This window comes from Triturus cristatus, chromosome 4_1 (assembly GCF_964204655.1).
Source record: "Triturus cristatus chromosome 4_1, aTriCri1.1, whole genome shotgun sequence".
Classification (NCBI taxonomy): Eukaryota; Metazoa; Chordata; class Amphibia; order Caudata; family Salamandridae; genus Triturus; species Triturus cristatus.
In genome coordinates, this window is record NC_140585.1 from 1,009,849,714 (window position 1) to 1,009,921,802 (window position 72,089).

The window sequence follows — 72,089 nt, forward strand, 5'->3', positions numbered from 1 at the left end:
GGAGGGGGGAGGTGATGGGGTGGCAGAGGGGTAGGGAAAAGAAATCTCAGGTATTCAACAGAAATAAGATATACAATCAGGATGGATAAAAAGCTGCGCAAAAAGCAAATCCAGAATCAAGAGTGGCACAAAAAATGTGATGAGATGGTGAGCTTGATTGAGGGAGGAATGTATATAGTATTTAATGGCTAAGCTGAAAATTCTTTCTCTTAATATATGTGACCTTAATGACCTGAAAAAAAGACAAAGAGTGGCGGTGGGTTTAAGAACAAAAGGAGCTAACATCAGTTGTCTTCAAGAGACATACATAGAGGGGTCACAACAAAATTTACTTAAAACACTAGGATATAAACTGGTTATAGCAACGGCGCAGGGTACAAAGACAAGAGGGCTTGCCATCCTGGTAAAGGGAAACGGGATACAATTTTCAAGATCGGTAGCCGATAAATATGGACGATGAGCAATTGCGGAATGCCAGTATCAGAATGATAAGAAATTAACTTTATGCTCAATATATGGAAATGTCACTGATGATCCGGGTATATTGGATTTTATTACTAATAAATTGGTCCATTGTCCGCTACCACTAATTGTATGTGGTGATTATAATTTGAGCCTACCCTGCGACTGGTCATTAGAGTCTGGGTTTAAATATAAAGGGGGGAAGCCAAGGGTATTTTCTGCCCTTAAAGAATTATGTATAACACATGGTCTGAGTAATTGTTGGCAGGTAAAACACCCAAATGATGAAGGTTTTACATTTGTTTCCAACGCACATGCTAAATTTGCTAGACTAGATTATATATTTACGTATAGCACGATTATCTCCAGGTGATCAATAAATATATTACCACGAGTCCCATGGGACCACAATACCTTAATTTTGAGCATAGATAATGGTAGAATAAACAACAAAATGAATATTTGGACCTTTGAGAGAATTCTGTTCTTAAACAAAGAATATTGTCAGCACATGAATAAATGGATACCAGAATTTCTAGAAGACAATATGGGTAGTACGTCAATCGAGATTGTTTGGGATGCCCTAAAAGCAGGGATAAGAGAAGAGACGCTACGTTTTTCTTTAAACCTTAACAAAAAGGCCCATCAGCAAATGGGGATATTGCAAAAAGACCTGTCTTTAGCCGAAGAGGGGCTGATAAGAGCAGTACAACAGGGCAAGAAATTGAAAAGGCACAAAGTACAGTGGCAATTGCTAAAAATGCCATCATTGATATTTTTACAGAAAAAGCGATATGCAAAGCATCAATGAATAGAGAGAATACATACAAACTGAGCGAACAAGTTGGACACCAACTGGCTGTCCAAACTAGACAAAAAACACAGCCAATATCATAAGAGAGATTAAAGATCCAAAATATGGACTTAAAAACGTCCCTAAGGAGATAAGAGCTGTATTTCAAAGATATTATCAAGAGCTATATAAAGAGAAGAGTAAACCGCAGAATAAGATCGAGGAATATTTAGATGAGACTTCAACATTAAGATTACCACAACAGGACCAGGATAGTCTGGATGAAATGCCACAATGAGAAGAAATTCTATTATCAATAAATAGCGTAGCTAAGGGGAAGGCAGCCGGATTAGACGGGATACCCTCAGAATTCTATGTTAATTTCTATAATCCACTAAAGAGAATCTTAAGCAAATTATTCGCACATATCTTTCAGGGTGGATACTCCCCGGGATCATGGGCTCGAGCTAAAATTGTAGTTTTTCTAAAAAAAAATAAGGATGCTACAGAACCTGGATCATATCGTCCTATCACCCTAATAAACAGCGACACAAAAATATACGCGAAACTTCTAGCTAGCCGACTGGCGCCTATTATACATAAAATTGTATCTGGGCGTCAGCACGGATTTATTATCCCTGGGAGATCTACAACGGATCATATTCAAAGAGTGATTACACTTTTTGGCATTGCTGAGACAACAGGAGATCCTATGGCACTCATTTTATTAGATGCTGAGAAAGCCTTCGATAGGGTCTCCTGGAAATATTTATGGTCAGCGATGTCAAGAAGTGGTATCGGAGAGTCTTTTATTAAAGCAATTCAAATGCTATATAAGGCACCAGAAGCCGTAATAATGGTGAATGGAGCGGTTTCAGAGGGACGAGACAGGGATGCCCATGCTCCCCATTATTATTTGCGATATTTATCGATCCATTTATCTATAGACTCGAAAATAATCTGGAAATTCTACCAATACGATCACAAACCTGGGACACCAAAACACTGGCTTACGCGGATGATGTCGCGTTAGTGACAAGCGATCCTGCCGCCGCAATAAAAGCAATTGAAGAGGAGGCTAAAATCTTTGAAAATGCATCTGGGTATAAATTAAATCAAGATAAAACCCAGAGAGTGCTTAATAACAAACTTACGATGAGGGACCATCGAGTAGTAGAGAAAGCCATATATCTGGGAGTCAACATAACAGCTAACCTGGATAGCCTAGTAGAAGTCAATGTAGATCCATTAATCCAACGAACCGAAAAAGACCTTAACAGATTAAACAACCTACATCAAACTATCGGAGGCAGGTGTAATTTGATTAATATGCTTTTTTCCCCAAATTTTTAGATTTCTTTAGGACAATTTGTTTGGAGTTTACACCACAATTATTTAAAACCATAGATAGCTTGTTTTCTCGGTTCATATGGGGATATAAAAGACCACGAAGGGCCCTCAGATACATCTCTCTCCCGAAAGATAGAGGCGGCATGGCCTTTCCCAATTTTAAAATGTATTGGTTGGCTAGGATTCTGAAATATTGTAGGGTATTAATGACCCTGAGTAACAACAGTAGACTAGATGGGGATATACCAACACCACAAGAACTCATTCTGGGTAGTGAAGTTAATGGGTACTTATGGCGACATACATCCGATTGTTATTTAAAAAAAATACGCTTTAAAACCCTGGTGGGTATACATACAGCATGGAAGAACGTACGTGCACTTCTGGGAATTGGAAGATTTTCTTACTATACAGTCTTATCTAAAAATAATACCCTACCGGGAATATTTAAGGACATATGTATGAATAAATGGATAAATGAAGGGATTTTTCAACTTGGCTGTTTTTATACTAGAGCTGGGTTAAAATCATTCGAAGAATTAAGAAATGAATATACATTAGAACATCGGGATTTCTTTAAATTCCTGGGATTTTTTGACCTAGGAAAGGGGGAGCATTTCTAAATTTTAGAAAATACAAACTATCGAAATTATATACAAGAATAAATTAAGATTGATGAAATCTATGATAGTATGATCGCTATACTTCTAAATGATATGAATAAATTCTCATTAAAATGGCAAGACAAACTAGGGATAACGGAAGAATCATGTCTTATATCATATGAGCTATCACAGTCGATATTAATGTCTGCTAGGTTGCAAACCCACTATTACAAAACGTTCTTTCAACTATATTACACACCAAATAGAATAGCCAAATGGGGTTCTGGTAAGGGAACAGAATGTCCACGGTGTGCTTTATACGAAGCCAACATTGTACATATATTTGCAAAATGTGATACACTTCAAGAACTAATAAGAGACATATCTAACTTTCTATCTGAAATTTGCAATGTAAGAATAGAAATTACCACAGGAGAAATAATGCTGGGTATTGATGGAGATATTCGTCCAACTAATATAAAAGGATTGATTTTTATGTCAATGGCAATATTTAGAATATGTATGGCCTCCGCTTGATTAGATCCAAATCCACCAGTATTCCAACAATGGCGGGCATGACTGTTAGCTTCGTGTAGCCTAGAGGTTGCAATATATAGACGGAAGGGACGGAACAAGAGAAAAAAGGGGTTGGAAATATGGGAGCCCCTGCGACAGTGGATGCACAATTAGGAGAGTGCGGATTAGATGCTTGGTGGTCCTAATTATATAAATAATAAAATATACTAGGAAATGTCTTAAATATACTAGATAATTTATAGCTTTAGCGAAACCAACTGCGCAAGATGAATTATTTTCTTCTTTTTTTTCTTTTTGATATCGTAACATATTTGACTCATGAAACATATGTGATACCTCAATTCCTGATTTATGTATATATAATGAATTGTAATGTCTAAGCGGAGTGGGGGAGGGAAGGGAGGGGTGGTAAGAAATGTTAAAACATGTATAATAAAGATCCTTAAAAAAAAAAGAGATATTAAGCTCATATGAGCAGAAAAGTAAGAAGTGTAAACAGTGTTTACTCTATATAGAGGGTTACTCCACATCACACTGTTTGCAAACAGTGAGACTCTCATGAGAAATACACCACAGAGTATTAAAAAGTATCTACTTAGAACAGTGTACACCATATGAAACACTTGCAAAAAAGGCAGTATTCGCTTAAAATAACCAAGGTCTGACTGTGCTAAAGATCTCACTCCCTGCAGCCTTCCAACTGTGGGGAAAACTTTACAGATATCCCAACTTCTGAGGCAAATCAAGCACATGTACACATGTTAGCATGTCATGTAGAAATTGTCATTGCTGAGACAATTATGCCTAATATCTTAAGGCTGCTTACAATAAGTAGTATCTAGTATGTAGAATCTTTGCCCTGTTCCAGACGTTTTCTACAGAGCCAAACACTTGTGTGTCACAAACTGGACACAAGTCATCAACTGTCATCTACATACAGAGTTACTCTTCTATACAAAGATTTATAACGTGTTCAATACCTCAACACACATATGAGGCATTAAGAAGCGCATGAGTTTTGTAAACTCTTACAACCATTAGCTGGACACAGGCTGTACAAAATTCTGTAGAAACGTAATATGGTAGCTATCCACAACTATATACACAATAAAACAAACTAGAATACTCATTGAATTATGTCATCAGTGAGGTCATCAATGATGTCATTGGAGATGTCATCAGTGATGTCATAAATGATGTCATTGAACATGTCATGAATGATGTAATAAGCAGCGCATGGCAGGCATGAGTTATAGTTAGCTTTGCTAACTATAACCAGTGAATTTCTGTGTTTTATTTGTGTTCAAATATTTAATGTTGTTACTGACATTGTGACCTAACTATAACGTCACTTTACACTTTGTTTTTTTCAGTAAATATATTTCAAAATATAAAAGCAATTTATTATGGCTATATGTCTTTAGTTTTATAAGTTTTGAAGGGTTGCAAGGGGTTTTTATTATTCAATGATGGGTAGTATATAGGGGTAGTAAGTGTTTTTTAGGCTTCAGTGATGAATAGTGAAAAGTTGTATTAAGATGTTTTTAGGGTTAAAGGATGGATAGTGTAATGGGTGGTAAGCAATGTTCACAGGTCAGAGATTAGTAGTGTTTAGTGGTAGTAAGGAATTTGTAAGGTTCAGGGATAGGTTGGTTATTAGGGCAGTAAGGTGTTTTAAGGCTGGGTAGGCTAAAGGGACAGTAAGTGATTTATAGGGTTTAAGGATGGTTAATGAAAAATACGTTTATATTAAATACTATGAATTACATTGAATACAACTTAAACTTAAAATAAATAAATACATAAAAATGTATTTAAATTACATTTTACACTGTATTACTTGCAAATCTATTTAAACATTTAATTACATTTTCTGAATTCTCTTGTGGTATGTGTGTGTGGAGTCTAGAAACATGCTTTTCAAATTTACTGTGAAGTAAAGACACTCCCACTGTAGCTTATAGCAATATAAAGGTTCTATTGGTGTACTTACTACAATGCAGCGATTCCTGGGGTACCTGTGAGCTGACATGGGTGGTGTGTGACTTACAGAATGGCTTGTTTGAGTAGATAAGGAGACTGTCTAATCTATAGCACCATGTAGGTGTAAACTTTGTGAATTGCAATTGACATACACTTTTGTAAGTGTGGTTCACATTTTCATGTCATTCTCTGTAACCCTCCCTGATTTTCCCTTCCCCCTTACAGTTTGTACTTCATAATCCCTATTTTTCTCTCACTCTACTTTGTAACTCTCAATTTTACCCCTGAAACATATAAATAGGTGTGCAATCTATGACATAAGACATGGGAAAAGCACAGATCTCCACTCATAAATAAATGAATCACATTTATGAGTACATGATTTAGTGTTAGAGTAGAGTATGCGTGAAAGCCTTTCTGAATTGGGTTCTACGTTTCTAGTTCACAGAAAAAGAGATTGTAAACTGTCAATCCTTTGACAACAATATTATTAGCTGTATCCTGGGAACACATTTATGCATCAGCAGGTTAATACATATTTTAAACAAAATACAAGCCCAATTTAAATTAAATCTGCTTGATAAAGGTCAATAATTAGGTAGTTCCATTGAGATTTCTACTGTTATTTATTGCACATTTATTGCACATTTTATTGGCAAATGTCCGTGGCCTATGTTTACTCTTTGGGCCAGGGCCCAGAACAGTATTGAACGTTTTTCCAGGCTAGAGCTCTTCTACCAAGATTTTCTAAAGCATTCTAAAACTACTGCCTTGAATTGATCCTAGGCACTAGGAATGTCTAATTCAGGAAAAAATATCTCTTAGAATGGCAGCACAACGAGATGACCCAGCTTGAGGAGAGATTATGTGCTAAACAGAGGCTGCCATGCATCGTCTAAGATTTCATCTTGCAGCTGTAAGCATTGTGGTTGTTGTGACAAGCTTATCATGTGTTTTGAGAACTAAAGCACTCTTTTTAAATAAGTCTAAACTCACACTAACCCAGGGAGATCCAAGGTAAGTTGAAGAGGACGAACTTGAAAAAGGATTTTCTTGATGCCAGATCAGATAAATATACCTATGATGAATCTAAAGGAAGCTCATCTCGATAACTGGTGACAACCCAGAAAATCAAGTATGGATCCAAACCTTACATCTGCAATTAACAGATAAGTAGATTTTGTCCAGGTACAGGGGTTTAGAAGATTTAGGTCTAAAACGCATTGTCTCTGTTATTATTGTTACAGCTAGACTGAGTATAGCCAGGGCTTGGATCTCGCCAGTGCCTCCAAGTGTAGCGAATGGGTGGGCAATTTTAGGGGAATTGATGAGATGGAACTTGCTCTAGCTAGGATTAGGGTAGTATGTTCTGTAAAAAAATGTGAACACATGGAGCAGATTTCAATGGGATTTTAGGATGATTTAAGCTGATTTATCATACTCTTTTTTTGTTTTTGTTTATAACTACTCTCCATGCTGATAGTATGAAGATTTTCATCTCTGTGCTTAATAGTGAGAGGTCTTCAGGGTGGTATATTTTTTTCTTTTGTCGTATGTAACCTATGTACTTAACTTATATGCATTTTGGATTTGTTTGATGATCAATTTAACATGATTATTTGTTTTTTTAAAGATCCAATTTTTCTATATTCGAAATTCCTGCTCCAGTGGCAATGATAGGTTTGTATCAACCAACAACTTGTGCAGAAAATCCATAGACTTGACAACAGACAATACATTACAGAGATATATTTAATAAAAACATGGAGCTTGGAAATAATGTTCAATTCCTGCTCACGAAATTAATGTGAAGCAGCTGCACTCCCATTAAATAATGTATTAGACTAATCAGTGTGAGGCCTTACTCTGACACAAATGACAGCAGACTAAGAAATAAGCAACAGCTGATAGTGGTGGCAGTGCACAATGCAATATGTTCCCACAGACTATGGGGAAAACACTAAATGTAACAAATGCATAATTAATCATGCAAAAGCGTGATTCATAAACATGACATATGTATCCATTAAAATGTTATTGCTGCCAGAAACGTTTAACATTATATAGAATATCATGAACGCATCTCCTTTGATCTTTAAAAATGGAGTATCCAAACATCTTCTAGGTGCTTGGAATCTACTAATTGTGTTCATTCAAACTAGCAGTAAGTACATTTATCTTATGTGTAGACACTGAAAATTTGTCATGATCCTGCTTTCATAGGTGCATGTTGTACACTTCTGACGTGTAGCATTTTCCATCTCAAGATGACTAGAGGGGATTTGTGCGAATTAATAAATTTGACTAGCTTTGGGGACAAAATATAAAAGGAGCCTTTTGTAGTCAGTGCCATCCTAAAAACATATTACAAGGTTTCAAAGGCATGGCTTGGATGCCGCAGATGGTGGTCACGTGAGCTTGTTGCTCTGCACCAGCCCAGCATTAATCCTTTTCCATCGGGCCAGCGGCGTGGCTTCAGATGGCCGTGAGGATTGTATTTCTGTATGCCAAAACCCCCTGTATGTGATCTCTGGAGTTGGTGACCAACCGAAGGGAGAGAAGGAAGGAGTTTTTGCCTGGGCCTGCCTGCCACTGTGGCCCTGCCATAGGGCAGCAGTAGACTGGAGCTGAGGGCCGGGGCCCGGGCCGGAACGCGGCAACTGCATTTGTTGGTGTCCTGAGTCTGCGGCGCCATTGTGAGAGGCCTGAGGGCGAGACAACATGAGAGGGGTCCCCCCTGCCAGACGCTGGTGCTAGACCACCACCTGCCCTGGAAGATGGATGGTGCGGCTCGAGTGGTGATGTTCAGCGGCAGCTGCAAGGTTTGAGGCTGGTGAACGTGGGCCTGAGCTGCTACCGTAAGTCAGGGAGGGAGTGCCTGCCATACATCTGACCTTGATGATGATGCCTTTGCTTGCTGTGTGGAGCTGGGGCTGGAACGGCTGGGGCTGCATCGGGCACAGGCTACCCAGTGGGGAGATCAGCATGGTGGCATGGGATTTCAGGGCATAGGTCAGGCCCGGTGTTTCAAATACAGCCTGAAGCTGTTTCCTGGACCCAGAAGATTTCGGTGACTGCTGGTCAGTGCAATGCCACCAGACACTAACCTGCCTGTAGCTGCTGCCACTGATGGGAAGATGCCCTAGGCCCTGCAGAAGTAATGACACAAGGAATAACTGAGACCTACGGCCTGGGTCTGAGTGTTGTGCCGAGCCTGTAGGTGAGACTCCCCTTGTGATGGGGCTGATGTGGGAGCTGCTCTCTGCTAAACTGTGTACTGGCAGGAGGTGGAAACAGAGGATGGGTAGTGATACACTCAAGGCCATACCTTAGTAACACACTGCCTGCGCTCTGAAAGGGATGGTTACTTGATAAGAGGACTCCAGACTGACCCCCTTATTGTGCTGCATGTGAGAGGGCCTGTGAGAGCTGGTGTGGGTGGGCTGACCATAACTTCATCCTTTGCAGGCTGAGACCGATCTCACCCATAACTATTGATTTGTCGCTGAGTGGTGGTTCTAGCCTAGAGAATCGAGCAGTGTAAATGCATGGGGCCCTTCCTCCGGGATGACCCTGCCCAGACTCTTCGTGGGTGCTATAGGGCAGAGCCAGTGGAGCGACTGACTGAACTCATGCAGTACCTGGCAAGCCTGTGTTTTGGGCCCCTGCCCACTGTGAGGGCTTCCTGCATCATTATGAGATATTGGCTCAGGGTTGGCAGATGAGGGAGGGCCTTCAGCATTGCAGCACTCCAGACCAGTACCGCAGAACCTGATGCGTCCTTCTTCATGTGGTGGCTGAGGGCCCTTGTGAGTGATGCTCCTCCACCTTGTAGGTGTTTATTTCAGGAGATGTCTTGCTTGTGATCCCCACAAACCCGCTGAGATTGGTTCTAATCCAGACATCACACAATGGCTGCTGATATGATGGGAAAACTGAGGAATAGGCAGGGGGCCATGCAGTCAGAGATGAGTGAACCCTTGCCATCTCCCTCAGGATCCATGGGAAATAGATATGCCACGACACCTAAATCCACTCACACTTGGACTGGGCCTTCTAAAAGTTAAACACAACAAATTGGTCAACTACATCAAAGAAGTAGAACATTCGGTCAGTGAAATCCGACCTAACTAACAGTTAATGTCTCACAAAATGGATGATCTATCCACCAGGTTATGTACCCTTGAACAGAATACAGAAGGTGCAGAAGAGCGTAACTGCTGCAATAACATTAGAGTAGTGGGGCTCCCTGAGGGGGCTGAGGGAACAGACATGGTGTCTTTCTTGAAAAACAGGCTCCGAACGGAGATCACGTCTGATCACCTCACACAGTTCTTCACCCTGAAGAGAGCACATTGGTTGCCGGCCCACCTGCAGCTGCTAGGAAGACACCCTTGCCCAGTGGTGGCATGACTGCTATAATGAGAATAATAATAATAATAATCTTTATTCGGCAGTGGTCACAGCCATAAAAGAAACAACATGAAAAAGATAAAAAATACCAACATCAAATTCATTTGTTAGCACTCTATCACTTGAGGGTGCAAAGTTTGTAGGTTGGCCGTGTAAAACATCAGTCATAACCCTCAATCTGGTGCAAATATAAATACAGATCAAGGTGAACGAGTGTGCAGTAATCCAAACCTTAAAAGCGACCACAGTTAAAAACACCCAAAAATTCATTTGTGCGAGCATGTCCCAGAGACAGAGCAAAATCGCAGATCCCCTTATACTTTTCACTCACATCTAGAATATCTTGACTTTAGAGCTGTGTTAAAAAGTTAATAATGATAAAAAGCTTGTGAGCATTCAGCAGTAGCTGTAGATACAGTAAAGCTACACGGGCATGCTTAAATCTCATTTCTTTTAAAAGCTCTATGAGACACAGTCGTCTAGGGTGCGTAAAATATTTACAAAGGAAAACAAAGTGTAGGGTATCCTGTGGAGACCTATTGTTGCAGCTACAGAAACCTCTATCTTCTATGTGTGAGACAAAACCAGGAGGAGATGCCAATAAATGATGAATCATGTTCAATCTAAAACAAGTGATTAAAAATCTGTTGTGTGCATTTGCTAAAATCATTAAATAAGACTCCATACCTTGCACAGACTTTACCAAGACATGACCTCTTACCATGGGTTTTCTACGCTCAATGTCCTCCCTGGAAGCCATGGCATGCTTAAAAAACAATTCTTCACAATATTCTTAACCTGTGTTTTCAAGGTGTCATGTCTCATAAAAATATCTGCTCTACCCAGAGATGTTTTCCTTGACATATCTTAACCATGGGATTTTTAGCGCGTGGTCAAGTGAGAGGCAGTCCTGAATTAATAGTCAGTTAGAAAGAACCTGCCTCCTATCTAGCCCAGATCTTCACCCAACATAATAAAGATTTGACGGCCACAAGGTTCGTTATGCACTTCATTCCTAATTCTTAATGGACTGAGTACGAGGGGGTTTCCCTGTGGTACTTTCAAAATCCGTCTGAGATATTTATTTTGTGCGGTCTGTATTTTGTTGGCCGCCGAAAACTCCCATATCTCAGTTCCAAATAAAACCTTATAGATACAGAAGGCGTGGTACAACTTTAAAATTACCCCGCTGTCCATGTACCAAGTCTATAGGGCATAGTTTGCAATTTCTTCCCCTCCTTCAAATGTTTAAAATTAAGTTTTGCGTCAAATAAGATGCCCAGGTAAGAAAAGGCTGAGACCTTTGCTAAACGAAGAGAGCCCACTTTGTAAGTGGTATGACTGATGGCCTGCTTGCCACATTCCATGATGTACAATTTGGTCAAATTCGGTGACAGGTCCATCCCGTTCATAATGGCCACACACCCATCAAGTAAAACCTGCAATCCTCTTGGGGTTCGTGCTAACAGAACCGCGTTGTTCGCTTACAGCAAGATGGGAACAGGTCTCCTGCCTTGCCTGGGGGTGTCAGCCTGTAAGACGATCAGGATTGATTCTAGACCGTTGATATACACCATAAATAAAAAAGGAGCTAGTATACATCCTTGTCTGACCCCACTAGAACATTTAAAATGATCAGTGATATGCCGATCCTGAGGGAATCTTTACTGCAAAAGAGGTGTTAAAGTGCAGGGTCATTAAAATATTTGTGATCGCTGGATCAACCCCAAGGCAACCAAGCAAAGCCCACAATTAAGAATGGTTCAACCAGTCAAATGCCGCAGTGAGATCCATAAAATACATAAAATCCAGGAAAAGAGCTCCCGGTTTGGCTATTGTGTATTTCAAGATAAAAAGGTACAGGTTTAGGCACTGATCTGTTGTTGACCTTCCGATGCGGAACCCATATTGTACCTCCGAGATCATTTGCTGAGTGTCTGCCCACTCAGAAAGCCTGTTGAATAAGGCCCGTCCAAGAACTATGACAATGGCATCAATAAGGGATATGGGGCGATAACAATGGGGGTTATCCCTTTCCCCTTTCTTAAAGATCGGGACAATGGTAGCCATGTACCACAGGGGGGGCATTACTGTTGTAACTGCGATGTTTAATACCCTGTTTAAAACCAGGGCCCAAACCTCTATATTGTCGTGAAAAAGCTCTGGAGGGATCCTGTCTGGATCAGGAGCCTTATTCTGCAACAAACCCTCAATACTCAGCCTAACCTCTTCAAGAGTGAGGTTATGGATCCAGCGCTGGAATGGGGACTTGGATCCTCAGTGGGTTGCCCTCTGAAGCCATAGTTATAGACACCCTCAAAGTGGGCCTTCCATTGCTCTGGGGTGATGTTATGACCCATGCCCAGTTTATCTGGTTCTGAAAAACAGGGGCTATTGATAACACTCCAAAAAAGAGTACAATCCCTTTGTTTGAATGACTTTATTAACTCCTCCCATGCTTGTTTTTGTAGCAAGCACTTCCGGGCCTTGATGACCCCCTTATAATTACTGCGACAAGTTGCTCCCAAGGTCTATCATGTGGGATCCTTCTTAAGTTGGCGAAGGCCTCAGTACGAGGGATGGCAATAAATGAATGTATGATATCTTCTCCAGAGGATAGCAGTTCTGAACACTTTTGAATCTCCACTTGTCTCAAGCTAAAAAGAGCATGATTAAACACTATGTATCCAACTGTGACTACCTCAGGTGATCCTTGATCAGTTGTGGACAAAGAGCCCGCATTCATCATCATCATCATCAAGAAAGCTTTATTCGACTGTTATGAATTTACAATCATAAAAGCACAAAGAAAAAGTGTACATTGCTTCCAATCACAAGAGAATTATGGAACAGCAGCAGTATTATATGACAAACACATTCATAAGTAAAATACATACAAAATGGTTTTTAGAAACAATTAAAAAACAATTCAAATTCATCTGTAATAGTTAGACTTTTCCTTAAACGGAGTACTCTCTTTAAAAACATAGCAAGCCTCCATACTACATGTTCGTTATCCACCAACTGAAGTTTTAAAAAAAGCAGGGCGGCATTGCCTGAGCCCCGGGGTTTTTAAGAGTGGAATTAGCCACACTTTCCTTAACTCTGAGTAAAATTTGCAAAAGAGGATGGAATGAATGGTAGACTGACATGATTGATTATCACGAGGGCACAATGGGAGCTGCCTCGGCCAATCGTTCATTTTAGGCCACGCCACCAGTCTGTGAAACATATATTAAGTCTAAATCTAGCCAATAACATTCTATCATAAGTTACAGGGACAAATGACAAATATGGCTCCATTCCAAACGTAGTTAAAATAGATTGCTGTTGGTTGACGGTGGGCTTCAAAAGTTCACCAGACAGTCTAACCTCTTCCAGCATGTGAAGCCCCTCCTTTTTTAATGTTTCCCTTGAAATCATCTGTAAGAAACTTGGATCAATAAAATATTCTGGATGCCCTAAGTCGTTCATGAAATCATGAACAAATCTGATCCATGGTATTTTTAAGGCTCCGTCTAATTTAAGACAATCAGCGAGAATATCCCTGTTTAATTGTGTCTGCTCCTTAGACCAGATACTATGCCACAACAGTATCGGTTCCACTTTAATTAAATCAGAAATAAAAGAGAGACCCAGTTCTTCATGACAAACAAGAGATGATGTACTAGTGGGAACGGATAATATAAATCTTAAAAAAGAATTCTCAACTTGTTGCAGTTGCGTGGTATTTGCTAGCCCCATACCCCGGCTCCGTACATTGCAGGAGTGATACACTTTGCTTTATAGATTTGTATCAACTCCCCAGGAGGTTTCCGGACCAATTTCTTAGAAAAGGTTACCAAGGCGTTGGATGACCGAATAAACATCAGTTTTTGGGCAATTATTGTGCCCAAGATTAATTTTGGTTTAACAACAGACCCAAATATGAAAAGCTCCTAGTTGTGGTTAGCTTCTGACCCTCTACAAAGATATCTTTCGCTCTCTCTGACCCATGGCCACATCTCATAACATATGTCTTAGATATGTTAATTCTGAGGCCTAAATCTTTCATAAAAACAAAAAATCCATTAAGGACCCTCTGAAGAGCAATTTGGGGCCTTGCCAAGATAACTGCGTCATCCGCATAAAGGAGTGCCGTGATGAGTCGGCCTCCAACTTGTGGGAGGTCATGTGTAATTCTTACTAATGCTTCCCCTAGCCCATTGGTATACAAATTAAAAAGAAAGGGGGCCAGCACGAAGCCCTGTCTTACCCCACTTCTAACAGGAAAGCTAGCCGTACGTCCCCCCCCTGTTCCAAAACGCACACTAGCTGACGCCCTACTATTAAGGTTCCTTAGAAAAACTATAATTTGGAGGTCTACTCTCAGATCTTCGAGGACCTCCCACAGTCTTTCATGCTTCACAGAATCAAAAGCCGCGGTTAAATCTACGAAGACCATGTACAATCTACTATTTTTTGCCTTGGTATACTTTCCTATAAGCAGGATCAAGTTTAAGCACTGCACCGTTGTTCCGAGCCCCTTTCGAAAGCCATATTGTAGATCTGTTAAAATATTGTTTCCTTCTGCCCAATCCTGCAGGCGCTTTAAAATCACACGTCCGACCACTTTCACCATAGAATCTAATAAGGAGATTGGTCTATAGCAACCCGGCTTATAACGATCCCCTTTTTTGAAAATAGGAACTATTATTGACACTCCCCAGGTCTCAGGTAGTTGAGTTCGACAGCTGGCATTAATGAGCTGTGTTATAATGGGCCCCATAATAAAATATTAAATTTAAACCGGTCTACTGGGATGCCGTCAGGACCTGGTGCTTCTCCGGTCTTACTCAAATGTAGAGCTCTATTCAGTTCATCTAAAGTGAAATTTAAGTCGATATTAGGATAATTACTCTCTAAATTCTCATCAGATACAGTACAGGAAGTATCATTGCCATTATATACCTGTGAGAAATACTCAATCCATTCCTCCTCCGAAATAGCAATTGCTATTGATGGGCCATCCTGTGAGGTTAGGAATGGTGTCTTCACGGCCTTCCAAAAAGCTACACTATCTTTCAATACTGATGCTGTGTATAGGGCTTCCCATGCTTCATCTCTCAAAGTATTCTTTCTTTCCTTTATTGCCTGTCTATATTGCAATCTTGCAGATCTGATGTTACTCATTATTCGAGGTTGCCTGTGTGATTCAACTTTCAAACTAGAGTATGCTTGGGTACATCTTGGATTAAACCAACCCGAGACCTTATTTTTCTTACGGTGTTGTGCTGATAATAATTTCCCAAGCGCGTTCAATATTTCAACATTGGATGCTACAATACTTGCGCTAGGGGCTGACTCAGACAGGCAGACCTCAATCGCTGACTTACAATTTACCACCAGAGATCTAGTTGTTACTACGGGGTCCACCTTTGACCATTTTAGTGTGTAACCATTAGTCTGACCCCAGGATATTGCCGCATGGATTAGCAAATTTAGCGGCACAAATATGCAAATTTAGCGGCACAAATATGGAAATTTAGCTGCATTTTTGCGGCACTTTATTTTACTCATAATCATTCATTTTCAGCCTGATATCAATGGAAACTGTTTTAGCAGAGTATTCCACTTTGCAATAGGTATGTTTAAAGTGTCTGCAGCTCTACGGAAGCACAGCTCCATGTCCTAACCTCTTGGGAGGGAGCTGTATTTCTCCCTGGGATGTTCTAGTGCCCATGTATGCACCCCTGCCGGGGCACCGCTGCCTCCCGGATCCGTGAGGCAGGACATCTCTTCATCAGGCACTCCAGGGTACAGGATCGTAGTGGCTGATCCAAATAAGTGACACAGACTGCATAGGGAGGTCACCTCCTGCTTACTCACTGTTCGGACATGAGTAATCAGATATGGTAGAAAAAGGTAAGGAGTGAAACCATCTACTGTTTGATGAATTGTGTCCAGAGTTTCATGGACCTCCAGTTGTATAAAATTAAATACATAATATTGAATTATAGGGGTGATCAGATCCTCTCTTATGTTTCGAAAGATGGTTTCAGTTCCCCCTTGAAGGTGGAGACGTAATCATTAGCTCATCAATCATGCACTACTCGGAGCAAACCACAGATGGCCATAGCACATGTAGGTAGACACAGACATGCGTGCACAGTTTCACACCCACAGGCAGAAATAACACATACATATAGATACACACATCAAGCATACCCCATACAGCTCCTTCCATGTACACCGATACCCATGGATATGCACCTTTCCACTCATATTTGCTTTCAAGCTCCGGATCCTCCTCTCTCTTGCTAAAATGATGCCTCTAAAGAAAAAGCATTTGCAATGCAATAGGCCTCACATTTGCGAGAGTTTAAGCTATTAGCATTGCAAACAACGATGCCTTTTATTTGTTTTTGAAAACCAAAGCACAAAAAAAAGACATTGTCATTTACAATGCGAATAGCTCAAACTCGCATAAATGCGAGACCTATTGCATTGCAAATGCTTGTTTTCAACTGCCCCTTGGTTCCGGAACCTCAAGTGCAAGTAAAACTAGACATCAGAATTACAAGTACAAGATCACAAGCCCAAATACAACACAATGAAATACAGAAACCCAAGATTGCTATGATGTGGTGAGTAGAGAGGTGAGCTAACAACTAAATAGTTATTATAAAATTAAAGATCAAAACACTAAAACATATCTTCAGGGAAAATTGGATATACAACATGATTCTCTACAGTCAGGGATCTACAGGTGGAATCAAAACGTGTGCCGGTGGTCACTGCTAATGGTGAGAGGACAAAGAATATGTGTGAGGAGTACACAGGTTCACATATGAGTAGTTCTGTGAGGGGATTCCACATCCAAGGAAGATGTTTGAAGATGTTAGGCAAAAGGTAGACAGTGTGCCTGGGATCTGTGCATGAAGGGTTCTACAGTATACGATATGGTGCTATTTTGGCCTGATAAGCCAGCCAGGTGTTGGCAAAGCAAAACTGTTGAATAGGTGAGCGTTTCCAAGAAAAAGACGGAGTGTGTGTCAGGTGATCTGTGCAGACAGAGGTAGAGTTTAGTGCAATCCAAAAGTCTGTCTTCCCCCTTATGTTTTACTTTGTTGATTAGTCAATATTGTGGGCACCATAAAATGGCCACAAGAGGTCCTCGATTCCTAAAAGTTGGGAATTGAGAGGTGAAACCTCAACAACAAAAAAAAGATAGCATTTTCCAAATTTAGCGGGCAGTTTTGTAAAAATCACGGCATTTTTACAAAACTGCTGATTTCGCGGGCAGGTTTGTAAAAATCGCGGCATTTTTACAAAACTGCCGATTTCGCGTTTTTTTTGCAAATCGCGAAATCCTGGAGGGTCTGATTAGTTTTATCTAGTTGTAATTCACCCGTATCCTCACTATCCTTATTTTTCCTGGAAGCCTTTTTTAAGGGCAAGGTAACCGCCAAACATAGCGGGAAATGATCTCTCGGGGATTCTGGTCAACCTCAAAGCAAAGTGTTATATCTTAACATCTGGTAGCCTGCCTGTTACCTTAGCAACAGAGCTTGCATTATTCTGGGGTATCCATGGTAGTGGATTGTGAGTATGCGAGGAGGGAGGAATGCAGGCGGTTGCGGGCAGAGGATGTACCTGGGGGTTGTTCTTACCTACATGAATAAATACCATATTCATCAATCAAGTCTGCGTGTCATAAAAGTGGCGACAGAGGATGGGATTCATTTTAAAAGCAGACTAATCCAAGAAGATCTACGAACCAGCAACCCCAGATGAATTAACCGCACACAGTGATTGGCATCGCGATCCCTGTTACTGAATTGTCGAGGACGTCTTAAGGGTGAGAATGTCTCCGAATGAGTGTGGATTCGCTGTGCCTTGTAGAACCATAGACTGGATTGCTCCGGTTAAGCGTTGAACAGTGTGTATGTGGAGAAGAAAGGAATTGACCCCAATGAGGAGACTCGGCAGTGTCCTACTGTGAAGTATCAGGGGGACATATCCTACTGAATTGCGAGTTGTGTACAAGACATACGGGGTCGGTGGTGCATTTTGGAGTGAAACCAAATAAACTGTGTGGCCGATCGAGGAACTGTGTATTAATTTGGACGACAGTGTTCACTTTAGATCTCCGTGCGGTACAATTATGAACATTTTTTTCGTTAGCAAAGTAATCTAGAAGCATAGTTATATGAAACTAAAATGTAATCGATTGTAGAAAAACCCCTTCCATTGTAGGCAAATGGCATTATTACTGGGGGCTCCAAAAGCTCATTTACAAAACCTAATTCGTTAGTAACAAAAAATTTGTTCAACAACTCTTCCACTGGGGAGTGACAGAAATGGGTTGTATGGGTACCTTCTTCAGATTCATAGCCACATAATCTATTATCCTCAGCGGGGCACATTGCACAGTTAAAATCACCCATCATTATTATCATCACATCTGCTGAGCTAACATTACAGATCACATTTAGATCCTCACTCAAATTTTTTAAAACCTGACAAGGTTCAACTGAGATAATGTTATTATAAAACTTTAGCAAAACTGCACATTGATCCGTACTTAAAAACACTTTAATTATCTGATAAAAACTGTTCCTCATAGATGCCTGTATTTTGGTAATTTCTAGTTTGTTGGAAATATACATACTCAGGCCACCCTTAAGCCTTCCCCCAAGGCCCTTGATGGCCGGTGTATTAAAAGTTTTAAAACCATGAATATGGAATGAATCTCTAGACCAGGTTTCCTGTAGGCCTATTATATCTCTATCTTGAATACATTTATACCATACTGGGTTATCTATTTTTGATCGCAACCCAGCAATATTCCATGAGATAATATCACAAGTGGGCACATCGCTATTCTGTGGAGGTAGGGGTGGGGCAGGCCTACAGTTATTAATGTCACCAGAACAGGTCAGATTTAGTGTTTGCATGGGGGGTTACGGTTTAGAGGTAAAAAACCCTCATTACCGAATCTAGACCCCTCACTTGTTCACCCCCTACTCTTTGCTGATTGCTAACGTCAGACCCCTTGTCGCTTATCTCCAATGCTGGTGTATCCTCATCGCTGGCCGTTACTGGCCCAGAATTCTTGGCCAGGCGAAGAGCACCAAAAGTCAGTCAATCAATATCACCCAAGGAGCTGAAAGCATCAAATCGATTGCTAGTTGGGACAGAAAATCTTTGTTGGACCCCCCCCGAGCGAGTTCTCTATCTCTGTGGGGTATTGTAAACGCCTGGGTGGTTGGTAAAAGAAACCCAGAGGTAAGATGTTTATCCCCCTGGGAGTGATAGGTCTAGATCCAGCTTTCTCCAGTATGGTTCGAATCGTGTTTGGTGACTTAAGTGTTAACACTATGCATTCTCTAGGCATGGATTTGCTAGATCTTCCTACCCATGCAATTCTTCTAGCTATCTTGAACTCCAAAAATAATGTGTTAATAATACCCGTCCTTATCCCCAGGAAGTGAAGGGACTTGTTTCTCAATGTTGTCCAATGTTCCACTTCGCCCGTTGGTAATGGGGGGACATTCGCTATGACGACAGTATATGGAGTTACTTCCGGGGGAAGATGCAAATTCATAGTTTCCAGTAGTCCTTCCCGCCTCGATGTAGCATGCCCTGACAAATTTACGGGCTTATCCTTACCTAGTTGTACTTGCATGTCCGTCTTTGAGACAGTCTGCATGGGATCATTTGCCGCCTCCCCTCTACCTGATGATATGCCCTGTCTGATATGAGTTGCCTGAGATTGATTTTGGGATAGGCATAGTGCACTTTCTCCCAACAGATCTGTCCATATCAAGGTTTTTGAAATATTCAGATTTAATTGAGTCTGCTGCTGTCGGGCAGGCCCACTCTGCAATTATCAACGAGATGGCTACCTGACATAGCTCTTTTTGTACTAGATATTGCCACGTGATTCCTGCAGTTGCACACCATGGTGGTAGTGTTTGCTAAACTCTCCAATGTTAGCAACCTGCTTTCAATTTGTGTAGGCATTTGTTTTAGTGGATTAAGCAGGGTCCCTACAGTAGATTCAAGTTTTTTCCAAAATTCCTCCTGCCAATTGTCTGCCTGTAGACCTAGATGGTCTTGAGCACTCGGGGTCATGATCTGCTCCTGATGAGATACCTTTTCCACAGGCTTACTCTTACAAACCTGACCTCTTGCGATTTGTCTCTGTTTCTTTATACCCTGCCCCTTACTCTTCTTAGATGGGGGAGTAAGACTACCACAATCAATGGATTTCGCCTTTTTGCCTCTAACGGTCACATTCAGCCTGGGCCTTTTATTACTGGTCTCTAGAACCTCAGATGAAGTCACTTCCTTCATATGGGCCACTGTCAGCTTGGGCGCTGGAGTTATAGGTAAACCACTGCTCCGAGAACTGTTTGCTACTGGGGAAATCACTACAGGGCAAACTGGGGGGTGTTGAGGTTCCAGCGACAGCCTACGCTCGGTAAGCTGTATTTCATGAATTAGCGCTGACTCTGCCCTCGTTAAAAAAGCGTCCAAAGTTTCCACTACCCCCGCCCAATGAGGGATTTTTGCCTACTCATACTTGATTGCAATCCCTTCAAAATAGTTTGCATATACAAGTACAGCACAAATCACTTAGTTACCACCAATGCTGGCCAAGTACAAGACAAAATGTTAATACCCTGCCCGGCCACCTCCGAACCCGGTCTCAAACGGGCTCAGATTGATGAGTCTCTGCCTCAGTGTATATGGCCCCAGATAGAAGAGATAAGTCTCTTAGCACAGTACCTTTTTTTAGGTTGTTGGCCGTATGTGGCCCAGCCAAGCAAATAGGTATAAGGGGGTAGCTCTGCCCTGCCTCTTCCTGACAATGATGGGCAAGGATGGGCCCGGCCTTGGCCCGGGCACACCCGCGTAAATCCCATGAACCAGGAGCCGCGGATGCCTTTATGCGCCTCTGGGCGTGCTGTGAATGACGGCGCCTCCGGGCGCGAAAGCCAGCAGCAACAGGGCAGTATGGGGGCTGAAGTCCCCCCTCCGGCAATGGTGTTTGCAGTTCCCGTGAAGTGGGAGCCGCGGATGCCTTTGTGCGCCTCCGGGCGCGCAGCTGAATGACGGCGCCTCCGGGCGCGAAAGCCAGCAGCAACAGGGCAGTATGGGGGCTGAAGTCCCCACTCCGGCAATGGTGTTTGCGGTTCCCGTGAAGCCGGAGCAGCGGATGCCTTTATACGCCTCCGGGCGCGCAGGTGAATGACGGCGCCTCCGGGTGCGAAATCCAGTAGCAACAGGGCAGTATGGGGGCTGAAGTTCCCCCTCCGGCAATGGTGTTTGCGGTTCCCGCAAAGCGGGAGCCACGGATGCCTTTATGCGCCTCCGGGCGCACAGGTGAGTGACGGTGCCTCCGGATGCAAAAGCCAGCAGCAACAGGGCAGTATGGGGGCTAAAGTCACCCCTCCGGCAACGGTGTTTGCGGTTCCCCCCTGCATTCATCCTATGAGGTGCAATTTGTTTTCCTGGTGCTCCAAGCACCAAAGTCAGAGGGTTGTGATCACTAAAAGCACTGTGTTGGATATTGAAGGAGGATATAAACTGCTTCAAAGGAAAAAAAACAAATACACAATCAATAATAGTTGCAGATCCCCTACCTTTATAGGTCAGTGGCAGAGAGGAATCAGGGGAGTTCACCGCCAGATCAAGGGTGTATATTAAACCATGAGTGTTTAGGAGGGCATTCAGTTCCTGTCCATCTAGGGAATGGTCCATATGCAGGCCCTCTCTAATCGTACATGTGGACAAATCTTGCATATTCAGGGCAAGGTCTGGGCATAGATGGCAATTGAGATCTCCCAGTAGAATTAGATGCGCCTGGGGCAGACTTTTGCCCTACATCCAAACGAGGCAGCCACTTAACTCTGCAAGACTTGAGGGCCCATAAGGCTTTCATTTTGCAATTAAGAAATTAAGTATAGTAAAACGAAATTATTTATCTGCCGATAATGTCAGACCTTGTGCTACCCTGGAATCTCAATTCGAATGCTTCACCGATCCACAGATCCTAAGGTCTAGAAACATAATTAGGCCACCTCTTGCTCCTCTCCTTCTTGTGCCCTCTGCCGGACAAAAAAAAGGGTTTATAACTCTCCACAAAGTAGTTATTTTCAGTCTCCCAAGTCTCCTGAAGACAAATAATTTTAAAGGATCTGATAAAATAGAGCCACCTGTCATCTGCAAATTTTGCAGCCAGACCTGCTATATTCCAGGAAACAATTTTTTTATCTTCACCCCTGACCTGAATGTGGTTTCAAAATGGCACAGTGAAGCCCAACTTTTGATTATTAGTCACCATGCTACTTGACCTCGAGCCACTTATACAACTAAGATGACGGTCAACATTAGCGCCAGGCAGTGTCTCCCCAATTTCTTATCTCTGTGATGGAGATTCTGCAGACATAACAGTGGCTAAACTGTTCCTCTCACGCTCTTGCATTCAGTCTGGGTCATTAAGGCTCATCAGGGTAGCATAAGGATTGTGTGTTGGGGGTGATTGTTGGTTGTTATATTTTGAGGGGGGCCTGTTAAAAAAGCCCAAAGTTAATGAATTGATACCCAACTCTAGATAAAGGGACAAGATGTTTTGAGCTAGTTCTGGGAATCTAAATGTGACTATCATGCTATCGCCACCAAATGTTTTTCTAGACCGACCTATCCAGGACACCCTCATGGCCATTATTTGCCTTTACTTTTCCACATTAAATCTGCCCTATTTGCCAGTGTGTAACTTTGTTGATAAGTTGGTCAGTAGGTTTGGCCCATTGGGGGTCAAGGCCTGGAACCCCTACCAAAACCACAGTATAGGGGCTGCACGCTGGGAGAGATCAATTACTGATAGTCCAGGGCTGTTGAGGACAGATGAGCTATCTATGACGACATCCCTTTGCTGTATCTGTAGGCACGACTGCTACACTACAGGTACCGGGACATTATCATTCAGGGAGCCTGCGCCAATGATCCGTCTGTGATAGACATAAGTAGGGTGCTGGTGTTCCCTGATTTTACTTCCAAAGTTCAAGCACAACAGATTTGTTTGTGGAAGCCAAGCAAGCCCTCCGCGAGAAAGGAAAACAGTATCCATTGATGTTTCCTGCTAAATTTCGGATCATCCTAGATGGCAGTACCGTTGCACACCAAGGTGGTAGTGTTTGCTAAACTCTCTAATGTTAGCAACCTGCTTTCAATTTGTGTAGGCATTTGTTTTAGTGGATTAAGCAGGGTCCCTACAGTAGATTCAAGTTTTTTCCAAAATTCCTCCTGGCAATTGTCTGCCTGTAGACGCAGATGGTCTTGAGCACTCGGGGTCATGATCTGCTCCTGATGAGATACCTTTTCCACAGGCTTACTCTTACAAACCTGACCTCTTGCGATTTGTCTCTGTTTCTTTATACCCTGCCCCTTACTCTTCTTAGATGGGGGAGTAAGACTACCACAATCAATGGATTTCGCCTTTTTGCCTCTAATGGTCACATTCAGCCTGGGCCTTTTATTACTGCTCTCTAGAACCTCAGATGAAGCCACTTCCTTCATATCGGCCACTGTCAGCTTGGGCGCTGGAGTTATAGGTAAACCACTGCTCCGAGAACTGTTTGCTTCTGGGGAAATCACTACAGGGCAAACTGGGGGGTGTTGAGGTTCCAGCGACAGCCTACGCTCGGTAAGCTGTATTTCATGAATTAGCGCTGACTCTGCCCTCATTAAAAAAGCGTCCAAAGTTTCCACTACCCCCCGCCCAATGAGGGATTTTCGCCTACTCATACTTGATTGCAATCCCTTCAAAATAGTTTGCATATACAAGTACAGCACAAATCACTTAGTTACCACCAATGCTGGCCAAGTACAAGACAAAATGTTAATACACTGCCCGGCCACCTCCGAACCCAGTCTCAAACGGGCTCAGATTGATGAGTCTCTGCCTCAGTGTATATGGCCCCAGATAGAAGAGATAAGTCTCTTAGCACAGTACCTTTTTTTAGGTTGTTGGCCCCTTATTGACTGTAACTCCTTTCAAGGTTATTTCCTAGAGAAAGTGAAGAACATCATTAAGGAAATAAGGGGTGGGATGGTAACTGGGACGGCTATAACTCCGGCTCCTTTTGAACCAGTTGACTGCTCTATTACAGTGTTTCCAGAGTTGGATACGCTTAGCCTGGAGAAACTGATGGGTAAAATTAAATCTGGCTCTCCAGCGGATCCGTGCCCACCCAGTGTCTTTCGGGTAGCCCGTCCTGTACTGGAGGAATGCATCATCTCCCTCCTCAATAGGTCCTTGGAAACAGGGTATTTACCGCTAGAACTCAAGGAGGCTCGTGTAAGGCCTTTGTTGAAAAAACCTGGTTTGGATCCTGCAATACTGAAAAACTACAGGCCCATCTGCCAGCTGCCTTTTTTCTCAAAAATATTGGAACAGCATGTACTAAAGTCCCTGTCTTTGTACCTGGAGTCTCATCAACTACTCCATGAGCGACAGGCAGGGTTCCGAGCTCATCACAGCACCGAGTTGGTGATGCTCTCGGTGCTGGATGAATTAAGAGGCATGGCTGACTGTAAGACACCGAGCGCCCTGATCTTGCTAGATCTATCAGCGGCGTTCGATACGGTCAGTCATGCCCTACTCCTGGACAGGCTGAGCGATTTTGGGATCAAAGGCTTAGCCTTTAAATGGCTGCAATCCTTCCTTTCGGGTAGGACACAAAAGATACAACTAGGGGACGAAACATCTGAGGTGGGGTTTTTAGAATGTGGGGTGCCACAGGGCTCTGCCCTGTCCCCACTCCTTTTCAACCTCTACCTACAACCTCTGATTGCATCATTGGCCTGCATGGGCTGTAGAGTTTTTAATTATGCGGACGACACGCAGCTGTTGCTGAGTGTCGACAACACAAGGACTGCACAACTTAATGCCCAGAACATCTTGAGGTACACTGTTCAATGGATGACTGAAAATCTGTTGACGATTAACCCAGACAAGACTGAGGTACTGGTGATTCCATCTACCGCCTCACCTTGGAATGACCTCTACTGGCCAGCAGAGTTAGGTCTTGCTCCAAAACCAAGTTTGAATGTAAAAAGTCTGGGGATTAAACTGGACTGTGATCTCTCAATGTCCAGTCAAATCTCCTCTGTGGTGGGAAGCTGCATAAATGTGATCCGTCAACTGCGGAAGTTAGCTCCTGTCCTTTCTCAATCAATGATGCGCTCAATCGTAGCAGCAACTGTTATTTCAAGGCTAGATTATGGGAATGCCCTCTATCTGGGACTCCCCAAAACCCTGACAAATAGACTACAGGTCGTGTTGAATGACGCCGCACGACTTATTTTTAGACTCCCACGGAGAACTAAGGCCTCCCCTCTGCTTCATAGCCTGCACTGGCTCCCCATTAAAGAGCGAGTGGAATTTAAGAGCCTATGCACGGCCCATAAGGCAATTTACGGCCAGGCTCCAGCTTACATTGCAGATCGTTTGGTTGTGTACAGCCCAGTGAGAACACTCAGATCTTCAAATCTCAGCTACTGGTCTGCCCCCGTTACAAATTAGTAACTAAGGGAGGCAGAGCCTTCTCTGTGTTAGTCCCTCAGCTATGGAACACGCTGCCTGAGATGCTGCGCAGGGAAGGGAACCTCCTGCGGTTTAGGAAGATGCTAAAAACACTGTTGTTTAGAAGGATTCTGAGTGTTAGCTAGACCAGGGAGTGTCTTTCTTGCAATGTCTGCCAAGCTTATTGTTGTAACTAGAGATTTCGAGCGCCTAGAGACCTGCAGGTGATTGGGCGCGATATAAATCCAAAATAACAATAACAATAACAATATGTGGCCCAACCAAGCAAATAGGTGTAAGGGGGTAGCTCTGCCCTGCCTCTTCCTGACAATGATGGGCAAGGATGGGCCCGGCCTTGGCCCGGGCACACCCGCGTAAATCCCATGAACCAGGAGCCGCGGATGCCTTTATGCGCCTCTGGGCGTGCTGTGAATGACGGCGCCTCCGGGCGCGAAAGCCAGCAGCAACAGGGCAGTATGGGGGCTGAAGTCCCCCCTCCAGCAATGGTGTTTGCAGTTCCCGTGAAGTGGGAGCCGCGGATGCCTTTGTGCGCCTCCGGGCGCGCAGCTGAATGACGGCGCCTCTGGGCGCGAAAGCCAGCAGCAACAGGGCAGTATGGGGGCTGAAGTCCCCCCTCCGGCAATGGTGTTTGCGGTTCCCGTGAAGCCGGAGCAGCGGATGCCTTTATGCGCCTCCGGGCGCGCAGGTGAATGACGGCGCCTCCGGGTGCGAAATCCAGTAGCAACAGGGCAGTATGGGGGCTGAAGTTCCCCCTCCGGCAATGGTGTTTGCGGTTCCCGCAAAGCGGGAGCCGCGGATGCCTTTATGCGCCTCCGGGCGCACAGGTGAGTGACGGCGCCTCCGGGTGCAAAAGCCAGCAGCAACAGGGCAGTATGAGGGCTGAAGTCACCCCTCCGGCAACGCTGTTTGCGGTTCACCCCTGCATTCATCCTATGAGGTGCAATTTGTTTTCCTGGTGCTCCAAGCACCAAAGTCAGAGGGTTGTGATCACTAAAAGCACTGTGTTGGATATTGAAGGAGGATATAAACTGCTTCAAAGGAAAAAAAACAAATACACAATCAATAATAGTTGCAGATCCCCTACCTTTATAGGTCAGTGGCAGAGAGGAATCAGGGGAGTTCACCGCCAGATCAAGGGTGTATATTAAACCATGAGTGTTTAGGAGGGCATTCAGTTCCTGTCCATCTAGGGAATGGTCCATATGCAGGCCCTCTCTAATCGTACATGTGGACCAATCTCGCATATTCAGGGCAAGGTCTGGGCATAGATGGCAATTGAGATCTCCCAGTAGAATTAGATGCGCCTGGGGCATACTTTTGCCCTACATCCAAACGAGGCAGCCACTTAACTCTGCAAGACTTGAGGGCCCATAAGGCTTTCATTTTGCAATTAAGAAATTAAGGATAGTAAAACGAAATTATTTATCTGCCGCTAATGTCAGACCTTGTGCTACCCTGGAATCTCAATTCACCGATCCACAGATCCTAAGGTCTAGAAACATAATGAGGCCACCTCTTGCTCCTCTCCTTCTTGTGCCCTCTGCCGGACAAAAAAAAGGGTTTATAACTCGCCAGAAAGTAGTTATTTTCAGTCTCCCAAGTCTCCTGAACACAAATAATTTTAAAGGATCTGATAAAATAGAGCCACCTGTCATCTGCAAATTTTGCAGCCAGACCTGCCATATTCCAGGAAACATTTTTTTTATCTTCACTCCTGACCTGAATGTGGTTTCAAAATGGCACAGGGAAGCCCAACTTTTGATTACTAGTCACCATGCTACTTGACCTCGAGCCACTTATACAACTAAGATGACGGTCAACATTAGCGTCAGGCAGTGTCTCCCCAATTTCTTATCTCTGTGATGGAGATTCTGCAGACATAACAGTGGCTAAACTGTTCCTCTCACGCTCTTGCATTCAGTCTGGGTCATTAAGGCTCATCAGGGGAGCATAAGGATTGTGTGTTGGGGTGATTGTTGGTTGTTATATTTTGAGGGGGGCCTGTTAAAAAAGCCCAAAGTTAATGAATTGATACCCAACTCTAGATAAAGGGACAAGATGTTTTGAGCTAGTTCTGGGAATCTAAATGTGACTATCATGCTATCGCCACCAAATGTTTTTCTAGACCGACCTATCCAGGACACCCTCATGGCCATTATATGCCTTTACTTTTCCACTTTAAATCTGCCCTATTTGCCAGTGTGTAACTTTGTTGATAAGTTGGTCAGTAGGTTCGGCCCATTGGGGGTCAAGGCCTGGAACCCCTACCAAAACCACAGTATAGGGGCTGCACGCTGGGAGAGATCAATTACTGATAGTCCAGGGCTGTTGAGGACAGATGAGCTATCTATGACGACATCCCTTTGCTGTATCTGTAGGCACGACTGCTACACTACAGGTACCGGGACATTATCATTCAGGGAGCCCGCGCCAATGATCCGTCTGTGATAGACATAAGTAGGGTGCTGGTGTTCCCTGATTTTACTTCCAAAGTTCAAGCACAACAGATTTGTTTGTGGAAGCCAAGCAAGCCCTCCGCGAGAAAGGAACACAGTATCCATTGATGTTTCCTGCTAAATTTCGGATCATCCTAGATGGCAGTACCCATTTTTGTGACACTGATGTACCATAAAAATAAACTAAAGGACTATACCTACCCATAGTTCCAGTACCATTTACCAAATAATCAGTCAGTTGGCAGTGAAGAAGGTTCAATCGTTTATTAAACAAAATACTCTATAGAGGAGCCTCTCCGAACCTCACCCATCAGGTGCACCGAGAAGACTGTTGGCTCGTATTCAAACATGAGGTTATATACTTTTTGGTTCAACACATACAATCACAGTAAGAGGAAAAATACCAGTTGGCCCTCGAGCTTCAGGGAAGGACCATATATGGCACACATCAGATCAGTACAAAGGCTTGACTATCTATTACAGAGGAGGTCAGGAGGGGTGACTCCCTTTCGTCTTGGTGCCTAAGAGGGTAGACACGGCGCCTCCAGGAATGCGCTTATCGCCCCCCTAAGCCAGATGTGACCTTGAGTCTTAGAACAGTCGAGTAAAACAGCCTACCTTCAGCTGCTACCAGTAACTCAGATGAACTGGGACCTGACAACTGCACGTGATCAACACGTAATCACGGCCCGTGCTCGAGCGTATGATTAAAGATGGCATCTGTATGGTTCTCGGCCTACTTTTTTTAGCAATAGATATACATGGAGGAAATAAACAAATTTCCTCCAAGCAAAAGTATATATATCAAACAAGGAGTATACGTATAGATGCATCATGCTAACATAATATAGGTCCGATATTCCTTATATACGGGAAATCTATCTTTTTTATCCCTCAACACCCCGGATGTGGTATGGTCCTTGCTGGAGGTTTATAAAGCAGGACCCCCACTCCTAAAATCCCAGACCCAGCCCGAAACATCTGGAAAGAAACCTAGGAAGCAGGTCAGAGGGCCATTTCAGAGGGTCTCCTTGAGGAAGCCTTCCTCCTCTCAGAAGGAGCAAGAACGAGCAGTGGCGTTGCTCGCAGTAAATGGGATACTGTCAACATAAAAGAGAGATGTGGGCACAGACACCTTTCCTGATGATAAGTAGTTTCTGACACTGGAGATTCAGCCACAAGTAGGACAGACCTCCCAGTTGTGACCCCACAATCTGTTGATTAGTTTATTTGAAGTGTTCCTATGATCTCCTGCTTGATTTCAACCCTCTGCGGTGGGCGCAGGTCTGCTCTGTGACACTCTGGACAACTGGCTGGTTATGTCTCTGTCACTGAAGAGTAGACTAGAGGTCACAGTTGTGACATGCATTGCAATTCTGCTCCTGGGCCATGCTGGTGGCACATGGCCCCTGGAGGACACTAACTGATTGACATATTGGAAACTGGGCTAGTGCGACACTTGAGAAACCCGTCCTACTTTACCCATCCCAACTATATTGCCTCTATTAGGTGACTGGAGGTGCATTTCTCTTAATGATGTTGTATTTTTGACAATTTTGCATGTTTAGGCAGTCAGCCGTTACTGTTTCAGCCCTTGGGTGAGGGAGTTTGTAGTTGGGGTTTTGTTAAAATGTCCTGGAGGTTTAGAACTGCTACTGCTAGCGGGTGAATGGGGAGGTTGGAGGATTACAGACTGGTTATTCTGTTTCATTTTACATTATGGGTGATTCTACTCATAATGCAACCTTTGTGTCCTGGAAAATTAGAGGAATGGTCTCTGCCTCCAAACGCCACAATATTCATCGCTACTTGCGAAGGCAGGGAGCCCACATAGCTATGTTACAAGAGATGCAGGAGACGGGGACATCTTTACGCAACCTCTTACTCCACCTACTCTGGGGGGCATTACTGTGGATATGGGTGAGGAGGACCCCTTTTGAACACATGCACTCCATTATTGGTAAAGAAGGTCACTGTCACTGTGTCCTGGTTAAGGGTAGGTTGTTGGGCAGGGAGGTCACTCTGGGAAGTGTTTATGCTCCAAATCTGGATCAGGTGCACTTCCTTCAACCATTGTCTAGCTCCTTGTCCTCTTTGGTGACAGATGACATTATCCTGGGAGGTGACTTTAATTGCATAGCAGACATCAATTTGGACAGATCCACTCCTCACCTGCTTGGGCGGGGCGTATATAAGGTCTCAGAGGGTTTCCGTAACTACACACCATGCTTGATATGTTTGTTTGTTCATCCAAACTTAGCCCACACATGATCGACACAGAGTATTTAGGAAGCACATTGTCAAACCGCAGTCCACTACTGTTGATGCTTCGTCCTCTAGCGGAACACCCGGTGACACCCACCTGATGCCTTAACCCTTCAATGTTAGGAGATGCCTACTTCAGAGATTCCCTGCAGACAGCTATCTCCGACTACTTCCAGTTTAACAGGGGTTCTGCCTCGACTGCCCTTATTGAATGGGATGCTTTCAATATAGTGTTGAGAGGCCATTGTATGGGGCAGTTTATTGGGGTTAGGAAGGAACTGAATGGATAGCCCACTTCACTTGAGCATTGCCTGCATGAGTTAATAAACTTATTGGGCACAAATGACGAAATTCAGACACAGCTCACGGAAGTTAATGACCAATACAACACTACACTTGAATGCCTCCGGTGCCATGATTACAAGAATTATCCTGCTAGAGTGCATGATGAAGATGGTAGACCTGGCAGACTTTCGGCCTGGTTGGTCCGCCTTTTAGTCCAGGAGGGCACCAATTACTCAGATCTTATCGAGCAAGGGCGTGAAGCTTTATTCTCCTGGGGCCATTAATACCGTCTTCCATGAGTATTTTGAAACACTCTACTGTTGCCCGAAGGCTGCCCTGCCTGAGAACTTGGCTTAGTTCTTGACCCCACTTAGTACACTCGACCCTGCATTTTGGGAGGCACTTAGGGGCCCTGTGGCGTGCAAGAGATCTGATCTGCCGTCAAGGGCAAGGCTACTGGAAAAACCCCTGGCCGGGATGAACTGACGGTGGAATTTTATAGCATCTTTGCCCCTGCTCTGGCCTCTAGACTGGAGTATCTGTATGCTTAGTCAGTGCGCTTGGGCCTGAATCAACTAGGGATGTATTAGTGATCCCCCTCCCGAAGTTGAAGACTTTGGGTGCATGCACATTAGAGTTTTGCCCCCTGTCCACGTTGAATATGGACTTCAAGATTCTCAGCAAAGTGCTGCCCAAACCTCATTCATACTGACCAAAATGAGCATATATCGAACAATTCCACCTCTCTGAATCTTCTTCGGTTATACCATATCCTATACCCTCAGGATATTTGTTCTTGCCCAAATGCCCTTATCATGTTGGTAGACCTCAAAAAAGGCTTTTGATTCGGTGAGATGGGGCCTTCTCCATGCAGTTATGCATAAGATGGGGCTGGGAGAAGGCTGGATAATATGGATTCACCTTCTATATACTAACTCTACGGCGAGTGTCAAGACAGGAGGTACCATTTCCACCCACTATAGGGTCCACTGAGCTACTAGGGATGGATGTTCCCTCTCTCCCCTCCTGTTTACCCTGTCTATTAAGCCACTGCCTGTACTTTTCCATCAGAGAGGAGCGGGTTATGGGGTGGTTGATAGAGGGCAAGGAGCATATATATCTTTGTATGCTGGTGACTTATAGTTATATATGGAGAATGACCCATGGGGAGTTGGTAATGCTCAGACTCTGTTGAATGAATTCTCTGCCATTGCTGGACTCCTCGTTTACAGAACTAAAATAACTTGTTCCCCATGACAGCCGGTGCAATGCAACCATCTGGTCTTCCCCCGGGATTTAATCGGTCAACGATGTCATTCAGATAATTGGCAATCCAGGTGTTTCATGCCTTGGACGATCTTAAGGAGGGCAATCTGGGGCATGCGATTTACTCTCTCAAGCCATGTGTTCAGTTCTGGTGATCTTTGAAATTACCAGTCATGGTTTGGATCTCTTTATCCAAGATTATTATGTTGCCAAGGTTGCTATATTTCTTTGTCAATCTTTCAGTCAGGACAGCACACTCCTGGTTACATAATTTGGATATCTTTCTCCCAGAATTAATATGGGATTGTAGGCTCAATAGAGTCTCCCTGGCAGTGCTCCAGTTGGAGGGTTTGTAGATGCACCTGATTTTGTATTATACTGTTTGGCTGCCCGGCTTCAGTGGGTAACCCAGTGGTTGAATAGAGAGCATCTCGAAGAACTGGGACCCATCGGATTGGCTGGTAACCAGGGGGATCCATTAGCAAAGCTCCTCAATTCGAAAGTGGTAATCCCACGACCTGAAGTGTTGTTGAAAGTTGCTTTGCAATGATGGCAGAGATGCTTGCCGAGGACAGCTGGGACTCCTGTATATGCGCCGGCTTTACCGCTGGTGAGGCTGCCACATGGGGACCCAACTTCCTCCTTTACGAAGCAACAGTTATCCAACTGGTCGACCATGGGCCTGACACAGTGGGTGACTGCTACCAATTGCACTTATTCCATTGAAGGACTTTGTGGCACAGTGTGAGTAATCCCCTGGCAATGCCTGACATATCATGCTTTAGTACTGACATTTGGGGACCTGTGGTCCGATAGCTGACAGGAGCCAGAGACCCATGCTGTTCTTAAGGCAATAGTGACAATGTGCACTGTGCACAACCTGGTGAAGTGGTTCTACAGAGTGCAGTTGGAGTTGATGACTTCCTTGGTGAGGACACGGGGAAATGAGAGGCACTGCTGGGAAGGGACCTCCTATACTCTGGATGGTGTGCTTGTGGCATTCCCCAGGTGCATTTCCAGAAATATAAGGTTAAAATATGCCTAGTTTAATTTTATATATATATATATATATATATATATATATATATATATATATATATATATATATATATATATATATATATATATATACATATATATATTGTATATATATCATAGTGGACTTATGCATATGATTGTATTATGTACAAGACTGCTCTTATGCAAACTTATGCCTCATTGTTAAATGCCAATAAAAACAAGCATTGGCATAGCCAATAGGTCTCGCCTTTGGGACCTTATAAGTGTTTAGCCATGCAACACTTGCATAACTAAATACTTAAAGGTCCCAAAAGCGAGACCTATTGGCTATGCCAAGCGGCCGTGCGGCCGCGAAAGTGAAAGTAATCGCGGTAAAGCACGGCGCGCGAGCCCGCGCACATGCACTGTAGCTCTAGGCTGGCCTGGCAGCACTTTTTGGAGCCCTCACAATAAGTCTCACCAGACCAGCGCATGCGCTGGGTCAGGCGAGACCTAATAAGTTTTTTTTAAAAATACAAGCCGTTGAAGGCATCTCCCAGGAACTGCATTCCCTTTCATTTTCTGATCTATTTCTAAATTCTCTATTCACTGAGGACTTCTAACTATACTTTCCTTTGGCTATGAGACAAACTCATAATTTTGGTTGGTGAAATGTAAAATCATTACTTTTAACAACTCTGATTTGATATGTAGTGACCTCTTTAAATAATAGGTAAAATAGCAACCAGTGGAATTTCAGATGATTGTTTTCTCGTCTGTCACCGACGATGTATCTGCTCTTTGCAAATACAGCGTTACAAAGCCTTGCAAAGAAATGCAGGACATATTCAGAAGCAGTTAATGTCATATTTACGCTGCACTAAAATATCAGAGACAGACTTAAAATCAGACGCCTTATTATTACAGAAGTGCTGCTTTTATAGGATTTCATCACTTGTACAGAGTAACATTTCCACCTACTTTTTGTAGCAAAATACTGTTCCCTGTGAATATAAGTTTTTCTGGGTGTTGAATACCATGTTTTTTTGTACTCGATATGATTCCCCAACACAGTAATGTCATCTGTTTTTCCAGTCACAAAATCCACATGCTAAAAGCTGGTTGAATTTGTGCCCTTACATGGCCTGGAAATTATCAATGCCAGGTGCTGCATGTCATTCACTATTCCAGGCATAAACGTGCAATCACCCAATAATGAAGTGGTTGTACCTCCCAGTATTGGTAATACCTGATCCCTTATTGACACCACATTTTTACAATGAGACTCCTAATGAGGTCCCTAGTAGTGATAGCAGAAAAGCACAACAGCGTCTACTATTAAATTATATTAAAGTCACAATAATATCTCAAAAGTCTGTCTCCAATTGGTCTAGTACAGATAGTGCAGAGATGTCCAGTGTAAGTCCAGAGGCCTTCGTCCATGCAAGACTTGCAACATAACCACATAAAAGAGATTTATATGCAATTAACGTGAGACATATTTACATAGTCAATGGTTACCTTGGAACTCTGTAATAGATCCGGCCCTCCTGGACCCACAATGGACATCACTGGCCTAGAGGAAGGTGTGAGAACATCGCGGGATCCTTTAGAATTCTATATTGGATTTTACTGTAAATAGGCCTGGAAATGCAAATTGGCGATCACTCCACATAACACAGCATTGCAATTGAAAGTGAGATGTTTAGGAAAATAGTGAAACAAAAGTATGCAGTTAGACTATTTCAGGAAACTGCAACGCTTATTTGGTCAGAGACAGATCTGGAAAATCAACATTTCATAGAAACCAAATTAAAGATCAGTAAGTCAGGGAAGACATTTACTGGTTAATTTCAAAGCAAGGGGCAGGAGAAAAGGTGACTGGCGCCTCACCCCTCCAGCAGCAAACACCACTGGTGAAGATGGATTTAATCTTACTTCAAACGGTGGATAGGTATCAATCGGTCAATAGGACTGTTGCTCCAAATAAACAATGTACTAAAACTCTCTACATAATCTTGCTTCCTTTGTTCCATATTTGAGTTAGGACACAAACACCTTCTATTGGAACACAACCAACCCGTGTTTCGAGGTAGCCCTTCTTTTTCAAGGCACAGGCTCAGTTTTAAAATTGCGTTTCGCTGTGACTTCCAGCGTCTCAAATGTATGACTCCCCATTTCAATATGGTATCAGGAGTGTCTTGCATTTATCACCAGGAAAATGGGCTCTCGCGAAAAAAGTGTGAGTTCATCGATTATTCAGAGCAACAATTCTAATAAATGATTCATGAATAGACTACTTTTCAATCAACGTTTACTCAGTTATCTGGCAGCCATTAACTGAGACAGCAGTCTTACTGACAATAAACAATGTTTTTCTCTGCAGGTCAGTAAATCTGACTGCTGAAGAAGAATTTCCCGCGACACGTATTCTGTATCTAGCTAATGTAAATGCTTTCTGTGATAAAGGATACATTATATTCTTATTTTAAGACGGATTCATCATGGTGATAATGAGAGAGGAAGCCTCACAACAATGATTATGTGAGCTATTGCTTAGATGAAGAAAAGGGAGGCAGGAGTGCCATAAAACTATTGCTTCTAAGCAGGGCTTTTGCAGAGCAAACAGATTGCACTCGCTTTTTTTAGACAAATTAAAGAAAATGAAATGTTACTTAGTCCAGAAGATATTTATGAAATTGTGCATTTTTGTAGATAAAAATATGAACTTTTGTTTATACCCAAATTATAATTTTAAGCATTGTTGGCACTGGCACCAGGCACCTCGAGCCACCGCGATCTAAAATAGCAGTTGGGATATGTTTTTCACAGCGACCAACAAAGTTGACGTTGTTCATTTATTCTGCAGTAATAACTCTATAAGCAACTTTCAACAATATTTTTCATAAGCCACTGTTGTATCCCATAATTGTGCTAAATTACCAGTGTAAGGAAAGCACTGCTTTGCTAGGGTCTACTTTTTCAAATGAAGAAAATATCTGAAACATACTTTGATTTGCAGCTTATTTACCCATTACAGATTGGTAATGCTTGCACAAGAAGGCAGCAGTAGGAACACGGGAATAGATGATTCGTTCTGTGCACTTTATAACAGAAGGTACAATATGTAAGTGATAGCAATGGTTCTGATGGTCACTGGTTTAACAAGACTCCTAGGGGCATATTAGCAAGCGTGTTTTTGCCACTTTAGCGGCCCTTTTCAGCGCTAAAACGGCGATTTCATTATCGCGCTATCATCAAGGCCTCATTAACATGCATTAGCGCATGTTATCTTGCGATATAAGCCGGTTTCGGGACTCGTCACAGGCCAGAGATATATATAGCTAATTAGATGCGAAGTAGGCGTTCCTTAAAAGAACTCCATTAAATGAGTCGCAAACATAACTTTGCTGTATTAGCAATGCGGCCCTGGAACCGCGAAGTCTCACTAATCGCGGTTATCGCTAGAAATTTACACCTGACACCCCTCTCTTTAATGGAAGGTGGATTGTCAGCTTAAGTACACACTTGCGTATCAGCAAGCATTCCAATATCGCAGGTAGTTTATCGCAGGATTCAGACTGCTATCGCTAGTTTCCACCGATTTTGCTGGATTTTGCATCGCCTGTGAGCGACGTGTTGATAATACACCGCTAACAGGGCGAGAAAATCCAGCGATATGCGGCGATACAATAAAACGCGCTAGCCTCGGTTTGCGATGATTATCGCAGATTGTAGACAATATGCCCCCAAGACTCCAGCTGCAGGAACAGTAACATTAGTTGAACCTATACTTGTATGAAGTGTTTGTTAATTGGAAACTGAATGCATGGGATGAAATGATTGATGTAGCGTTTAAAAGGTTGAAAATTGTAGGGGTGCGTTATATTCACTGTTAGTCGGCACCCGCATATAATCAAATGTGTACTCAGGTATTTTGTGTGCAATGTATTAAGAATTGTATAACCTATATCGATTTAATTAAATAGAAGTGTTAGCTATGTACAAGCATATTGTGAATGTATTAGAGAAATGCATAAGAGCTTGGTATATATAAACTCCAGGCGATGTTAAAATGTGTAGCCTAGAATACGTGATTGTAGACTGTTTAGTTTAAACATACATGAAAAGAAAGACGTAAATGTCAATAGTGTGATTTAGACATGCTTGTGTAACCGAAGTAGTGGCCAGAAGTCACATATATCGTTGAGGCGAAAGGCCTGTTATTTTCTTATGTTAGCCGAGGGCAATAGGCCAAAAAGGATTTATTCCAGTAGAGGTTTTAGGCTGTAGTAAATTGCAAAGTTAAAAGATGTGAAGTATGTCTGCATTGCATGATCTCACCCCAGGTGCAAGGACAGTTGCTCGTTAGTAGAGAAGTTCTTTGTTCACGAATTGACTTATGTAGTTAAAGCCAGACATGGGAGTGCATTGGAATGTGCCAATCGTAACTCCTAGTGCGGACGGTGTCTGGGACTCAAGGCCAAGCTGATGGACGATGAAACTGGACAGCGCTCGATGGAAAATTACTGAAAGAAGACCCGGCTGAAGAGGAGGCGCAAAAGGGCGTGTTCTGGGATTTGGGGTTCTGTATTAGGGAAAGCGCCCCGAGGGTGGAGGCAGAACAGAGCAGCCCAGAGAAGAGAAGAGTTAGGCGAGGAGCTACAGGGGGCAACTTAGATCAAGCTCTCTAAGTGAAGACTTCTTAGGAAGTTTCACTCTGACACCTTTTTCTCGAGTGAGGGTCTCAAGGGATTGCTAAGTAGGGATGACATCCAGTACAGAGTAGGGACAGAGATGGTATGGTCCAGTGTCCCTAATATCGACATTGGCTTGGTAGTTTTCTACCTCATGCTTTTAGAAATTGTGCTTTTAGTTATTTTTAGTCGTATGCGGATTCTTCGAAGAGTAGCATTTGTGTTAGTGCCTATGTATTTGTTGTGCCTCGTATTGAGGAGTTTGTACCTTCAAATTTTTATGCTGATAATAAAAGCCAGAGAGCCAAGAGATTAAGTCTCGAGTCCTTGATTATGACAAACTGTGGACAGTAATTTTCGATAATTGTGTTTATTCCCTCCACACTATTGGGCAAGTAAAAAGTTCCATCCGACCAGAGTGGGTTCTAGTAGATAATCGACGGATAATAAAATGGGCCAGAGCAGTTGGTAGCAGAGACGGATGGTTACTTCTGATAGAGAGAGACGATTAGATTAGATAAGGATAAGTGATCCTTGAGGCCCATAGACGATAAGTGGTGGTGAATCATCAGAGGGTGAGCGGAAGACGACGGCGGCAGACGAGCATTGACGGCGAGTAGCAGTGCGGCAGGAAGCAGCAGTTCCAGGAGTGAGTATGAACAAAACGAGATGTTGTAGATTGCGGTGTTGATTTGTTGTGTGATGTCTTGCGGAGTTGATGTGTATGTTGAGTGATTGTGAGATCAGGCTGTGAGCGCGCGCCACCCGGGAGTTGTGGTGTAGAAGACACCTGAGATAGATTTTGTTGACCACCCAAAGGGGATCGTGAGGTACCATCGATCACCTGGACCGAGATAGGGGGAGCAAACGTGTGTGTGTATGGCAACTTAACGCTGGTCGTGGGTTGTTGTGTGTGGATCGGAGTGTTAGTAACCTATCAGTGGCGATCTGTCTGGCCGGACGGGGGCAGACGGTCGCCAATCGAGGTCAACAAGGTCGAGAGACTGTGGACGAACAGTCAGAGGCTGTGGACGGACAGCCAGAGAAGTAACTTAATCGGTTATTTCAGTGTATGAATGGGACGAGAGTAGGCGTGAAACGTGTTTGGAGAAGGGAACTGCTGCAAACGGAGGAAGGTGACGTCAGAGAGTGTCGCGCTGTGATAGGCCGGTTAGTGTGAGTCGCGCTGTTATTGGAGGATTTAAGAGCAAGAAGTAACAGAGCGCGAGATCGAACTTGCTCGTCATGAAGTGTTTTAAGGTTTTACGAGAATTGTGTAGAGGCGACAAGCATGTGGTCACTCGGAAGGGAGAAGAAGCCCCTCCCGAGGATACCCCAGCACACTACATGGCAAAGAACGTGGGGTTACATACCATAGTTTGGATCGAGAATTGGCACAAGATTACACAAGGGGAAGGGGAACTAGCTTTCCCGAGGTATGGCTCATTTAGACTAGCGGTGCTGTACCAGCTGAAGTCGGTGATGGGGTCCTTAAGACCCTTGCCAAGACCAACACAGTTTGAAGCATTACATGCGTGGATTAGAGCAGCGCATGATAAGGAAAAGGGAAGGAGTCAGGAAAGGATGAGAAAATCGATCAGGGCATTTCAGGATGCCAAGTGGGATGCAGCGGAGAAAAGATGGAGAGTGCAGGCAATTGAGGAAGAGAAACTGTATCCCTTATTGATAGACTCGACGGGGATAAGGCATATGAAAGCACAGGATGAAGAGAGTGACTCCGATGACGGAGTATTGGAAAGATTGTTGGAGGAGAGACCACCTCCTTACAATCCAGAAGAAGCAGACGACAGGTGGGGTGAGAGAGGGGAAACTAGAAGGGTAACAATACAACCCAAGACTCGAGTAGAAGGGTTGGTCTCGTTTGGAACAGAGAGTCCATGGAGTCAGTCTGAGGTTAGTGGGAGGATTGAGAGAGAGATGAGGTTACCGGATGCATTGAGGGTACCGGTCACCATTGGACCGATTGTGTCGATTTATAGTCCGGAATCGGAGGAAAGGGAGAGGTCCGAACAGGTAGCAGAAAGAACGAGGAGGGAAAGCGAGGAAAGTGGGTTGGAGGGGGCAATGGCCCGACCTCCAAGCCCTGTACAATGGAGTACACCGTTGGTAGCGGTGTCCGATACATCTAGGGGCGAAGAGGAACAGAGACCGGTGAGGCCGAGAAATCTGATGGAGTCGAGATCAGATTTAAGATCATGGGTACCATCAGAGAGGCATCAGAACCTGAATGTGGTCCAATCGGAGAGAGATCGGGCTAATTTTAGGAGTTATTCTGCTCCTATAGAAGCACCAGAAGAGAGGAGAGAGAAGGAACCGGAATGTGAATATGATGAGGGACGTGGAGCAAGTTGTCAGGTGTTGAAAGGAGCCTTGAGAGCAGGGATGATAGACATAGTAAGGCTCAAGGCAGAGGTAGGATGAAATAATATATGGAAGTCTACCTCTTGAGAGAATAGTAACATACAACCCGGATGAGCTGTTTTTTGTAGCGAAAGATGTGACTCGTAAAGCACGAATCGCACACGAAAAATTGAGGGGATTGGCGAAGGAATATGATGTGGATTTATCCAAGACTAGGGCATTGCAAGGAAGTCATAGGATGCATTATACCGAGCGGGAGCTGGAGGAGAAAAGGGTTGTTGGATTAAGGTCACATGCCAGAGAACTGATTCTAGCCATGCGACCATGGCTGATGCTTGATAAATGGGAGGAGAGATGGTCTAAGAAAAAGACCTCTAAGGGAGCGGAAGGAGGAACTTCGGGTGAAGGGTTGCTACTAGCAAAGACCTTCCCGCTGAGGGAAGTGGCGAATGGAGGATATGTGCATGTACCATGGAGCAGGGGTGATTTGGCATCATTTACGAATGATTTTCCCAGGCTCAGGGAGAAGCCTGCAGAATGGTACAAGCAAGTTGAGCGTTTTGTTAAGATTTTGAAGGTATTATGGATCGATCTGAATACTTTATTCGATATTGTGGTTCCGGTAGATCTGTGGAACACATGTAAGGTTGCTGTTGATTGGCCGGACTATGAGCCTGATAGGAACATGATTACAAATGGTCCGTCGCCAGCGGTGATGAGGCTGTATGATAAAGTAATTACCTGGTTGAAATCGAAGGTTTCACCCCAAGACATTGATTGGGTGAAAATAGACAGGACAGTGCAGGAACCAAAGGAGACAGCACATGAGTTTTACGAGAGACTCTTGAAGGCTTTCAAGCAGTACAGTGGCCTAGACGAGTTAGAAACGAAAGATATGGGACAGTTTGTTTCTAAGTTCGTGCTGGGTTTGAAGCCCGAGGTTAGTCTCATGATACAGCAGCATTTGATCTGTTGGCAGAATAAGCCCGTGGATGAAATCTTGCGGTACGCCAGGTACTGCACGGATGAGATTGAAACACAAGAAGATGAAAGACAATTTGTTGCTTATACAGATGCAAGCTGCTCAGGGACCGCCGAATGGGAGTCCAGTGGTAAGGAGACAGGGAAATTATCAGGTAGTAAATCAGAACGTGCAGGGTCAGGGAAGGCCAAGGCCTATAGACCCTAGGACAGGCATGGATGTAGCGATACTGAAAAAGACGACTGCTTGTCACCAGTGTCACCAGGTGGGACACTGGAGGCGCGAGTGTCCCCTGAACCCCTACAACCAGCAACAGATGGAGGGAGGAATAGTTCAGGTCCCTGGGGCGGAACAGGTACAGACGGTGACTACACCGAGAATGATGCAAGGGGGGACCGGCATCTCGCAAGTCCAGGTTCCCCAGCCTCCCAGGATACAGAACATACAACAGGGAGCTCGAACTTATTTGCAGATGCCCATGTTTGAAGTAAGCGAGGAGAGGACACAGATTTTCTGGCCTGGTTGAGTTTAAGCCAAGATGATGATTGTATACTTAGGGCCATCTTAGAGGTGGATCAGAGAGGACCCTTTGTGGAAGCAGAGCTTGACGGACACCCTACTACCTTTTTGGTTGATACGGGGGCTACTAGGTCGACTATAAGATCAGCAGTAGTTCCGGGTGTGGCCATTTCCGGGGAAAGTATACAGGTTGTTGGAGTGGCGAATAAGAGGCTAGTTAGCCCTTTGACAGAACCGATTCCAGTCAGGATAGGAAACTTTAGGGATTGACACCAGTTTGTGGTGTGCGATTCTAGTCCTGTTTGTTTATTGGGGAGAGACTTGTTGTGTAAGCTCAATTGCACAATTTACTGTACCCCGAAAGGAGTAGAGGTACAGATGAGGGATGATGATGCGACCTTTAAGGTTGCAAACCAGCGGGTGTGTGTGGAAATGTACCCAGCTTTGACCATGGAGGAGCTCCCACTTGATTTGAGGGACTCAGTGTCCGTCGATTTGTGGGACCTAAGTGGAGAGGAGATTGGCTTAGTCAGGGGAGTGGATCCAGTGAAGATACAGGTCAAGCCAAACGCGGAATTCCCGAGAACCCCTCAGTATAAATGATCCCCTGAGACGATTGCAGGGATTAAACCTGTGATTGAGTCCATGATTAAGCAGGGAATACTGGTGGAAATCATGGGTAGTCCATGCAATTCACCCGTTATGGGACTGCAGAAACCAAGTGGGAAGTTCAGGAGAGTACAAGATTTGCGAAAAATAAACGATATAGTTGTTCCATGTTGTCCGGTGGTACCGAATCCACCTGTGATCCTATTTCAGATCCCATGTGAAGCTGAATGGTTCACAGTGATTGACTTGTGTCAAGCATTTTTTTCGATTCCCCTACATGAAGAGAGCAGATTTCTTTTTGCATTTAGACTAGAAAACCGTGTATTAACGTGGTGTCGTATCCCACAGGGGTATACAGAGAGCCCATCGATTTTTAATCAACTTTTGAAGAAAAACCTGGAAAGTCTTGTGTTGCCACAAAACTCTGTTTTAGTGCAATACATTGATGATCTGCGTGTTGCGTCGGAAACAGAAGCCGCTTGCAGAACGTATACGATTGCGTTGTTGAATTTCTTTTGAGAAAATGGTCATAAGGTGTCCCCAAATAAGCTGCAATACTGTTTACCTGAGGTACAGTATTTGGGGCACAGAATTGAGAAGGGTAAAAGGAAGGTGTCTCCAGACCGCATTGATGCGATTCTGAGAATGCCAGTTCCCTCGACGCAGAGGGAAGTTAGAATGTTTTTGGGAATGGTGGGCTATTGCCGCCAGTGGATCCCAAACTTTTCCTTTGAAGCGAAGCCTTTACAGCGGCTGACACGAAAGGACGTAAGTGATCCGGTACCATGGGACGACGACTGTTTGAAATCATTTCTGAGGCTGAGAGAAGCCTTATGTAGCGCTCCTGCGTTGGGAATGCCGGACTATAACAAGGCATTTGCATTATTCTGCTGCGAAAGAGAAGGTTGCGCGTTAGCAGTGTTAACCCAGAATCATGGAGGTGTCTGTAGACCAGTTGCCTATTTCTCAGCTACCCTAGATCCGGTAGCTTCTGCGTTGCCCGGATGTCTCAGATCCGTTGCGGCAACAGGTGTCAGCATCGAGAGATTTGAGAGCATTGTGATGGGTCATCCTCTTACTGTACATGTGCCACACTCTGTTGAACTGTTGATGACTAGGACTAAAACACAGCACCTCACGAATAATAGGCTGACTCGTTATGAGCAAGTCATTCTTGCAGCCGATAATGTGATATTGAAGAGGTGTGCTGTTTTAAATCCTGCTACATTGTTACCTGTCCCAAATGTAGATGATGATGGAGATTGTGAGGACCATGATTGTCTCAATGTGACTGAACTATGCACCAAACCGAGACCTGACATTGTCGATGAACCGCTCCCAGTTTCAGATGAGATCTTCTTTGTGGACGGTTCATGTTTAAGAGACAGTGTCGGTCGATTGAGAGCAGCGTTTGCTGTATGTACCATCGTGGGGGTGGTTGAAGCCGCTTGTTTAGAAGGAGTACACTCCGCACAGGTGGCTGAGCTTATTGCTCTGACTCGTGCCTGTGTGGCAGCTGATAAGATCCGTGTAACGATTTACACGGACAGCCAATATGGGTTTGGTGTGGTTCATGACTTCGGACAACTATGGTCCCGGAGAGGGTTTATGACGTCTTCAGGTTCACCCATAAGAAATGGTGACTATGTGCGAAAATTGCTTGAAGCATTGCAAGGTCCTGATGAAATTGCTGTTGTTAAATGTGCTGCACACACGAAGGGAAATGATTTTATTTCATTGGGTAACTATTATGTCGACGAAGTAGCCCGGTTTTGTGCAGAGCAGGGATGTAATTACACGGAGAATCACATTGAGGAAACTGAGGAGAAAACGGTGTATGATCAGATGTTAGCAATGGCAGACTCATGGGAGGAACTGAAACAGCTTCAGGAAGGGGTTTCGGATCCGGAACGAGACAGCTGGATACGAGCTGGATGTGAGAAGGGAGATGTGGATATATGGGTTTCGAATGATGGATGAGCGGTGTTGCCGGAATGTTTATTGAATCCCATGGCGAGGTTGATACATGGTGCTGTACATCTTGGTAGAGACGCAATGATGAGAGTGTTTCGTCAGACTTGGTACAACCCGAAGTTTCGGGCAGTGGCCGAAACCGTGTGCCAGAGGTGTGTCACTTGTCAACAGATGAATGTAGGAAAGAGGACAGCTGTGACGTTGAGTCACATAGGGAGGTCAGGTGGACCTTTCAATAGGATGCAGCTGGATTTTGTTGAAATGCCGAAGTGTAATGGGTTGAGGTACATATTAGTGATAGTATGTGTCTTTTCCAGGTGGGTGGAGGCATACCCTACACGCAGATGTGACACACTCACGGTAGCAAAACTATTATTGAGAGAACTCATTCCAAGGTACGGGTTCCCGACGTCCTTTGAATCGGACAGAGGAACTCATTTCCACAATGAAGTCATGAAGTTGCTTTGTGCTGCCTTAAATATAGATCAGAGATTACATTGTAGCTATAGACCAGAAGCTTCAGGGATAGTGGAGCAGGTGAATGGAACTCTGAAGGCTCGGATGGCGAAAGTGTGTTCGTCAACGTCCCTGAAATGGCCTGACGCATTACCTTTGGTCCTCATGAGCCTCCGAAGTGTGCCTGATAGATGGACTGGATTGTCACCCCATGAAATCCTCATGGGGAGAGTGATGCGTTTGCCTGCAATACCTGCCATTGCTCTGATAAATATCACTGATGATATGATCCTGGACTATTGTAAAGGCCTTGCTGATGTGGTCCGTTCTGTGTCTCAGCAGGTGCAGACAACAACGGTTCCAGCTGCGAGTGACCTGTGCCACGACTTATGCCCAGGAGATTGGGTCCTAGTCCGCAAGCACGTGAGGAAGAGTTGCCTGGATGCTAGGTGGCGAGGCCCGTTTCAAGTGATCCTCATCACGTACACAGCAGTCAAGTGTGGAGGTTTACCGAACTGGGTGCATGCTTCCCATACCCGCAGAGTTCCAGCACCCTTAGAAGATACAGCCCCTCTCGAGAACGAAAACCCAGCTGAGCCTACAGAGCCACCTGAGAGGGCCAGTCAAGCTGTAAGGGTTGCTGAAGCAGCTGATGGTGCACTGAATCAAGCCGAAGAAGAACGAGAGAGAAGCACAGACCCAGAACCAGGGGAAGGACTAAGAGGTGCAGTGGGCAGTACAGAATCGAGTTCTGCCGAGGAAGAGGAGGCCAGTGCACAGGGTATCGAAGGGAAAACCGGAGGTGCCACTGAAGCAGAAAGGGTTTAGCCCGCAAGACAGAAACGGGTAAACCTCAGGTTGGCGCCGAGCACAGATCTTGCACCAGTTTCGGAGGAGCCAGAAGCAGAATCGAGTGACGAGGAGCATCCTCAAGGTACTCTGAGAAGGTCAAAGAGAACTAGAGTGCCAAGCCAGAAGTACGCTTCACCAGAGTGGGCATATCCAGTGACTGATGCCAGGCTTACCGAGCACGGGAAGATTGAGGTCAATGACATTGGTCAACAGTGCTCCGTTTCCGGGATTGGAGATCGATGGAATCCTGTCCATCAACATCCCGAATCCACCATTTCTAAGTTTCATTCGTGGTATGATCTTGGACACTTTGGATTTCCTGACGTTCACAGTTGTGCCAGCTCCACAAGAACTGACCATTCTTAAGCTTGAAATATTGCAGGGGGTCCTGGAACTGTTGGGACCAGCAGTTATTTTGGACTGATTCAAGAGCGTTGTAAAGCAGGGAAGAAGATAACCTAGATCCGAGTGGAAGGAGAATAAAATTAGGGACTTTCCGTTGTAGAACGAAGAAAAGTTAGGGAGGTTAGCCAAAGTTCACAAAAGAGACATTAATGAGAAAGAGACTTACCATTTCAGAGACTGTATTGAACATTGAGTATATTCCGAAGATGGCAGATCCTGCAAACACACATCGTAGGGCTAGATTGATAATAGGCACATTGGTAGGAGTTGTGATAGCCACTATATTTGCAGTAGTGATAAGTTCGTACATGGTGGCTCACAGGCAGGAGGGGGAGGTTCAGGGAGCACCTACACCTATTACCCCAGGACAGAGAGGTGTTAGTATCAGAGAACAGGGAACATCAAAGTTAAGGGAGGATCGCAGACTCCACATGGATTTGTCGAAGGGTGATTTTAAACTTAATGCCTATGCGAAGTTGTTGTACGAGTATGTTGATGCGATGGATGTGAAGGATTGTTATGTGTGTATGCAGTTGCCTGCTTCAGTAGATGAAGATATTAAGTATCATCACCTCCCATTGACATATGGGATTTCTTGTAGTTTATTGCTTAGTTTATTTTACGACAGGAGGCAGTTCGAGTATTTCTTTTCAAATTTTGATACGGTACTTCCTGAAGTTCCAGCAATCAAGCATTTGAATAAGTATGATTATTATTAGGCCTGGGCGAAGCACTACGCTACGCTCGCGTAGTTTGCGAAGTTCGCGCTACTTCGCACTACGCGAACTGCACGTAGCACAGTGCGAACACGCGTAGCGTAGTGTTGCGTAGTGCTGCGGTCATTTTTTGCTTGCTCGTGGTCCTCAACGTCAAGTTGGCGACCGCGAGCAAGCAAAATGACATCCCGGCGAGACTTTTTCCTTGTTCGCGATCAGCAACTGCAAGTTGGCGATCGCGAGCATGGAAAATAAACCTCCCGGCGAGATTCCCAACGCGAGGAGGTCAGGTTTCTCATTGCGAGTGGTCGCGTATGCTCGCGACCGCTCGTGATGAGAAACTACCAGTTCGCGTTGAGAAAGCTGAAGCTCGAGTAAAAATCTACTCGAGCAGCAGAAAACTACAGCTCGCACTGTGCAAGATGCCATTTTCAATGATTGCACAGTGCCGGTTGCTTGTCCGCACTGTGCAATCATTGAAAACAACATCTTGCACAGTGCGAACATGTTACTACGCAGTTCGCGAAGTGCTACGCGTAGCTCGCGTAGTGCGAACTTCACTTTGCGTAGCTTCGCGAAGTGCTACTTCGCGAACTACGCCCAGGCCTAATTATTATAAGAAAGAGGACAGACTCCTGAAATATTTTAGACCTACTGTGAAGTTAGATACTGCGCATGCTCACAGGCATAACCTGACATGTGCGTTATCTGAGACGGAGAAGAAATTCATTGATCAGGTAGAGGACAGATATAGAAAGTTGACCCAGACACGAGACACCGGAGATAGTCCAGTGGATTGGACTGAGGAGGAGAAATCTCACAAGTCCAAGGGAAGCTATGGACCAATAGCATTAGATGAAGTGCAGAAAGGGAATTTGTGTATTGGACGTCCTCAATCAGCTACGGAGAAGGTTGCAGTAGGACATAGCACTTGCTCTCAGACCTTCACTATGGAGGCTTCGGTTAAGGACTTTATGCAAGGTCCAGCAGAAGTGATTCCGACAGTGTATTATGTATGTGGGAAGAATGCTTATGTCAGATTGCCTGCAAATTGGTATGGCATATGTTATTTGGCCATCATATTCCCGAAGATTTATCACACAGAGGACTTGGAGTTGTTAGAGACGAGACAACATTCTAGGAGACGTAGGACTGTAAAGGCAGGTGCAGTGATTGGTGATTTATATGAGCAATGATACCTAGTATGGGTGTGGTGTTGAATGACGTGAAGATCAGAAGGTTGGCGACTGTAGTTGATGAGCTGTCTATGAATACGGCGAGGTCTTTGTTGTTGGTGACTGGAGAGATGTTGTCGATACGGAATATGGTTATTCAGAATCGCCTTGCGTTAGACGTGTTATTAGCTAAGGAGGGTGGGGTCTGTAAATTATTGAAGGTTCAAGAATGCTGCAAAAATATATTCCAGACAATACGAAGGAGTTAGGGAAGTACATAGACAACATCACAACTATTCACAAGGAAATTATGGATTTGACGGAGGAGAATGTGTGGGAAAAGATTGGACAAGGATTTGGAAGAGTGGGAACATGGTTTGCGAATTTGGGAAGAGGATTTCTTGGATCGGTGTTGAAGCCAATTATCATTGCTGTAGTTTGTGTGATTTGTTTGTGGGGATGCATGAAAGCGTGGAAGTGGTCTCAAGGAGGCAAAGTTGAAAGAGCTCTTAGAGCCAATGAGAAAAGAATGGCGAAATTTCAGGATCAGCAATATGAGAGTCTTAAGAGAATGGAGGGAGTTCGACATGGCAGAGTCATGACTAGTACGGTTTAAATCAGTTCTAAAGAAGGAAGATTGTAATGGTGTGATGACAGATGTCATCAAAGGGGGGAACTGATGTAGCGTTTAAAAGGTTGAAAATTGTAGGGGTGCGTTATATTCACTGTTAGTCGGCATCCGCATATAATCAAATGTGTACTCAGGTATTTTGTGTGCAATGTATTAAGAATTGTATAACCTATATCGATTTAAATAGAAGTGTTAGCTATGTACAAGCATATTGTGAATGTATTAGAGAAATGCATAAGAGCTTGGTATATGTAAACTCCACGCGATGTTAAAATGTGTAGCCTAGAATACGTGATTGTAGACTGTTTAGTTTAAACATACATGAAAAGAAAGACATAAATGTCAATAGTGTGATGTAGACATGCTTGTGTAACCGAAGTAGTGGCCAGAAGTCACATATATCATTGAGGCGAAAGGCCTGTTATTTTCTTATGTTAGCCGAGGGCAATAGGCCAAAAAGGATTTATTCCAGTAGAGGTTTTAGGCTGTAGTAAATTGCAAAGTTAAAAGATGTGAAGTATGTCTGCATTGCATGATCTCACCCCAGGTGCAAGGACAGTTGCTCGTTAGTAGAGAAGTTCTTTGTTCACAAATTGACTTATGTAATTAAAGCCAGACATGGGAGTGCATTGGAATGTGCCAATCGTAACTTCTAGTGCGGACGGTGTCTGGGACTCAAGGCCAAGCTGATGGACGATGGAACTGGACAGCGCTCGATGGAAAATTACTGAAAGAAGACCCGGCTGAAGAGGAGGCGTAAAAAGGGCGTGTTCTGGGATTTGGGGTTCTGTATTAGGGAAAGCGCCCCGAGGGTGGAGGCAGAACAGAGCAGCCCAGAGCAGAGAAGAGTTAGGCGAGGAGCTAGAGGGGGCAACTTAGATCAAGCTCTCTAACTGAAGACTTCTTAGGAAGTTTCACTCTGACACCTTTTTCTTGAGTGAGGGTCTCAAGGGATTGCTAAGTAGGGATGACATCCAGTACAGAGTAGGGACAGAGATGGTATGGTCCAGTGTCCCTAATATCGACATTGGCTTGGTAGTTTTCTACCTCATGCTTTTAGAAATTGTGCTTTTAGTTATTTTTAGTCGTATGCGGATTCTTCGAAGAGTAGCATTTGTGTTAGTGCCTATGTATTTGTTGTGCCTCGTATTGAGGAGTTTGTACCTTCAAATTTTTATGCTGATAATAAAAGCCAGAGAGCCAAGAGATTAAGTCTCGAGTCCTTGGTTATGACAAACTGTGGACAGTAATTTTCGATAATTGTGTTTATTCCCTCCACGCTATTGGGCAAGTAAAAAGTTCCATCCGACCAGAGTGGGTGCTAGTAGATAATCAACGGATACTAAAATGGGCCGGAGCATGATCAAGATACGTTTTAAGTTATTGGCAGATGATAGTGCACCCAACGTACAAGCAAGATCAGCTCTTGACTGGGGGAAGTGTATTTTTTTTGTTACCCCACTCCTAAAATCAGAAACTAACATGTCCTGCTGATTATGCTAGTAAGAAAGTGGCACCAGAACACGAAACTATGGAACAACAAATTCAGACTCTACAAATAGCTTAACTGAAGAAACTGGGATTCTAGATCGATTGAATGATTATAACGGAATCAAAACCACCCTCCTCCGCTTATTGCTGATTTCCACAGAAAGTGTAATTTATGCTTTAATCAGATAGAAGTTGACTGTGCTATTCTGTGCTATTGTGTGGAAGAGTGGAAGCAGATTATAATGGCGGGGCCATTCAGATAGGAAATTGGGAAGGGCAACATTTAAAAGGGTGTCAATAATACCCATTTATTTGAGTGTGATCTTAGCATACAACATGCGAAGCTGGCAGACTAGGAAGAGGAGCCACTAACCTATTCTGCACTGACATCTTGTAGAGGTTGTTTTACAAAATATTGGGGACATAACTATTGTGAGACACCCATATTGCGTTGCAATATTGAGTTAACATAGTTTGTATGTAAATTACAAACAATTACGAAAAATATATTGGGCACCAGAATATTGTTTATTTTTTTATTAATATATATATATATATTTATATACAGCATTATATGTAATTTATGTTAAATATTAAAGTTTAAAATAATATTTACACATTTTTATAAAAAGGTTACTGAGACGGGATAGTTAGGTTCAGATTTCACTCGTACAAACCAATTTAAATTCAGCAGTTATAGTTACCTGAGCTAACTATAACTTAACGCCCCTGCAATGCACTATGTATGACCTCACATATTACATCACTCATCACATGGTCAGTGACATTACTCAAGACATCACTGATGACATCTCAAATGACATTACTGATGACATCATTCACAGAACAACTCACACACCCACTCACACCTCCATCCAGCCTCTCAAACACCTACTCACACACACTCTGCACCATTCACATACCCATACAATCTCTTGCACATCCATGTAGGCACTCACACACCCACTCACTCACCTATACAGCCACTCATTCCCCTGCACAGCTAGTAAAAGAGCTACTCACTCACCCATACAACCACTCACACACCCATTCACTCATCCACACAACCATTCACACACCCACTCACTCATCTTTACAGTCACCTTCATAGACACTTTGGGGCATATTTACAAGGGAATGATGGCTCTGCAGTAGATTTCGCAGCTCTGTGCTCTGCCATTTTCAGAACATAGGGATGTGCCGTATTTACAACAATATGGCTCACCCCTGTGTTTGCCCTAGCTCTGACGCTAAAAAAAGATGCCTAGCACCAACACAGACACCCTTGCACTATAGTGCAAGGATGCCTGCGTTGCATGGAATTATTGTCTATGTGCTGGAAGTCATCCCTTCCTGCACACAAACAATCAATAATGGTGATTTGTTAATTTTATGTGTGCTGCATTTTGCAGCACACATAGAAGTAGCAAATCATCATTATTTAATGATTGTTTATGTGTTGGAATGGACACCTTTTTGCACATAAACAATCATTAGTGATGTTTTGCTCTTTCAATTTGGGCTGCAGAATGCGGCACAAGTAGAAAAAGCAAAAAACAAGGAGAAACAAAAGTATTTCTCCTCGCTGTGCCATTCTAATGCCTGCTATTGCATGTCATTTGTTTTTTGCGCTGCCTCAGATTTACAGATCTGGGGCAGCATCAAAAAGCAATGGGTGTTGCAGTGGAATGCCCACAGCAACACCATTGCATGCCCCTTTCAGACAAATACCTGCATGAAAGGATAACATATTTACAAAGTGGCATTAAGCAAAAAAAAAGTGGTTTAATGCCATTTTGTTAATATGGTGCAGGACATTGCACTACCAGAATGTCAGTAAAAGTGACATTCAGGTGGTACAATCCCCTTGTAAATATGCCCCTCACTGTGCAATGCAGCCACTCAGATACCCACTCACTTTCCCATACAGCCACTCAAACAGCTACGTACTCACCCATATAACCACTTGCACACCCTGTCACTCACCCATAGAGCCATTCACACAACCACTCAGTCACCCATACAGACACTCACACACCTACTCCCACACCTGTAGTGCCACTCACATAGCCACTCAGTCACTGATACAGCTACTCACGCAGCCACTTATCCACTTATACAGCCACTCACGCATCCATACAGCCACTCACACACCCACTCACCCACCCATACAGCCACTCACACACAGATTAAGAAAGTCACACAGCCACTTAGGTGACATATGTTAGAAATAGTATCACTCATTAGTAGTACAGAAACAATAGCAATTTAACTTATGCACTAGCTTTGCATATATCTTTAAGTCTCAGAAACTTTTGCAAAACACTTGCACTCACTAGATTTTTATAAATAGAATAGCTCCCCAGGGAGGTCAGTCCAGTGCAAAGTTGGCAACAGAAGAAGACTGAGTAGAAATAATTAGTTGAATAGATGGGTTTTAAGCAGTTGCCTGAATGTGAGTTCAGACTCTGTTTATCTGATATGCTGGGGAGTGTGTTGTAGAGCTTGGGGGCTAAAAATGCAAAACAACTTCCTCCACTTCTGGTTCTTTTTATTCTGGGCACAGCAAATAACTGCTGGTTGGTGGGGAACAGTGTTCTTGTAATGTTGTAAGGAGTGAGAAGTTTTTGAATTAGCATTGGTCCCCTGGTTTTCATGGTCCAGCGCCAGGCACAGGGTCTTGAACTGAATTATTTTCGTCACAGGCAGCCAATGCAGCCTGGCCAAAGATGCAGTGGCAGAGGGAAATTTAGGGATTCTGTATAGTATGTGGGAGGCTGCATTTTGGACTATCTGTAAACTTTTGATGACTGTTTTGGAGCTTCCCTAATAAAGGGAGCACACATTGTCAAGTCGGGACATGACCAACCCTTCCACCACCATTCTACTCAATGTGTCAGATAGACATTTCAGAAGTTTTTGCAGAGTTCTCAGTAGTCCAAAGCATGATGATGCTAGTGGTTTTACTTGGGTAGTCAAGGAAAGCTTCTCATCAAGCCAAAATACCAGACTCTTGACTTCTGGTTCTGACATTGGTAGAGCACCTAGATCTTTTGGCCAGTTGATTTCCATCCATCTGCTTAGGTTGTTTCCCACTACCATCACCTCGATCTTGTCACAGTTTCATTTTAGGCTGTGCGCTGTCGTCCACTCTACCAAATATTTGAGACATTGACTACGTTGGATGGAGGTTCTGCCTGATTAAGAAGAGAGTGAGATGATAGCGTAATGATATCTTTTAGTACTTTTTTGTAGGTTTCCTTATCGGCGGCATCACAATTTGTTTCTCCATAGTCTCACTAGTTTTTTTGCCTCCTTTTTTATTCTGAAAGTTCAGGTGTGAACTAAGGGGCCCTATACCCTATGGGGATTATTTACAAGCCCCCTGCACCACCTTGCACCACCAGTGCATAACTTTCTTTGATGCAACAGTGGGTCTTCATTTGCTCCATATTTGCATGGATGCAAATGCGTCACTTTTTTTGAAGGCTCCGACGTTGTCAATTTGTGTCGAAATTGGCTGCCCCAGGTTGGGATTTAATTTGTGCAAGGTAGGGGTTCTGCCGGAATCGCCTACCGTAAAAGTGACTGTTATTTACCACTTTTTTTCTGTTACAGGCTGCTGCGCCTCTAATGCGTTGCAATCCTATGCCTGCTAAACCCAGGCATATGAATGATGCATTGGCTGTGCCCAAGGGACCACACCAGCTGCGGTGACTTGATTGCAATATGCAATCAAGTCATGAGGTCAGTGGGCCACAGACGGTAGGTAATTGCACGTTATGTCACAATTTGTGACATTACATGCTAATGTCACACATATATGTGGCCACTATGCCCACTTGTATGCGTCACATCCGGGACCAATATGCTTGAGAGCAAGGTGACTTTGTCACCTATTCATGCTCTTACACATTGGTCCGAATTCAATAAGCGATGCATGAGTGAAAACTGATGTATCGCCTCTGTATTTTGACAGATTGTTGAAGTTCCATTCATTTTCCCACCAACTCCAACAATGCGCCAAAAAACCCAGTGCCATGGTGCGCCGATGTGTAAATACGGCACTTCCATGGTGGCGCAAGAGTTACTGCTGTAGGTTCAAGTAAACAGGCACATCGCTGCTTTAATGCAACAATGTGTCAGTTTCTTGTAAATGAGGCCCAACATGTTTAACTTTATGCACTTTGACAGGCACTAGATTGCTGAGAGATTTCATCAGCCAGGTCTCAAAGCTCTTGAAGCTCCTAGCACTATCTCCTGTCATTCCTGGAATAGAGTTAGTAAGTGAGTATTGCCAAGTGTGGTGTCCTGTTTAGCACAGTTATGTTTGAGTCTGAGCTGGGGAGGTATAGAGTCAGAATCAGAATCAGAATCAGAATAAGCTTTATTCGGAAAGTTAATTTCTATCCATAAAAGCATATACAATTTGACAAGTCATCTTAAACATTTAAAAACAGATAATTAGTAAAAATATGTGTACAAAACATATACCAGCAAAAGGCTCATTTACATAGCTCTAATCAGTATTAATACAAAAAGTAGCAGCAAGTAGGCACGGAAGGACAACATTTCATTTTAATAAGTAAGCAATTAAAATGGTGGGTGGACGATGACGATGGTAAATATACGAAACGTTAGTCCCATATTTAACATTCAATTTTACTGGGGCATTGAGACTAAATTACGGCTTTAGGACAAAAAAGAAGAAACAAACGCCCCCTACTGCATTATTATGATGCTTTGGGGGATAAATCCAAAACAGCGTTTGGTATCGATTGTCTGGCGTTCTACTATTTGTTCTAATCACGATGTGCCTAAGTCAATATTATTTCGACATTTGATCCAACTTTTTAAAAAGGCAATAATATTGTAATTTATGCAATCATTATCGAGAGATTGAAGGGCCAAAAATGCTGGGCGACATTGGCGAATGCCCCAAATTTTAAGAATTGGTTTTATCCATTTCCTTCTCAATTCTTCATAAAATTTACAAAATAAAATGGCGTGGATAGTTGATTGCACGGAGACAGAATCACATGGGCAGTGTGGTAATTCATTTGTCCAGTTATTAACAGTTGGAAACGTCACCAGCCTATGGAAAATGTTCAATCGAAAGCGAGTGAGAACAAATCGATCGTATCTTTTATCGGATTTTTGTAAGTATGATTGCATGCCAAATGAAGTTGATATCATAAGATTGTGGCAAACGGACAGTTTTGTGGCTTCACTCGCAAATCTCAGGCTCTCCATGTGGTTCATGCAGCGTTTCTTAAAATCTTTCCTTGCGATGGCTAACATGGAAGGAGGGTTATTAAAATATTCAGGGTTGCCAATGTCTGTCATAAAATCCTTCACGTATTTGATCCATTTTATATCGAGGCAATGGTCCAATTTGAGAGCGTCCTGAAGAACTGCCTGATTGAAACAGTTTGACTCTGACTTCCAAATACGATGCCAGAGAATTGGGGGTTGGATTTTTATAATGTCCGTAATGTAAGGAACTCCCAACTCAGCATGGCAGACGTAGGTGGACGTGGAAACCGGAACCGCCAATATGTATCTCAAGAAAGCGTTTTCCACTTTTTGTAGTTCGGAGACGTTTCGATGGCCCCATATCCCTGCCCCATATGTTGCTACAGTCATACATTTTGCCTTATATATTTTTATCAATTCCAGGGGCGGTCTTCTTCCTAGTTTTTGGGCAAAGTTAACAAGGGCAGTAGTGGCTCTAACAAAAAGAAGTTTTCTCAATGTAATTGCTTGGCCCCATAGGCCCTTGTCATCTATGAGGATTCCCAGATATGAGTAAGTGGATGTGGTGGCCAATTTGCTCCCATTTAAATAGATATCTTTACTCTTTTTGCTACCTTTACCACATTTCATCACAAAAGTTTTTGAGGCGTTGATATTTAAGTCAATATCTTGCATATATTTGTTATACAAATCCAATGCCTGCTGTAGGGCTAAGGGGGTCCTGGCTAAAATAACAGCGTCGTCCGCGTATAGCAGTGCTGGTATGCGTCTAGGGGCCTGATCTTGTTGGACCTGGGGAACGTCCTGACTTCCTTCCAATAAGGCCTTCTCAAGGCCATTAGTATATAGTGTGAAAAGGAATGGAGCCAGGACGCAGCCCTGTCGTACCCCTCTAAAAACTTTAAATGAAGAGGTGCATTCACCAGCACTACCAAATCGGACTTGCGCTGTGGCGTTACTATATAGAGCCTTCAAGAAGTCTATTAGTGTTTCTTCTACTTGCATTTCTTTTAAGGTGTGCCATAGTTTCCCGTGAGAAACGCAGTCGAAGGCCGAAGAGAGATCGACAAACGCTAAATAAACTTTCCCTCTTTTCGCCCTCGTATATTTACCCAGCAAGATCGCCAGGTTGAGCCCCTGGTCTATTGTCCCCAGACCTTCCCTAAAACCGAACTGTAGATCGGACAGTACATTCTTTTCTGTAGCCCAAGTTTGTAACCTTGTGAGAAGGATCCTTCCTGCTACTTTACCTAGTGAGTCTAGGAGTGAAATTGGTCTGTAGCAGGAAGGATCCTGTCTATTGCCCTTTTTGAAAATAGGGACCATGATGGATTCTGACCAACTATTAATAAGGCCCTGTGAGGAAGTTGCGTTAAGGACGCGAGTCAAAATTGGGGCCCAGAGATCTGTATTGTGTTTATATATATCTACAGGGACCCCATCAGGTCCTGGGGCCTTAGAACCTTTGCTTTCGTTTAGTGCAGTCAAAACTTCTTCAAGTGAGAAGGATATCTCTATAGGGAAAGAGGTGTTATATACATATGCTGATGGAGGTAACAAGGCAGTAGTGTCTATTGAATCTGGAAGGCCGAAAATTTTTGTATAAAGGCTCACACATTGTGCCTCATCTATCGCTATCTCTATAGAGGGAGAGTTATCGGAAAGAAGGAATAGAGACCTAATTACTCTCCAGAATGCCTTGCTATCATTCTGGTTACTAGCCCTGTGTAGATCTTCCCACAAGGAAATTTTCATTGTCTTTTTCCTGGTCGCGATAGCTTGGTTATATAGTTTCCTTGCCTGTTGCACTGCAGAACCATCTCTATCCCTATTATGTATCGCTTTTTTTAGTGTACGGTGAGCGTTCGTGCAATTGGTGTCAAACCATCTTGGTTTTTGAGGGTCACCCTTTTTTCTCTCTGCGGACAGGGAGCTTTTTATTACTGCAGTGATATGGTTAAAACTTTCAAGAATGAGCGAGGGCGATGAATTCTCATTCAGAGAGGACAGGATATGCGGCAGGGCTTTAGCCACTACAGAATATGTGACGGTGTCTGGATCAACTAATTCCCATTTCAAAGAGTAGCCATTGATCCTATCCATAGTGAGATTCGGACAGGTGTGGTGTAATTTATTCTTTTTACGCTTTTTATGGGAGATGGAACTATTCTTCTTAATTGTTAGAGTTTGTGGGAAATGATCGCTAATAGCGATCTTATGGGTAATGAAGTGCTTTACCCTGTTCCCTAGGTTATTTGAAACCAGAATATAGTCTATCACCGAACCTGTCCCTTTCCCATTATAAGTCGGTGAGAAGGCAATTTGGGGATTTACTAATTCATTTGCGAAGCTCAGGTTCAACATAAATATGGTCTCGTTCAGGGCACTCCCAAGAATGTTATGGGGAAAGTGAGTTAGATTACGATTTTCCTCGTCATTCAAGCCGCATGTATAATTATTACTATTGGGGCACAAATTAATATTAAAGTCCCCTCCCCAGATGATTTGAGTGGTTCCTGGGTTAGCCATCTGGATTTTAAATACCACTTGTCTAAGTTGATCGATGATTTCAGGTTCATTCTCTTTAGGGATATTGTTATAAAAATTCACAAATGTTAGGGTGTCGTTCCTATCTATTGTAAGAGTAAGGATTTGATAGTATGGGTTTGGTGTCTCAAATGTGAATTTTTTCACTGTTATCAGATTGGAGACATATACACTTAAGCCTCCCTTAGGTCTTCCATGGATAGAAGGAGAGGCTGGTGTATGAAATGTTTTAAAGCCATTAATATTGATGACTTTTTGCGACCAAGTCTCTTGGAGACAAAGGATATCCGTATTCTTAACAAAATCGAAAAATAGATCATTATGCATTTTGGAATGTAGGCCCCATCTTTTCCAATATGTAATATTTATATCTCCTTCCCCTTCTCGGGATATTATGTATGGCTGGGAGGCTAACCCTGGTGCATCAGATTTGGATATAATGGAATTCATATTGTCCTCCCTGATGTAAAGAGAAGCAGGAATAATCAACTGTGTTACTCCATTCTGTGTTTGACCCTGGGCAGAGTTAGCTCTAACTGCTGGTTCGCTCTCAGACTCAGAAGAGCCCCTATGAGGAGGAATAGACAATCTGGAGTCAGAATTCCCAGCCTGAATCGTTGTTCTTATTATTGTTATTGGGGGTAGTCAATCTGGGTTCTCTAGCGAGGTAAGTGCACTGAAGCGATTATGTGTGGGGATGTTAAAGGTTTGGTTGGGCGTGAGCTGATGGTGGACTGATGTCATCAATTCGGAAGGAGGGCGATAAAAGAAGCCCAAGGGAAGTATCTTGATTCCTGATTCAAGGGTGTTTTTGGCCGCTAACCCCAAAATTATTTTGACTAACCAGGGAGAGCGAAAGGTCAATACCAAACAGTCGCCAGTAAATAATTTCCTGGATCTACCCATCCATCCTATTCTGCGAATCATCTTGAATTCTTCAAATAAAATGTGAGTGTCACCTATTCTATCCCCCAGCCAATATAGTGCTTTGTTCCTTAATGATTCACAGGTCTCCTGGTCATTAGATCGTAAATGAGGGACGTCACCCAGGATCACTGTGTAGGGAGTGCAGGCTGGAGGAAGGTCCAGATATATAGAGGATGGTGCCTTTATGGATGTTAGTTTGATGTCGGGTGTAGTATGTTTGTCAGTGGTAGAACGGGAGTCAGGGACTAGGTTTTGTTGTGTCTCTTTAATCCTAATCTGGTTGCTGATTACAATAGTAGAGGTTTCGCCTGTGCGATCAGTATAGGGTTGGGATTGTCGTAGTTTCCTATCTTTATTCAGGCTGTCTCTAATAGGCATAGGGCTAGAAGATCTAACACTCTTATCTTCGTTACAGGAAAGAAGTTTTGCCACATGTGTCTCGATCCTGTCTAATCTAGATCCGATAGCCTCAACAGCTCCTCTCACAAAAGAGTCTAAACTATTTAAAGATGAGAGGATGCTGACCAGATCATCCCCCTTAATATGTTCTTTAGTAGTATTTACTACTGTTAAAGGTGTAGAAAGAGTTTTTAAAGAGCTAGTAGCTGGGTCTTGATGTTTTTTCTTTGTTATAATCTCCTTTCCTTTATGTGTCCTTGATTTACTTATCTCCCTTATGCCCCTTCCGGACTTCCCCGACTGTTTCTCAACCTTATTTGTCCCCTTTTTCCCCTTATCTGGTTGTGAGGTGATTATGTTGCTATGGTTGTGCACTATAATGTCACTAATGTTATGTTGTATGGAACCATTTTTTGCTGTTCCGGACTCAGCCATCACTACAGGGGTGGTGATTTGAATGAGAGTAGATAGACCGCCCTCCTCTCTGTCTTCTCTAATTGTCATTGAGCCTGCTGCTAGGGTTTGTTCTACTGTGGTAATTTGTTTTTCTATTGCCCCCATGGCCCCAGTCAGATATGTTAAGAGTGATTGTTTCTTGGGTTTCTTAATATCCATACCCTCCGCTGGTTCACAGCTCGGCGCTTTCCTTTTGCCCATACTCAAGAGTACCTTATTGGAGCTTGACTGCCGGCAGACAATACAGTAACTACTTTGTTTGAGATCAGTCCAGTAAATTAAATGAGAGTCAATCGATATATACCAAGTCCAAAGTTATCTAATAAATGATAGAAAATACCTGCGGATTTGTTCTAGTTCGTTCGCTGAGGTCAGAGTAGGCAAGATAAAAGGTGGGGCCACGATGGCAGGCCCGGTCCGGTCTCACACGGGCACAGACGGGTAAGGACGGGCCCGCCCTTGGCCCGGGCTTCGCCCGGGCGCTGCCCGCGCGCGTCCCGCCCCGCGTTGTGCCTGCGTGATTTTTAAATGGACTAGGCGCAGGCTGGTGTCATCACAGCCGAGCGCCCAGCGCCGAGGCTTCTGGGTGAGGTAGTTCTTTGGCCGTTTCCCTCACGGCGTATTCGGAACTGCTGGAAAGCTCGTGTGCACCCCCACGGAAGCCGTTCCCCTCACGGCAATAGCGTTGACAAGGTGGCAAAGTTTCAGGTATGGTCCTCTGGTCCTCTGGTTGCGCGTCCCGCGCCGCGTTGTGCCTGCGTGATTTTTAAATGGACTGGGCGCAGGCTGGTGTCGTCACAGCCGAGCGCCCAGCGCCGAGGCTTCTGGGTGAGGTAGTTCTTTGGCCGTTTCCCTCACGGCGTATTCGGAACTGCTGGAAAGCTTGTGTGCACCCCCACGGAAGCCGTTCCCCTCACGGCAATAGCGTTGACAAGGTGGCAAAGTTTCAGGTATGGTCCTCTGGTCCTCTGGTTGCGCGTCTTTAATAGTTTTAATAGTTTTATAGCCTACTTGGAAAGGTATCAGTTTGTGGTCTGACCAAGTGACCTCAACGGGGTCAACTGTTGTCAATTCAAGTATACTGGAGAATATGGGATTGAGTAGGTGGCCTTGTTTGTTTGTGGGTGGGGCCTTTAACCCATTGGGTTAGCTATAGTGTCTCTAAATCTAAGGCGCGATTTTTGGATATTTCCCACTCCGTGCTTTCATAGTGGAGGTTTAAATCACCTAAGAGTGTGAAATTTGCCATTTTTAGGTTGTTATTCAACCCAAATTTGGGAAAAATTGAAGTGAAAGGATTGGTGGAGCCTGAAGGTTGGTAGATTAGAACACTGGAGAATGTGAAAGTCGGAGATAGTTTCATCGCGAAAGCCAAACTTTCACATTTGGGTAGTGGTCCTGTGTCCCATTTTATTTTGAACCCTTATTTATAAATTATGGCTACTCCCCCTCCCCTTTTTTTTCCTTCCCTATGTCATCTCGCTATAGCAAAGCCATGTGGCAGAGTCAGTGCGATATCAGGCAGAGAGTCCTCTTTGCGCCAGATCTAAATTAGAAATATAGCCTCTGGACATTCATCTTCAAGGAAAGTGAACAAGTCTAGTCTAAGTTTGGGTAGTGATCAGCAGTTGAGCATATACATGAGTCTGTGTTTGATTTTTGTTATGTTTTTTAGGGGTATGCTTGTCTTCCTTTAAAGCCGTGTTGTTCATAGTTATATTGCACATTTCCCAACCTAGAATCATAAGACAGAGGTTGAGCACATTGTAGCATGCCTAGTTGTCGTAGAAAGGGCAGAATTCCTGACCCCTGATGGGCATGGACGGGTGCAGACAGGCTTGCCTTTGGTGTCCATTAAATAGTTGGGCTGGAAGTAATCAGCACTCTAGGGCCTGCTAGAGCGCTAATTAAAATGGCGTTGAGAAGTGTGCTAAGGTGAGTATCTGAACATGGCCAACACCTAGCTATTGCTCTAAAAGCTGGATAGACAGCTCGTCTCCACCCTCTTAGTGAAAGGACTCAGTATACCACAAGACAAGGTAACCGGAGCCTTGGGTATTTTGGCACAGTAAAAACAATGTGAAGTAAGTACTTACCAATGCAAGGTAAACAGCGCAGTGACAGTTTAAAGTAAAAGCACAGTCAGGGAAATTCCTTCCCAGTACAGAAAATAGGCAATAGCAGTAATAGTGAGAGCTGTCGCAGCCTCTACCTGTGCTAGCTGCGCATCCACGCTCCGGTGTCCATTAAATAGCCAGTCCAGAAGTTATCAGCATTCTAAGGGCAGCTAAAGCACTGACCAAAATGGCTCTGAAAAGTGTGCTAAGGTGAGGCTCTGAACAAGGCTAACAGCTAGCTATTGCTCTAAAAAGAGAGGAACAGCTCAGCTTCCATACTCTGCTCAAAAGGACTCGGTATAACATAAGACAAGGTACCTGGAGCCTTGGGTAGTTTTCCGCAGTAAAAACAATGTGAAGTAAATAAGCAGAGTCAGGGAAATTCCTTCCCTGTACAGAAAATAGGCAATAAAAGTAGTAGCGAGAGCGAAAGCAGCCTCTACCTGTTCTAGCTGTGCATCTGCATCCTGGTGTCTAATAAATATGTGAGGTCATAAGCAGTGAATGCAATGGTATGTCCAGGGTGTGTCAGTGTATGCATCAGTGTGCACGTGGGCAAGTTAAAGATGCATTAGTGTTTGACTTGGTGTGTCAGTGTCTACTTTGCTATGTGCCTGGGTTTGTCAGTGTATGCATCAGTATGTGTCTGGGTGGTTTATTAGATACATTAGTGTTTGGCTGGTTGTGTTAGTGTCTGTATTAGTGTGTGTAAATGTCTGTATCGGTATGTAGATGGATGTTTGAGATGCTGTATCAGTGTTTGATTGAATGTTTAAGGGGCTGTAATGATATGTGAGTTAGTGTAAATGTCTGTATGAGTATGTGCCTGGGTGTGTCAGTTTCTGTATTGGAGTGTGGCTGTGTGTATCAGTAGGTGTATCAGTGTGTGTCTGGGTAAGTCAGTGGCTTTATCAGTGTGCCCCTTGGGTGTGTCAGAGGTTGTATCAGTTTGAACATGGGTCTGTCAGTGGCTGTATTGGTGTGTGTATGGATGTGACAGTCTCTGTGCTTTTATCAGTGTATGCCACAGTGTGTGAGCAGGTGTATTAGTGTATGTGTGTGGTTGTGCTAGTGGGTGTATCAGTGTATAAATGGATATATGGGTCACTGTATTGGTGTGTGGCTTGGTGTGTGAGTGACTGAGTGTGTAATCAGTTGTGTGAATGGTTGTATGGGTGTATGCATCTATGTAAGTAGCTGATTGCATGTGTAAATGGCTGTGTGACGGACTGTATGAGGTTTTGACTAGGTGTTTGAGTCTATGTGTGGGTGTGTCAGTACATGTGTGAATGACTCTATAGGTGTATGAGTTCATATATGAATGCCTATATTGGTGTGTTTGTGACCCATACATCAAAATAGCAATATACATTTTTTTATGTTTACAAATACATTTTATTAACAAATTACAATATAACTTAAACCAAACAATTAACAAATACAAATAACATACCTCATTTAATTACAAATACACTTTTCTGCACAAGTACTTCAGGTAGCAAATACGAAGTGATGTTTGGCAGCATCTTACAATACCGTGAAGGGAAAAGAAGGTTACAGATAAATACCTGTACTGTAATATATGCAGTAGTTATCCAAGGGCACCACAAACAATTATTTACATGGGACAGCTTCCATAAGGAAGCACATAGAAACAACTCCAGAAAGTGGCCACAACTAAATGATGTGGAACACAATAGGTGCAGCAGGACAGTCCACCTGTGCAGAAACCTTAGGAAAACCACTGTCAGCTGCAGTCATTATACTACCACCTGCCTTCAAAAAGTAAGTGAGATACTTACTCAGTGTGTGAAATGCCACATACTTGTCACAGGACACATGTATTTTGTGGATGTATTTTCCCTTTATTCCTGTTCTCTGGTTCTATACTAAAACACCAAAAGTGATGTACTGTTGAAAGAATCATTGATTAACAGTGGGGAAAAAACAATCATAAAAACTGTGGAAAAAAAACCAATACTGCATACTATGTGTATGTAAATAATTACAGTATGGAGTAACTTAAGAACCTGGTTTCTAACTCTGAGCTGTGCAGAATATCCATGCGATGACTTACATGAAGTTTTGAGACAAAAAACTGTAACATTAAAGTAATTAAATTCAAGACACCAGGAGAACTTTGCTATTTAGATCAGTCAATGTTTGCAGGTACTTTAAGCAGAGATTTCAAAAAATGCTGTCCTTCATCTGCAACAAACAAAACCCACCCTTGGAGAAATTACTGATTTATTTGCACAAAAAGAGTACTAAGTTAGAGGTGCTCCTCATATTCATATGCTGTTCTGGGTAAAAGATAGACCTAACTTTGGAACAGACACAGATTAATCTGTACTTTTGTTCATAAAACAATATATTACATGTAGCATTCCAAGGGACACTGATGAAAAAAGCCTAAAGCAGCAAGTACTGCATTTCCAACCACATAGATGAGGAAAGTACTGTCAGCAAAAATATGTAATTATTTTTCTAGCCCCCCATTGAACCTTCATGTTTTTCCCAGCTGGAAGCCACTTCCTTCATCTCAGTTCTCTTTGAAAAAAAAAGAAAAAGCATAAAAACCTTCTTAAAAACAACAGTACTTTTTTACAAACATTTCAAAAGTACCCCATCCAAATCCTCCCAGGGCTGGTGACATAATTTCTGACTACCCCTGAATTTTAACCTGCACTCCTCTGGGATGATTTCATACTTACCAACAAGAGCCTCATTTATGGTGGGATACCGCGACCTCTTCCCCTTCGCTAGGGCCAGTAGATCATCCGTCCCATCACCATGAATATGACTCAAAAGACCAGCTCTCCAATCCTCCTCAGAGATCCTCTGTACCACTCGAGAAACTACATATGCCTGAAACCACTAGTCTATATCACCCCCACCTTAAAGTCAGGCACTAAGGCCCCCATTAGGATGCATCCCGCATATTCAACATTGTGACGGGCGGTGCTGTAAGCAGCACCCGCCACAATGTTGAAAATGCATGTTGTGCATTGGCATGCACAACGTGACAGGCACGACCTGGTGCCTGCCACCTTGTGAATACCAATGTAGGGGGGTACCATTAGGGGGGTACCATGGGTACCCCCCAAGTGCAGCCCCCCACCCCACTGGGGGCCTGAACGGGCCCCCAAAGTAAACTCTGCATGCCTTTCCATGGCGGAGTCTCCGCCATGGAAAGGCATTCCACCGCACACATTATAATATGGATGGCGGTGCCTGCAAGGCACTACCACCATATTATGGGCCTTTTCCACCGGGCAGGCAATCGTGATGATTGCCAACCGGCGGAAAAGCGGCAGACGGTCTTTCCATCCGCCGTGGTACCCCCCCGCCATGCTAATGTGGCAGAGGATAAATGGCCGTCCAGCTGGGTGTTTTGGCGGGCGGATTGCCACCGCCAGTCGGGCGGTGGCGATACACCCGCCATGCTAATAGGCCCCTAGGTCTCTGGGAATGTGGACTCTTTCTTCAGCAGTGGACACAGTAGTGGTGCTCCTACCATTTTTGCTGGAATTTAACAGTTATTTGGCCTTCAAGTCCAGCTCCAAGGTACTCAATTCATGAGCCAGCAAGACCCTTTTCTCCTCCAAGTCTCTCTGGGGGATCCCTTATCTCCTCTGGAGCCTTTGCCCAGTAACTTCTATGTTGCTTTTCCTCCTTCTCAAAGCAAAGTTCCCTCACCAGTGGAAGGAATATCCCAATTTGCACTCCTCTGAACTTCACACTGTAATAACGCGTAGTCCAGTGTATATCTGCAATTGTAACTGTTTTAATTTCACATGTTCATTCAACTAATATTGTCATATTGTCATTTTACGCAGTTAGTACTGTTCAAATGTTGAAAACATAGGTACTCGGGTCACGAGTTTTAATCCCAGGTACTCGGGTCACAGGGTTTCAATCCCTGTGACCCGATATACCTTCCACTGGTGAGGGAACTTTGCTTCGAATATACGCCACATCCCTTTGGACAGGGGATAAGATCCCATAGCACCCAAAGCAAGCTAAGCAAGATTACTTTCTGATTTACAAGAGTAACAAGGAGTGCGACCGATACCCAACTTTATCTTTCTTCCTTCTCAGCCACTACCCTTTGGGGCCCTAATTCTAAGGTCGGCTAAAATCAAGGTTATTTTTATGGTGCAGTTTGCATTCTGCCGGTGTCCTTCCATGCTGTAAGGGCAAACTAAAACTCAAACTTGGGCGTATAGGTGAGTAAATGGGTGTGTGAATGGTTTTATGGGTGTGTGATTGAGTGTTGTAGTCACTGTCTGGCTACATGAATTTTGGGTACATAAGTGCTTTTGAGGGACTGTAACTGGAAATGTAAGTGTCTGCCTGACTATGTGCACTTGGGGTAATTACCTACCATTAAATTACATACTGTAAGAAAATAACCACATCTAATTTAAAACAAATTCATTCATACTGGCTCAATAAAATTGCAATACTTTAAGTATACCAATCTCTCTTTCTCCTTTCCTGCTCACATTCTTAGTGTTCTGTTAATATAGAGCACACCTTAGCGCGTGTGCTTGACAATGCGTATACATGTGGTTTAAACTTTTTACCACTCACTTTTGTCAATCCTTTTTCACTTTCACTATTTATTTCCTTGTGAGAGAGGTCCTGAAGAATGCCCTAACAACTCTTACCATGGGCTGAAACATGTAGACCGGAGATAAATAAGACACAATTACTAGTCTTCATACGTTATCTACTCATCAATTTTAAACATACCCTAGACCACTGGGAATAAAGTAATTATCAGTTAGAGCCCTAGAGGTATTTTTAAACCACCACTTCATCACATTCACACACAAAAAAACCCAGCTCCACTGTAACCAGGTGTCGCAGCACAGCTGAGTAGCATTCGGCTACTCAGCTGGGAACCCGATGATGAAGCATCACACCAACTAGGTTGGTGTGTGAGGGTTCTTTTAACAAACCCTTGTGGTGCCAGGTGCTACAGTGTTGGACAACCTGCTAGACTGTCCAAGTTGTTTTTCATTGCTTACCAAGGGACAAGGACAGCCCGTTCATAGTCCTAGCTCTCTCATTTGTTTTTCCAAATATCTTTTTTCATGCCAAATCTCCAGTCATAATAACTGCAAACCACCTCCTCTCTCCGCAGAGAGGTAGCTAAAATAGCTACCCTTCAGCATGTGCTCTTACTTATGCTGTTCCAGTTAACAAATCACGGGCTTCCTGTTATCGTTTATTTTTGTTATACCACTTCTAAATGGTCAGTATTTCTTTAACCCTTTCCATGTTTCTCATGAAGAAGCCCAATTGGCTGGCTTTTTTCCATGGATCCACTGCAAGGTTCAGTGCGTGCCCCGTGTAACTTTGGGGTGGAGTTGGGGGTCCACACGGGATCTGTGAATGTGTGGGTGAGTGCATGAGTATATTTTTAAAAAGAAAATTCAGCAGTATTTGCTAATCAGCCACAAGTTTACACTGAGGAGGCTGCGGTGAGCATTGCAGATGATTCCATGATACTTACATGTGAAAAATAAAGTCTAGAGTATTTTCTATCCTAACAGGGGTCTGCCACAGACCCCTATATTGCACCCATGGGGTTAAGGTACCTCTACCCTGACCCCTTCTGCTTCATTACATCTCAGTATCTAAAATGGCATCCTCAACTTTCTGCTCTGGTTGCAGCCGGCCAATCACGGCATTGCTGTTGGCGCCTGAATTCACAAAGAGCCTTGAAGGTTTCGCGAAGGATTCGCATCCCTAGATATCTATATTTCTTTTTCCATTAATATCTCAAAAACAACTGAATGGAATTACACCAAATCACAAAATGCATGCTTTCTGGACCAAGATCTAGCTTTCTGCGCGCACAAGATGTACAACGTAGAGGTTTCCATGGACGAGGATGGTGAGGACGTGGAGGTGAGAGAGACCACGGCGAGGAGGAGGGCAGCCCAGAGGTACCATTGCAGGTAAGTGCCTTTTTTGTTATAATTAAATTAGGGAGGCTGGAGGGGAACTGAGCAGAGCGGAGTTCCACTGAGTTTTTTTCCAACTCTGTGGAACTCCGTGCGGTGGCACTCCGCCGACTCCACCCGGACTTAGTTTACACCATGCCTTCCACCTGATAATTTCATAGACACCTTCTACAAATAAGTAACCAGGGAGCTGTAAAAAGTAGAATACATTTGCATTTCAGGTTGTAAACACATGTGACATGATTTCACCAGGAAAGAAACACTGGCATTGCATTCACTTTCTATGCAATCTGACATAATCATTAAGGAAGCCAACAAGGGTCGCAACGCAGTTATTATGAACAAAAAGGACAGGAAGGAAGATTGACTGTGAACTATCAGATGAGACTGCATACCCAAATTGGCACACAATCAGGCATTGGGTCACCAACAGAAAGACTTTCGGAATACAGTGACCTATATTTACAGCCCTTTGTACCTTGCTGTCCTATATTAAGGAAACCAAAGACATTTTGAGCAAGATATTGTACTTTGATTGGACGGAGGGCAACATGCTAGTTACCTTGGATGTATGTTTGCTTTATACCAGTATTTCCAAGTCTGAGGGAATTACTGCTATATGACACTTCTTAGACAGTAGGGATGCCACTTTTTTTGAACATACTGAGAAGCTGATAGACCTCATCACAGCCGTACTGGAGTAAACTTTCTTCATACACAACGGGGAGTGGCATCACCAGATACAGGGGATTGCTATGGGGGTAAAATGTTCTCCATCTTTTGCAAACCTCTATATGGTTTTCTTTGAAAGAATCCACATTTGGAGCCCCTGCCCCCTGGAACTGATCAATCACATTATATATTGGGGAAGGTACATAGATGACATGTAGATGATTTGGTCCTGAGGCCATAAAGCACTAGATCTATTCATATGCCATCTCAATAACAAAGCAGACAACATTAAATTCAGCTGCACCCACAGCATTGAGTACTTGGACACCACCCTATACATTAAGGGACAACACATATACACCAAGATCTACAAGAAGCCTACGGCAAGTAATTACACGCCACCAGCTTATATCCCCATCACAAATCAGAGCATTTCCTTATGGGGAGATGATGAGGATCAGACTTAATTGCAGCCAAGACTCTGACTTTCTGGCAAAACTCCAAAAAATGGTGAACCGATTTAAAGCTAGAGTCTAGCACCAGAGCATTCTGAATGAAGGCCAGAAATAAGGTTAAGAACATCGAACATTATGATTTGCTTGCCAAAACTGGGAGCAGAAGGAGTAGACCACGCAAAAGACTCTCTCTCCTCACACCCTACAGTGTACTTAGTTCTGAGCTATATAAGATTATGAACAAACATTGGCATGTTCTATGGATAAAAAAATAAAAGAGAGGGGTCCTGCTTAACCAAAGGGACAGGACACCAACAAACGACACTTCTGTCAAAAAGGCAAACCCTTTGGACTCTTTTGCTTACAACATACCAACATTACTCTCAAACATTCTTCAACAAACCATTAGTTAGCTCCAAATAGAGACCAAAAACATAACATAAATTCTATAAATGTTTTATTTTTAGGATCTTAGTAGATTTGATAAATAAAAAATTGTTATTTAAAAAAAAATATATGTATATTCAAATTACAAATTAAAAAACTTTTCATTGCACAAACAGGGAGAATATATATTTAAGCTTATTAAAAACAATTTCAATAACACAATAAATTATAACAGCACTTCAAGTATATAAACGGATATTTATGGTGACCCTAAAATTTTGGATAACACTCTTTCTTTTATCCTTATTTATCCAGACCAAGTGCTACTTGAGTGCTGTTCTTAACCAAAGCAAGCGACGCGTTTCGGTGGTATAATTGGATTCACCACCTTCTTCAGGCTTTAAGGTTTTCACACATTGTCTCCCACCACATATATCTAAAAAAAATCAATATACATTTTTTTACATATTTAAAAGTCACATATTTATTTGTATTATATTTCATTGATCATTTGAACAATTTATCAACAATGTCCTTGAAAGCATGTCATTTGACATAATTCTGAACATTTATATTACAGTCTCGGTTTTACTATTGGTGCCAACCACAAAAAAAACACACTTCTTCCCAAACATGAACATACAAACCATTTCTCTACTCACAAACCAGGTTTCACATTTCTCAAAATAAACTCATACTAATAATAATATTCTTAAGTATTACCCACCAGATAAAGGGTGTGTATAAGGGGATCACTCACTCCCTACAGACCGTTTCCTTTTTCAGACGGTCACAACAATAAATGTGACATCAGGGACGTTTACTAAAGTCCCTAGAAAAAATATATATATAAGATACAAGATGTATTGCAGTTAGACATGGTTAACACCATCCAACCAAACATACTCATTTTCCTTAATGCAATCACCCCAGAGAAACAGTTAATATTTTTCACCTTTATATATTCTTTATCATGTTCTTTCAACAGATTTTGAAGGTATGTAACATCAGGGGACTATGCCTCACTGGTTATACTGCAAAAAAAAAAATGTATATAACATTTGCATATTCAATTTAATTTTTATCTCATGAGATGCTCAATTTATCCCTGCATATTATATTATCCAAATGTTTTCTCAGTACCTTAATTCTCACTTTGTGTAGCTTAAGCCACAGGAGTTATGGCACTCCAAAAAGAAAAAGGTTCTTAATGTTAAACACGACGCAGCACCCTGTTATTGCTGTTTAGGGGTGTTAAAGCTGCCCAGTACCTGTAAAATAACAATACAGCATCAACATCACTAGCTTCACACCTAGTGACAGTCATGTAATCAACATACAGTGGCCAGCTTTAAACTATTCTATAAAAATTATATTTTCTAATAACGCTTACATCTCTTTTCATATATAGGGTTTTGTAATACAGCCTTTTCTTCTCGCACGTTTAGAGTTAAGTCTCCCCAACTAATTATGGACACAAATTAATTTTTTCATTATGCTAACACACTTTCCTCTTTATTTAGTAGTATTAATGGGGAGATAGGGAGCCATCTCGCCGGGTACTCCATATAAATAACCTCGACAAGTGGCTTTCATAACTCTAACGAAATACTGTACGGACCCCTCTCGCCGGGGATTGCATGTAAAATGACTCCACAAATAGCTTCTAACTCTCTAAAGAAATATTGAAAGGTCCGCCATAAAAACCTTTCCCCCGAATTGCTACATGTGCCTCAGTTTAAAAAAACAACAACATGTGCTGTACTCTAACAGCCACCGGGCTCAGTAATCTTTATTAAGTAGTATTAATGGGAAGATAGGGACCCATCTCGCCTGGCAATACATATAAATAATCTAGAGAAGTGGCTTTTATAACTCTAACGAAATACTGTACGGACCCCTCTTGCCGGGTATTGCATGTAAATAACTCGTCAAAAAGCTTTTAACTCTTTAAAGAAATATAGAAAGGTCCTCCATAAAAACCTCCCCCCCTGAATTGCTACATGTGTCTCAGCTTGAAAAACAACATGTGCTACACTCTACCAGCCCCCGGGCTCAGTACATAAACAAGCCCTAAAGGAAATGTCGCCGGTTTTTAAAAAGTCCAATCTAGACGGCATAACCACTAAGGAAGTGACTCCCGCTGGAACTAGCCGACTTACTGGGACTGAAAAGTCTCCTACCGTGCTCCTAAATTCCATACACCGACCGATAACAATCCAGTGTATCACGGCCCCATTTTTAAACGCTTCCGTGTCCCCTAATTAGCACCAATCAGGGCCATAGACAGAGGACTGTGAAGAACTGAAAACGGCCGTCATCTTTGAATGGTAATGCTGAGGCTGCCCGTATTCGATTATTATCCTTTAATGTTGTATTTAGACACGTCTTGAAGTTAAAATTTCATTTTATTAAAGAGCTAAACGCAAGCCGCCTTCCCTTATTCTCATGGCATATAATATAAACACAAAAAATAATTTATTCGATAGGCGCCGATCATAGCAATAGAAAGTAAACTACATTGAATTCAACAAAGGCCACCGTCTTACAATGATATCTCGAGACTGCCCGTTTTGATGATTGATCTTCCAAGCATCAAAAGAGTAGCCTTAGGATTGAATCAGTGCTCACAGTAGACCTCACTGTTCCTCACCTATCTTTAATTTATTATGCTCGATATCTGCATGAACAATACATCAAATTTAAATGGAGTCATCATCTGATTCCTATGGGTTTCAGTCCTTTTTGATTGACAGATATTTTATATTTTAGTTATTATATATAAATTAACTTTGTAAATTTAAAAATAGTGTTCAAAAGGACCCCCTTCGCAGATTTCATTGTGTCATAATAACCTCACCGCCTGCTTCCAGTGAAGAACTAATTTGCTGAGTATGTATCTAAATGTTATTCACATACAACCCCAAACATTACTTCTGATGTTGATTTAACAATTTCTCCCACTCTTCACGTGAGTTGAGGCCTTGTCGTATA